Below are 64,226 nucleotides of genomic sequence, written 5' to 3'. Positions count from 1 at the left end.
CTTCTTGTATGCACAGTAATCTCAAGCCAAGATTCTTGTGTTATTTTCCTCTACTGTTGGACCCTCTGATGTGTTATCTCTTATGAATGGCCCAAGTAGCTGACAGCATGAAGAACTATTATAAGACTAACTTGTCATTTCATTGCCTAAGAAATGGTAGCTTTCCAGCCATTGTGACTGCATGTTCCCAGGTTGAGGTAGTAGGTTGTATAGTTTAGAATTACATCAAGGGAGATAACTGTACAACCTCCTAGCTTTCCTTGGGTCTTGCACAAAGCAACATGCCGAGAACGATCATGATTCCTCCAGCCCTTTTTTTCTAGGAAATTCTGTGGAAGGTAAGATTGGGTACAGTGGTTCTACTGGCATTTTAGAATTCAGGTTTTGTTTAATTCTTGTACCCATCCTGTATTTTTATGTTCTGTTTCTTTGGGTTGGATTTAGGTTTACCAAAAACATGAGATTTTGAGGGATTCAGCTTATCAGTTATCCATTATCACAATAATGCTGCATAATAAACAACACAAAACCTCCGTGAACAATAAACATGTTTAGCTCATGAGCCTGTGGGTCAGTGACTTCTACTAGACAGTTTTTCTGGTCTTGGCTGGTCTCATTCTTTCTGGCTGTCAGCTGTAGGACAGGGTCCCTGGGATGCTGAGGTAATTCAGTTCTATGCCCTACACGGCCCGTGTTGCAACAAACTCTTCCTTGCAAGCTCTCATGGTGAAGGCAGAGGAGCAAGAACAAGGAAGAGCCAAAAGGCTTAAGTATTTTGCAAGCTTCTGAGGGCTTTACATTTACTAATACCTCATTGGTCAAAGGAAGTCATATGACCCAGTATAGAGCCAGAGTAGGAAGCGCTAGTAGGTTCTTTGGCAAAGGACAGGGACTCAGGAACACATGACAGATGGTGGCCATTTTTGTAGTCACGTTGTACTTCCTTAGAATTCATCAGATTGAAAGTAATTATGCACCCTCCGTCCTAGGAAGCTCCCAAGATAAGGAGCCATGTTTGTGAATTCACATTTAGGATTTTGGGCTAAGCTGGCCTTAGTCTGAATGTTATGTATATCCCTGTTAATGAGGTGTATTCCAACCAACTTCTGTGGGAAAATGCCAAGAGACTGGACTGGTAATAATATGGGGATTGACTAAATCAGAAACAAAGCTCAGTGATTTCATGTTGATAACTAGTGTCAAGAATGACAGTCATTTGGCCTTAGAGTGAACTCACACGATCAACCCAGAGTATATCAGTGACAAAGCAGCACTAGCAACCAAGTCTTTTGGCTAGGATGGGGTTGCTCCAAGCCTAGATGCTTTCAGTAGAAAATGCAAAAACGTAGTCAGAGGTACTTAATGAGGTTATTTAATCCATTTGATGACTTTCTGGAATTTTAATATGCAACATATGTAAAAGAATGATTTTGCACATTTTAGTTGTAGCTCACTCATGCTCGCTCTCTCTCTCTCTCTCTCAACTACCATTAAAAAAGAGACGAGATCCCTGTGTCACCATTATGATTCCAGGCTCAAATATTTTCATAGTGAATTATGGTATATGTCAGACTACTAAGAGGTTCAAGGATAAGTAGCCCCAGCTTGGTGTTAAAGCACAGCTAGAGGTTCAGGTTTGTTTTAGGCCACCCTGAAAGTCTACTATAGAACTGGGAGTGATACTAAGACTCCTGTACGGTCTTCATTTCTTCATTTACTCATTCATCCTTTAGGAAGGTCTTTGGCCTTGTTCTAGAGGACATTGTCATTATACGTTTATTATGAGTTTGACATGAAACACAGGTATTAACCTGTATCTGTGTTGGCTTAGGGTTTGTATATTAAACATTTGTAGCCACTTGACATATAAGGACCTACTTAGTACTGTTTATACGTTTATAAAGCTTTTTTTTTTTTAATCAATTCATCTTCCTGTATAAGACAATAAGATCCTTTCCTTGTAGTGGCATGACCTTGAGTGATTTCACACAGCCATGGCTCCCCAGAGCCAAGGAGTATTTGGGGTCATGCTTTGAAAACAAGCTAACTTTCATATGACTGGATTTCTACTGACTAGGTAATAAGGATGTACCCACTAGATTTCACATAATGCTCTCTTTGCTTTTAGAATGGCTGTGGTCTCTAGGAGGTCATAGTGTTGCCATTTTCCAGCCACTAGCCCATGGGAGGACAGAGTTTGGGAACTACGAGAAAAATAAATTGTGTTGGAGGCCACTTTAGACATGTCTTAATCTAAGTTATAGCAGTACAGGATGGGTAAAGTATTCTTCAACATGAGTCATTTCTTATCTTCATCTTTGGTGAGTATGTGTTCTCTTTCCTCGGGGGAACTGTTCACTGCATTTGACATCTGGTAATCATTCTTGCTTCCAGAAACCACAAATACACCATAGTATAACACAAATGACCATAGTATCTTCTGAGACTTAATTTTAGCTAAAAAGAAAAAATAAAGAGGTACTCGTGCTACACTTTAAAATATCATCAAGAAATTAAAACATCTATTTGGGTGGTGCAAATGTTATTTTAATTTTTTGGAATGTGGTGATTTCATCCAGCTGTTTTCTAGCACACCAGTAGACTTCAGAACGTAATGTGTTGCTGGCATCTTGACTGTCTTCATCCATCAGGGAACATTTCACTGACACGATTTAAGGAGATCTGGCCAGTTAGAATAGTGAGTTTGTACTTCTTCGTCTGCATGCATCAGATTCTTTTTGACTTTGACCTGGTGTATTAGTAGAGACTTTTAACTACTATGGGATAACACCATTGATCTCCTTCTTGTTTGGAAGTATGCACTTCCAATGTTATTCTCAGAAGGACGAACCCTAGCTGTTCCAACGTTGGCTTTGGTTTAGTGTCTTCTCTGAGCTTTCTGAAGAACCAGAAAGAAATGAATAAACTAAGGTTTTCTTATTCAACCAAATATATATTCTCTAAATATTTAGTACAAGTTTGACCTGCAACACCTTACTTCGTTACCATTCTTGTCCCCAGTGTTCTATTTTCCCTCTGTCTCTTCCCTTCCATATTCTAACCCTGCTGAAATATTTGTTTTTCTCTTTGGAGTAGGACCGACCTCTGATGGTCTTTACCTCCCATTTCTCTAATAGATTTCCGAGTTCCATGGAAAGCTTCCTTTCAATAATGTTTTTCAAACTTCAATTAATACAAATCCCCACAGATCTTGTCAGAACACAGATTCTAATTCAGTAGGTCAGGACAAGGCTTGAAATTCTGCACTCCTCACCGACTCTTACGTGAAGCTGAAGTTGTTGGTATAGAACATACTCTTGGGTAGCAAAGTTCTACATGATCACCTGCTTTTGAACCCCAGGATATCTGGGCTTTTAAGCTGAGGGCAAGAAATTTGGAGACAGCTTTCCATCTTTAGATAAGTACAGCAATTTCGCCTCTAATTGTAGTCACTAAGCTTATCTTTTAAAAATATCTTAGTTCCTTTCACCAACAGAACTCAAGATGCAGCCCTGTGAAAGTTGCATCTTAGAAATAGGGACACTGTGACATTGAGCGTAGTCCTAAAGACTTTGCTGGTTACAGGGATCATCCATTCCACACATCCTTGAATAGCAAACGTAAAGAGAATCCAGCCAGCAACGTGAGTATAGGTACCAAACCTGGCTCTGCCATGCTCAGATCATTTAAGATTTCTGAGTGTCAGTGTCTAAATATATAAATCCGTGGACTAGACCCAGACCATTTCTGAGACACCTGTACTGTAGAATATCCTACAATTCTGGATCTGTCATTGAGGAGTCTTAGATGCCAGTGACTACAATCTTCCTAGCCTCCATATCCTTTTGTTTTATAACATGGCAGGGGATATTCCCAGTTCTGTCTCCATGCTGTCAAAGGAACACGAACACAATGGTAGCATTTGCAGGTACAGTGACCACATGAGCTGCCAACACTGAAGGCCGCTTTAAAGCAATGGAAAAAGTAGCCTAAGAAAACAGCAACTATTAATCCTCTTGGTCCTTCCATGTTTATAGATCACTGGGGTACTAAAGAAGAGTAAATTAATTTCTGCCTAGTTAATGTCTAAGAATGGGGTACATTAAAGCACTGAATATCATTCTCCAGTAGAGGTTATCTCAGTGGTGAACAGAAGGGGGTATGTGGGATATGTGAAATTCCCTACCTCCTTCCCCAGTTCCTGTTTGTGCTCTTTCTAAACAAAAATTATGGGCTTCATGCTCCACCACCAACTGCAGTATGGAGCACACGAGAGCCTCTGTGGCCCTTCTCAACCCTTTTACATCAGTCACAGAACTCCCACTGTTCTGTGCTAATGCAAAATGCAATAACGTTTAGCATCAGGACATCTCTGAGTCAAGAGGTTAACGGAAAACACATCTCCCATTGTGTTCCTGCAGCTCTGATACTGTTAATGGCGAAAACACCATGGAGACAAATAGATCTCTCTTTATTCAGGAAGCTTGGAGTGAAGAGAAAATATATATGACACCTTTGCAACACGAGAGCCCTCTCTATATGGTGCATTAAGGAAGGGCGGAGGAGGGGGAGGGTCACCGACATCGTGTTTGATAGGGCTTGAGACTCCTCTGGATGGGAAATTCTGTTTCTTCCATTTTCTTTCTGTTGCTTTAGTAAATAGTTCCAGTTCTGGTAGGAGGAAGTGCGATTTAACCTTTCAAGGGAAAAATTCAGGGTAAAAGACTTCATGGGGTATTTTCTCAAATGTGACCAAATTGCTCTATGAAGACGTAGATGCCTCTTTCTTTCCTATCCTACCTTTGTGCAAGCTTGCCCTTATCTGTTGTGTGCTTCAGATAGATTGTGGGCCAATATGCTTATAAAAGGGATCCAAGGCAAAAACACACACACACAGACACAAAATGCATTATAATTTTTCTGAGATGTCACTTGAAAATTACCCAAAAGTAGACTATGAGTTTTATATGGCCATATAAAGATCATATGGAAATTTATTTATATGGTTTTATTTTCCATTCCCTTGAGAATGCCCCTCAGGAAAGTCTTTGTCAAGGACACTTCCTGTTCCTATAGAACATTCTTTCCCCAGTTTTATTTAGATATATACTCAATATATATTGAGAGGCATACACTGCTGTAGAAATTAAAGGCATACAGTATAATGGTTTGGCATACACATATTCTAAAATGGTGATAGTAACAAGTTTCATTAGCATTTATTGTCTCCTGTAGATGTAATAATAATAAAAAAAAGAGTATCTCCTTGTGGTGAGAACCCTATAGAACTTTAAAAAAGAAATTTGTTCTATAGTTTCTGAATTGTCATCGGAAACTAAATTTAGGATGCTCCATTTCTTGAGGATTTAAAGACTTTTCACTCTGGGGAAAAAAAAATTGTGGTTCAGGAATCCTTTTGAGGGGTTATCTATAGAATTTAGGGGCACAAAATCATGATCAAATATTCTGTGTCATAATGTATAGTCTCTGAAACGTTTGGAGGGTATAAGGTATTGATTACCGCCCCCTTCTGCCCAGTGACTACACCGGCCTTAGTGGGGGTTGGCGGGGAGGGAAAGAGCGGGCTGTGCCTCCAGCTTTCACGCCGAACTGGACATTTTTAGACCTGTTTTCCAGCCAGCCTGGTCCATTGTGATGCTAGTACCCTAATTGTTGATTCAGTTGCGTCAAGGGCAGCCAAATTTCATGTATAAAAGTTCACCAAGTCCAGGAAGCAGGGAAAGGAATTCCAGAATGACTCATTGTTTAATGAATAAGGCCCCAAGTGTTCTGCGGTTGCCATTTTTAAACTTGAATAAAATGTATAGAATTCAGATCATAGCTTACATTCCAGATTGGGGCAGATGAGGATCAACGGTGGGGCGGCAGCACTACAGCATTATGCCGCGTCTCGTCAGCTGCTAATAAGCAACTTCAGAACCTAAATGGGGCACTCATGATGTGTGCTCTGAATCCTCCAAAGGTTTAAAAGTCTTAATCTATTTGTAGCTTTTTATTATTGAGTAATGAAGAGCTGTTAAATATTGGAACCAATATGCAAAACACATATTAAATCAAGCATAATTCAAGGAGAATAGATCCCCGAAGACAGAACAGAAAGGTACAAAATGAGTTTATAGGAAGTAAACTTCCATTGGGGGTGGGAGGGAGAGTAAACTTTTTATTACCTTTCATGACCAAGAAACAGAGTTTTCTGGTTAATCAATAGCATTTTTCTCAAAATGGTCATGTATAATAGACATGAATGACCAGTTTAAAAAAAAAATATTTTGCTTAAAGCTAAGATTGTTCGAAATACAATGTAATATTTCTTTCAGATTTATAAATCATTTCGTGTCTCAGCACACATTCTGCCTCTGATTTATCTTTAATCTCAGTTATTCCCCTAGCTCATGCTTTGAAATTACCTTGCACTTCAAGATCAGCACCGTCAAGCTAAATTAATGTCGTATACTTAGGTGACGTGTGGAAATGCCAGTTATAGGCCTCAGCTTGGCAGAATACTGGTTAACTACAGTTTAACTAGTTTATGTCCTATGGCTTAAGTTGGAAACTCAAGTTAATATTGACTGTGATCTCATCTAATGAGAAAGTGCCAAAATACTCTGTTGCCAGTTAAACCCTACCCTTCACCCATCTACCAAAACATTTCCTTCTGAATATAGCACATACATTATCCTTTGAACTTGTGTGGTTCTAAATTTGGCCCGCTCTGTTGGTTGCTCTCCGCCTTGCCGGTTGCTCTCGGCCTTGCCGGATCTTCCCCGTACCTTTGTTCATCCTGGTCTGCGTTCTCAGAGATTGTTAATCAGGGACTGTCTCAACAGTCCCTTTGGCCCTCTGGTTTCTAACTGTGTTTAGCCAAGAGGAGGCATCAGTAGGACACCCCAGGGAAAGTGGAGGTAGAGGTCTGGTACCTCATCCCCCTGACCAACTTCCTGCAGGCCATGGGGTTGACCTGGCTTTGTTCCCTGCTGAAGGTTGTGGCCACTCTGACGGCCCTAGGTCTCCCTCTAGCTTCTGATAACCACCCCCCCCCCCCCCCCCGCCATTCCCTCACACCTCACCTTGGTGATGGCTTTTCCCTGCTGTTAGTACTTGGACATTTTTGCATCTTACTGCCTTTCTTAACTCTGCCCAATCTTCACAAATAATCCTTTCACTGAACTTCCCTCTGTTTCCCCATCTGAGTGTGTTACTTTCTTGTCTGGACTCTTAATTTTCTAGTTCAAGTTAACAGAAGCAAGATAACAGAAATTAGTCACTCATTTTCCATCCTGTGTGGGAGATGAGGGATGGGGGAGTAGATAGTTACCTTTTCCATAATACTGTAAGCTCTAGAAGGGCAGGGACCATATCTAATACCTCCTTTATAATTCTTTACAGCACCTGCAAAGGGCTCAGCTCACAGTACGTGCTCAGTGCACATGGAAAGTCTCACTGAGTTCCTCTGAAATCCTCAAATTTGTTATAGGCTTAAATGGAATGTAAGTGCTTGACTTAGGATGTGGACTTCAAGAAGTCAAGGACCACGCTATTTTTTAAAACAGCATTTATAATATAATCTAATCCTCCATGACACGAATATCAAACCCACTCTGGAAATTCTAACTCCATAAAAATAGACTGACATCATGGGTTAGGTTGGTTCATGTTTAGTAGATGAGAAATAATTCTACTTAAAATGTTTAGATCTTATTTTCCTTTTGCATTACCTACTTACCCTCTACTATACCTTAGTTTTCCTACTTGTGCTATTTTTATTTATTTATTTATTTATATGGCTTTCTCCATAGCAATGAGGTTGAGACTAAAGAGTAACATTGACAATTTTCTGAATATAATCTGGGTGGAGGGAACCTAGAGTATGTGTCTGAAATAAGGATTTAAGAACTTCAGGACAAAGGGAATGGTTACCAGAACATGTATCTTCACTATTTTCTTTGGGGTTCCTATTACTGATTTGCTCCTTGACTTTTGCTCTAACGCCAAAGCTCTCCATACTTTAAATTTCGAAATTACTCCCAGCTTCAGGAAATGTAGGAACTGGGAGCGGAAAACACTTTGATCTGTAAAGTAGTCCGTTGTTAATATCCTAGTGTGTTGTATTTATTTTCCACTTTGAGAAGATCAGGGTTTTTATTTCTACTTGCTCTGAAACTGGTGAAAATAGATTAGGAAAAAGTTAAGAAGAACTTGCCTTTTGACTTTCTTTACTGAAAGGAAACTGCCTGGCTAGTTCAAAGAGCAGATGCCTTACTGTTCTTATTTTACAAACAAGATCATTTCTTCAACAAGTGGAGGCAGCTGGAACATGGTCAACTCAGATAAGTTAAGCTTTGTGTCTCCCTGATAAGTGAAACTGTTTAATGATAATTTTACTCGTCCACTTGGGAAGTGACCAAAGCACTATTCGATAAGTTAAAATTTTTAAAAAGCGTGGAAAATACTTTTGCCAACTGTTTCTTCTTGGCCTCTTGGCAAAGATCAACAGTTACGTTCCCTATCTGGGGACTATCTCTTGTGGGCCAGACCGGATGATCTAATAGGTCTTTATAATCTCTAAATACTGTGACTTTTATCCCCAAGTGAACTACATAGTTTATTTACATAGAAACACATTCACAGGCTTAAGGAAATGCAGTATGACTAATGCGAAGGAAAGTGAGCCAGAATGACTCAAGTGACTTTTTTTTCTAAATAGGATAAGTAAATTAAAATCATAGACATCCCCTCTAGTTCCCTTCCAGCATCTCAATATGTAGATTTGAGATGTCAGAATTCCCCAGTAGGTGAATTATTTTTCTGCCACCGGCAAATTATAAACATGTTGTCCTGTTAAATCAGTAAACCTTTGCCGTACTTATCAAGAAAGCTCTTCAATGGAGATTTGGTTTAATTGTTGTTTTAATTTTACATTCTATCCTAGGCACATGGGAAATTAAAATGTTGGGAATGATAGAAAAATAAAAATTGCTGGAAAAATACAAGCATGATAAATAAAGCATAATCACCCTGCATTTCAACTTTATTAAGAATGTGTTTTTGTGCCTTGGGCTACATTTATCGAGGCAAATGAAGCATTGGGAGGAATCTCAATTTTTTAATAAAAAAATTGTTTCCTCGGGATCGTGTTGGCAAAGACAGTGTTTTAAGGAGTCTTTTTTCCCCCTCTGTGTTATACAAATATTTTATGTTTTCTACATCAGATGATACTTCGAATTATCTATCTGGGACTAAAAATAAGTGGCTTTGTTGTTGTTGATTTTTTTTTTAATATATAATGTATTATTTGCCCCAGGGGTGCAGGTCTGTGAATTGTCAGGCTTACACACTTCACAGCACTCACCATAGCACATACCCTCCCCAGTGTCTATAACCCAGCTGCCCTCTCCATATCCCCCTCCCCCCAGCAACCCTAAGTTTGCTTTGTGAGATTAAGAGTCTCTTATGGTTTTTCTCCCTCCCGATCCCATCTTGTTTCATTTTTTCCTTCCCTACCCCGCCAAACCTCCTACTTTGCCTCATTGATTTTTTTTTTTTTAATCAAATCTCCCCCATACATGACTTTGGGTCTCCTTAAAAATAAATATAGGGACAGTCAAGAGATCTTACTTCCAGAGGACTTAGAGTTTCTCAACTGATTACTTGCTCAACTTTCTCTGGCATACACAGGTTCAACTAATGTGGTTAAGAGATACCAAATAAGAAGGCAGATGTCAAAACCTAGTATTACCCATGAATTGTGTTCCTAAGCCAGTTGGGTAAGCTTCAGGCCATTTATTGTTCAGAGGAGGTGTCTGGATGCTGATCCTTTCAGATAAAAATGGTCATAGTGAGGAATTCTGTCTGGGGACTTGATGATCAGTCCCTTCTATGGTGCTTTCTGCTTCCCCAGTCCTGATTTATCATCTGAAAGTCCATTCTAGTTCAGCACTGAGGAGCATTACTTTCTGACATCCTGTAACTTAGTGCACAATTGATCATGTTGTTTACCCTTAATTGAAACCATTTCTTAAAAGATGATAATTTTTCTGTGGGCTCTCTTGGACTATATGCTACAAGTTCCAGTAAGTCACTCCCAACCCTCACTGTGTCAGGTGAAGACCTCTCTCAAGTCACTTCCCACAATAAATTCAATATGAAACACCCCATATATGCCTCATTCCGCAGTCTTAAGGGTAAGGGAGAGTATCGCTTTCTTTAGTGCCTTTTACTTACTTATCTCAGTTTGGTGGTTCTTCACACTCGACCATGATTTATCTTTCATCTTAATTACTCTCATAGTTCATGCTTTGAAATCACCCGAAAACTCAGATCCCCGCTGAGGGCTGGGTTCACGGTTGAGGGTATGTTTGTTTTGACTGTTTGTGTCCTCTAAAGCCGAGCTCAAAGGTCACCTTCTCCCATTCTGTTTGCCTCTCACCTCCCTCAGGCAGCTCTTCCTTTTGTGCTCCTGTAACACTTTCTTCAAACAGCCAGCATATCATTAGATGAGTGTTATACATGTCTGTTTTACTGAGAGCTTTGGTGAATTCTTTGATGGGAAGGACATCATTTCAATCATCTTTTATTCCCAAGCTGACACATAATAGTTGCTTAATAAGTGTTGGCTCACTTGAACCAGATTTTCTTTCAGTAAACAATTTTGACAGGCCTGTGATTTAGGAAATGTGAAACTCAGCTAAACATTTGCACCCCATGTTTAAGTTCCATATTGTATTCAGAAGCATCTACGGTCTTTTTCCCTTTCATTCCGCTGTTGTTTCAGGGCACAAGATTGGCTCTGAAATAGATTTAACAGCCAAGTGAAAATAGGACACCATTAAAACTTGGCTTTTGAAAAGTTTTCTTAGGATATTGGGAGTTCCCAGAAACTCAAGTGTTCGGTAAACTGTGGATACACAGTAGAAGACCCGAAGAGAAATATTTTAATGCTTATCAGAACAGATTTGATAAGAAACTGTATTACTCACGTGCAGTTTCTCTGCAATGGGATGAAACTTACTGGGGAGGAAGTCTCCCTTGACGAGATCTGCCCTTTTATGCATTGTTTATTGAGTGTAGATAAAACCATCATGGTCATGAAGATGATGAATGGCTTTGCTTTGATGTGACTAAGCTTCCCCAGTTGTCATAGCTTCCTACTGAGCCACATTTTTACTATAGTTTCTGAAGTTTTTTTAAACTGAGGAATATGTTTTACAATGGTGGTGGTAGTGATAGTCATGATGGTGATTCGTTTCATTAGTATTTGTTGTGCAAATGGAATAAACAATGAGTACTGAGTTCCTTCTTTCACTTTTCAAAATTAAGAAGTCCTTCTAATTAAGTTCTAATTAAGTGAGGTAGTATCACAGTATCAATGGCATCTAACAGTGTTTGTTCAATATATAAGTTCATTGAATACATTTTGTTCATATATTACCTTTTATTTTTGAATCCCAGGAAGGAAATAAATACATCTCTCTGTCTGAAAGACAGTGCAACCCTGTCAGTACAACCCTGACCAGAGAGTTAATGATATAATAGTCAACTTACTGGTTTTCCTAATCAATTTCATTTCATTTTATCAAATAATTGTAAATTTATGGTTCTTTTCTCTTTTCCTCTGTGTCTTTTTTCTCTTTTCCTTGATGTCTATATCAAGTTTTAATTTATCAATGATTAATATCAATAATTGGTCAATAACATCAATAATACTGGCCATTAACAATGTATTGTACTTGCTCAATTTTCTCTGTTGTACATGGATTTTATATATATATATATATTCATTCCTCATATCCATTCATTCAGCTGATAAATAGTACTTTACTGAGCACTTATGTTGCACTTATGTTAGGTGCTGTGGTAAAGGCAAGATAGATAAGATATTTCTGCCCTCAAAGATCTTGAAATATAGTGAAAGGAGTAAAATAATTACAAAAGGATTACTTCACAAATACAAATTCATTAAATATATTTCCAAAGGGCTACAGCGAGTTAGAAAAAGAGGATATTTCCAACTACAGAATTGGAGGAGGCTTCAATGAAAGAGATGTATTTTGAGCTGGAGCTTGAAGAATGGGCCAGATTTTGAGGGACAGAGACTTGGGATGAAATATTCCTGATAAAGGGAGAAATGTGAAGAAATTAGCAAGAAGTAGGACTTATTTGGGAATGGAAATAGTCCATTTGGGCTTAGACAAATTAGAAAGAAGGAAAAACTTTACAGGTAATCAGAAATCAGTTCGTAGAGGGATTTGAATGCCATGTAAAGGTGTTTGGAGTTTTGCCAGGTAGCGATGGGGAGCAGGTAGGTTGATTAACTGTCTACTTTAAGATGATTAATTAGCATGTAAAGTGGACAGGACGGGATGTAGGGAGACTAGTTAAGAATTTATTACCATAGACTTAGGTGATCTCCGTATCAATCTGAATAGAGGCTTGGCAATATGTGTAGAAAGGAGGGAATGCTTGGCATGTCCTGTCTGTGCAATTGGGATTCAACAGTAGATGAATCAGAATAAGGAGGACAAATACTTGCTGAAGGTTAATTAAGTAAATTAATTTATTTTGGACTTAAGCAGTATGGTCTTGTGCGTTTTCCCAGTAATATCTGGCAGGCCAGGGATAGAAGCAGGGGGGAAAATGGCGATCACTCAGGAGCATAGTTTGGAAAAGGAAAAGCTGTAAAAGGTCAGAAGATAATAGATCCTCGGGTTCTAGTGAAAGCATCATTGAAAAGACTTGACCAAAGTTACTGACAAAATGGAACTCAAGCGGAAGTACAGCTAGAAGAGAGTGATAAGCTGGGGGGGTTCAAAGGGATTTTGAAGTCTCTTCATCACACACGGAAATCAAATGTGTCCAATAATACAAGGGAAGAGATTTCCTGAGGTTGGAGCCATTCCCGAAGGTGAGCTCCGGGGGTGGCCATGGGTGTTGTTGACTATACTGGAAATGAAAGGTGATTAATATCATTGGATTTGATGAGGTCAGGGTGCTGGAACGGCCTTCATACAGCAAGGAAGGAAAGACTGTAACTGAGACAGAACTGAATTATAGAAGTGAAACACCTCCAGATGGAATGAAAGTTCAGAGACAAATGTCCATGAACTGTCTCCATCTTGAAGAAAACTGGGATACGAAGACCGGGACAGTCTTTTTTTTTTTTTTTTTTTTTTTTAAGATCTTATTTATTTGACAGAGATCAGAAGTAGGCAGAGCAGCAGGCAGAGAGAGGGGGAAGCAGGCTCCCCACTGAGCAGAGAGCCAGATGTGGGGCTCGATCCCAGGACCCTGAGATCATGACCTGAGCCAAAGGCAGAGGCTTAACCCACTGAGCCACCCACGCGCCCCAGACTAGGACAGTCTTAACGAAGAAGCCCCATTCTTGCCGCCAGGCTCTGATATGTAGCAAATCCTCAGCCGCTTTCACATTTTTTCCAAGAATTCAATTTGCCATTTCAAAAATGCAAGTAATGTACTTATTCCCTTATTCACTTAGGGCAAAGGTACCCTAAGTTCACAATCACGGGACATGTTCAAGGGTGCAATCAATACTCATTTATGAATTCCATATTTTCAAATTTGCCAACTCATTAAAACGTATTTATATTTATACACCCAAATGAATACTGGCAATGCTTTTGTGGTCATTTGTAGACATGCACAGAGCATCGAAAATTTATGTCACCCGATTCATACGTTCCCAGCTGAGGTCAAACAAGGTGACGTTCTGCCTTCTCATTTCAGCTCTTATCTTGTGTCCTTTTCGAGGTCTGTTTAGTGTCACATTTTTTGCAGTTTTGCACTTTTTTTGTTGATGATCTCACCATTTAAAATGTCCCCCAAGTGTAATGCCGAAGTGCTGGCTAGTTCCTAAGCACAAAAAACTGTCCTGTGCCTTATGGAGAAAATGCATGTGTTAGATAAGCTTCATTTAGGCAGGAATTATAGCTGTTGGCTGTTGGTTCAGTGTTCATGTATCAACAATATATACTAAATAAGGTGTCTTTAAACAGAAACACACATAAGTCAAGGTTATGTATTGATCAGTTGATGAAAACATGACCAGAGGCTTGCAGGAAACTCTCCCTGTATTTGCCCAGGGAGCAGTTCTTTGGTATTCACTAATTCAGTGTTTGGGGGCAACTCTGTAGATCCAACTACTGCAAATAACAAGAATCAAGTGTACCTTGTTTGTTTGGGTTAAAGGTAGCTGTTTTAGTTGTTTAGATCTCCACTCAAATTCTTTATCACTAATGACCATTATCTCTTCAATGTGTATAAATTTTGCATAGATACCATTCTCTTGTTAATTGGTTGATGAAAACCCAAAGATGGTTTAGTTAAATTTTTATTTTGAAGGAATTTTAGACTTATAGACAACTTACAAAATAATTGTACAGTGTTCATCTGAATTTCCCTAATTTTAACATTTTTATAACCATCATATAATGATCAAAACTGGAAAATTGACATTATTATAATGCTACTAACTAATCTTCAGACTCTGTTAGAATTTTTCAACTTGTACCTCTAAGGCCAAGGTCCAACCCAAGGTCCAATCTTACATTCATTCAGTATCATATTTACTGTTTCTTTCAGTTTGTGACACTTCTTCAGTCTTTACTTGTCTTCCATGACCCAGACACTTTTGGTGGTTACTAATGGTCAAATATTTTGCAGACTCTCCCTCAGGGTTTTTTTTTTTTTAGATTTTATTTATTTATTTGAGAGAGAGAATGAGAGAGAGAGAGAGAGAGAGCATGAGACGAGAGAGGTCAGCAGGAGAAGCAGACTCCCTGCTGAGCAGGGAGCCCAATGTGGGACTCAATCCCAGGACTCCAGGATCACGACCTGAACCAAAGGCAGTTGCTTAACCAACTGAGCCACCCAAGTGCCCTGTCCCTCAGTTTAGATTAACGTGATATTTTCTGATGATGAGATTGTGGCTACTTATTTTTGACAAGAATTCCTCAGAAGAGATGATGACATCATATTGGCGTCAATGATGTCAGTATGTCTTACTGGCATTGTTACTTTTGATCACTTGATTAAGGTAGTGTCTGCCATTTTTCTTCACTACAGAGTTACAATTTTTCTCTTTGTAATAAGATTTTTTTTTAATGTTAAAATTTTCTAGAGTACTTTGCAGACTATCCGGAAGCACAGTATCACTAATCAGTTCAGTGTTGAGCACAGTGATAAGCACTTTGCTTAATTTTATATGGTAACTTTTTGTTCACCAGGAATGGATGGTCTAATTGGGGAGTTAGCTATGGCACTCATTAAACAACACTGTACAAGGAAAGATAAGGAAAATTACATTGTGGCAAATGGTATGGCACAGAATATAAAAGCTATAGGAGTAGAGACATAGTCTTGTGGAAAGTGATAACACATGCAGGCTTTGAAGGGCAGTAGGACTTTTCAAGATGGAAATTTATAATTCAGCACAATATATTGAGTACCTTAGCTCCTTGAGAACTGTGCTAGAATCCAGGAATATAGAGATAAAAAACAGAATTCCTACCTTCAAGGAGTTCCCAGTCTCAGTGAGACAGAGATGTCTGATTGGAGAACACATACAATCAGCGCTATAGAGACAGGTGAGCAGAGGGTATGATGGGTGTGGGAAGAGCAATACCATAACTTAGTGGCTCAAAGTCAACCATCTTCAGGTTGTCTACACTCTCCACACTCTAAGAATGCCCCCCCAAAATATATTCCTGTGTTGTTGTCACTCAGTCAACATTGGAACAGTTTGAGTCACAAGAAGTTACCTTCTCAATACATCTCATTCCACCAATGGGTCTAGTTCCTCCCTCTGCTACTGCAGGAAATCATTCTGCTCCCTGGCTTTTGGGGTCACTTTGTTTTGTTTTGGGATAATCCTAAAAGAAACATGAATAAATCTAATACTATATCTGATTTCTAGATCCTTCACAATTCAGCATGTTGGCTTGGTGTGTGTTTCCCTTATAAATAATCCATACCCCTGCACCCTAGTCCTCACCCTCATCCTGATCTCCTCCCCTGGAAATATTTTAAAATAATTCTACTAGGAGGTCTCCCCCACCCATTTCAGTTGGAGTTTTAAACCTAGCATTCAAAAAGTATTTATTTCTGTCATATTTGGTGCTCTTCATTTTGACCTCTTGTGGGAGTTCTCTTTGAACTTTGATCTTGTTGTCTGGCATAGCTTTTATTTCCCCTCCCTTTTAATGTCTGAAGATTTGATAAGAATATAATCTATTTTTATCCAAGAATTTAATAAAATAAATGAGACAGGGTCAAGAACAGAGCTTTTGGGCAAACCATGTATGTCTGATCATCTCACAGTATGCAAAGCTCTCACCTGTACTTTCATGCAGCCTCCATGTTTCTCTCGGGAGGGAATGCTTGGTACGGGAAGAGCAGGGTGTGCTCGTTGACAGTGTTGAGTCTGACCCAGCTAGAGCCCAAGGTAGCATGTTGGCCAGCAGTTACAAATCAGGTTATGCTTCCAGGAAAATGGCTTACAGTATGTCATATTCTAACTGCCAGCAAGAGTCATTATGGTTAATGACAATAATTCTCTAATGTTATACTGCCTGTGTGGTTTTCTCACATGCATGGTCTTATGGATATGAAATGGCGTAAGTTGTCAGTGAAAACGTTGGGTTAGGGAATGATAAAATAAAAGCAAAGTTTAAAGCAGAATATTCAGGCACCTGAACCAGCACTGAGTGGTTGAGTTGGTTAAGCATCTGCCTTTGGCTCCAGTCATGATCCCAGAGTCCCAGGATTGAGCCGCACATAGGGCTCTCTGCTTGGCCCTTCCTCCACTCGTGCTCTCTCTCTCTCTCACTCTCTCTCTTTGAAGTAAATAAATCTTTTCTTTCTTTCTTTCTCTTTTTTAAAGCAGAGTATGTATTCTGTTAATGGAACTCCAGATGGACTGGAGGGGGAAGAAACTGGAGAGAGGGAGGCCAGTAGGGAAAATGCTGGCGTTATCCAGGAGGTGAGGAGGCGAAGGGCTTAGTCGAAGACAGCAGTGAAAAATGGAGGGGAAGGAAGAGATAAAAGACACATGTCACTTTTTTAAAAATGGACTTGGGAAGGGGAGCAGAGGGGCAAATCAAAGATAACTTACACCTTCTAAATCTGGAAAAACAATGGCTCAGTAGACGGGGGGAAGAAAGGAATCAGTATGGGGAATGCTGTTTAGCCGAGGTTGGTTTTCCCGTTTTTGTGTGACTCAGTGGTAATGAGAAACAAGGGTATCCCAGAGGGGAGCCTAAGACTATAGAGTTGTCATCCGTTAGTAGAGAGAGAAGGGTTTCTGTGGAATGCCGAGTTTGAGTAGAAACTTAAACAGCTTCCTTTGTGGTACGGCAGAATCATAGGATCACAGCAGTTGTCAACACCCCCTTGGTTTTCTGGCTCATAGGTGGATTATTGCAAAAGTACTAAGTATTATTTCTGATTGAATCAAGGATCTCTTAACTTTGCAGATCTTCTTAATATGTTGCAAATGGCAAATGTGGTTATGAAAATCTTGGACATGGAGGTTGGCTAAGACAGATTATGTCCACATCATAGCATGAGTCATAGGAATAAAATCTTGGAAATCCCGTTTCTGAACCATCAGCAGAGATTCTAACAAAGCTATCTACCTACTTCTAAATAGAACATTCTGCTTTTCTTCTTTCAAGGAATGTTCAATTTGTAGTCTCTCTACACCCACTAAAAAATGAGTGCAAAGAGAGGATGAAAAAATATGAACTTGGAGCCCCATTAATTAGCCTTTAGAGAAGATCCTGTTATTAAGCTCGTGTTCATTGTCATCACCAGACACTCGTTAAGCACCTGACTGTGCTTATACATGGGGCACATGTCACACAGCTGGCCCTCTCTGATGTAGACCCCACATGTAACAGCAAGAGAGAACAAAATGTACAACAGCCACATCAAAGTAGTAAATGAGCCCCTTTTCAATGACGTTAGCAGTTCCTCACCTATCCCACTTTATCAAGGAACAAAGTCCTCTAAGAAAGTAAATGCTTATCAGAATAAAAGCTATCTATCCAGGTATCACAACATGCTTCTTAGGGTTTCCAAACAGTTTTCTGCCCCTAACCCACTTGATGGCTAAGGGTCATCTTAGGAAAGGGCCCATGTTGAATTCTACGCCCTCTTAAAGTCTTTCTTTGCTCTTTGTTCTTGGTCATCTTAGTATTCATGGTTGGCAGTTGCCTCCTTTTGTCTTCTGGCGCTTTCTTTCCCTTCCATTGCCCCCCTGTGCCACTTAGGGCCTGTGTCTCTGAAGCATAGGCCTGGGGAAGCAGTTAACCAAGATCGAGGGAAATAGTAAGTGAAATGAGTCAGTGTATAGTTCTGAGTGGGGCTCTCAAATAGAGGCGTAGAGTATTGCGGAGACATCCAGCTTGCTACATGGAATGTCCAAAAGCACATGCTCTGCTCATTGCTATAAGCTGGGTGCTGGGAGGTTGTGGTGGAAGAAATACTAACCTCAGGGTCAGGGAGCAGGGTGTGTTGCTCTCTTTACAGTATCGATTATTAGGTCACAAGTTAGTGTGTGTTTTAGGGATGGAAAGTGAAGTCTCGTGTCTGGAAAGTGGAAAATTATAAACTTTCCCATAATCAGTCATGTGCAAAAGAAATTAAGCTTACTGTAGAATTATAAAAACAAAGATAAGTATTATATTCCCATCCTGAGAGCCTTCTCTCAAAGGGAACCCTGCTGCACTGTTGGTGGGAATGCCAGCTGGTGCAGCCACTCTGGAAAACAGGATGGAGTTTCCTCAGAAAGGTGAAAATAGAGTTACCCTACAAATTACCCTACACAGCAATTGAACTACTGGGTATTTACCCTAAAGATACAAATGTAGGGGCACCTGGGTGGCTCAGTGGGTTAAGCCTCTGCCTTCAGCTCAGGTCATGATCTCAGGGTCCTGGGATTGAGCCCCACATCGGACTCTCTGCTCAGCAGGGAGCCTGCTTCCTCCTCTCTCTCTCTCTCTCTCTGCCTGCTTCTCTGCCTACTTGTGATCTCTCTCTTTCTCTCTCTCTCTCTCTCTCTCTCTCTGTGTCAAATAAATAAAAATCTTAAAAAAAAAAAAAGAAGATACAAATGTAGTGATCCGGAGGGGCACCTGCTCCCCAGTGTTTATAGCAGCAATGTCCACAATAGCCAAACTATGGAAAGAGCCTAGATGTCCATCAACATATGAATGGATAAAGAAAATGTGGGGTGTGTGTGTGTGTGTGTGTGTGTGTGTGTGTGTGTGTACAATAGAATACTATGCAGCCATAAAAAACCCCTAAATCGCATTTGCAATGATGTGGGATAGAACTAGAGGGTATCATGCTGAGCAAAATAAGTCAGTCAGAGAAAGACAAGTATCATATGATCTCTCTGACATGAGGAATTTCAGAGGCAGGGTGGGGGAGGTTGTGGGGGAAAAGGAGAGAAAAAATACTGAGGGTTGCTGGGCAGGAGGGCAGTGCAAGGGCTGGGGTGGCTGGGATCACCCGTTGGGGAGGGTATGTGCTATGGGGAGTGCTATGAATTGTGTTAAGACTGATGAATCACAGACCTGTACTCCTGAAACAAATAATACATTATATGTTAATTAAAAAGGTTTTTTTTTTTTTTAATTGAGGGCCTTCTCTCAAGTACATACCTATACCTACACCATTTTGTTAATTTCACCGGTGGCCATTTTTATTAAAACAGGCTAAAGTGTTGTTTGTTCACTGATGGAAATACCATTGTTTTCTGTGCTTCTAAAGAGTATTGTCCCTACTAACCATGAAACAATGCCAAGAACCGAGCACTGAAGGGTAAGCTAGACACACAAACCTCAGGTAGAGACGGAAGAAAGAAACAGTCACTTCGAGGATCACAACTGTGTTTTATTATTGAAAGATTAACAAGTACCATGATTAACTCCGAGCTTTAGGTTTTGTATTAAACTTTTCTTTTAAGTTATTTGTGAGTCGCTAGAAATATCCAGGTGGTCTTTTCATGTGTCAGGTAAATATGTAGCATTCTTTTCTTGCTTTGCTATTTTTTGTTTTTTCTAAGAATGAACATGAAGTCATACTCTTCCTTCTCATTACTATTTTAGAGGAAAAAAATTTAAGTTTTAAAGTTTGTGATAATTTCTAGATTGGCTGTTTTCAACCGATACAGAAATAGTTTGATTGCAGCCATCATTTAAATTCCCTGTAGTAATATCAATATTAAGAGAATCTGTTAGCTTGCAAATTAGAACAGTGTTTGTATTTCCAGTGGTGGCCTTGTTATTTCTCTTCAGTAGATCTGTACAGAGTACCTGAAAACACAGCATTCCCCTTTTGTACATGGTTGAACTGGAACCCAGAGAGGACTAAATACCCACGGTCACTCTGGAACATGGATAACATGAGACCTGCATTATCTGGAAGGAACGGAACCAGAAGTTCAAATAAGCAGGAAGGGTTTGGTGACAGGACACTAAGGTTCTAGTACAGAGCAATAAGGTATAGAAGAGGAACAAGTTGAAGCAAATAGAATTCTAGATTTTAAAGGTCAGGTGATTAACAGGGATATATTAACAACCAAAACTGAAAACCAGTCTTAGTAATAGAAAGTTTCCTGTCTTCTCAGTGTTCCAGGGTTTGCTGGCATGGGTGGCTCTAGGGCCGCAGAATTTGGCCACAGCCAAAGTCCAAAGAAGAATCCTGCCCCTCAATGAGACAAGAACAGAGAAACACAGATTGCCTCATAGTCAGTTTTATTTAAGTGGCGCCCTGAAACTGTACTTCTCTTTCTACGTTCATTGCATAGTTTCTTCCATAAACTTATGATATGGGTTGCTATATTTGGAAAACCTTTCTCTTAATCTTAGCAAAATGATTTCAGGAAAAATTGGGAGAATTCAGTTCTAAGTAGGATCCCACTAAACCATGAGAAGAAACAACTTTTGAGAGTTTTTTTAGAATAGCTCCCTGGTACCTGAGACAGCATCAATGCAGATATTCCAGTATCTGGGTAGGAGGCCATCAAACTTGATCTGTAAAGGGCCAGAGTGTACATATTCTAGGCTCTGTACATCAAATGGCCTCTGTGGCAACCACTCCCCTCTGCCATTGTGGTGAGAACACAGCCATTGCCAAGAGCAAAAAGTGGGAGCCAGCAGATTTCAGGACAACAGGTAGCAGGACGGATGTGGCTCAAGAACTGTAGCTTGCTGACCCCTAAATCAAAAGAAATTTGTTTACCACCAAAAATGTATTAAAAATAAGCCCCTCTTCCTCTGTGTCATGAAGAGTCCCTCACCCGTGTACCACAGAACACAGAGAAATAACAAGGCTCATCTGAGGTCTTCCATCCCAGAACTCCTCAACAAATATAACTGCTCTCCCCTGTAACTTGCCATTTTGGGCAAACATTCGTAGCAATCGATCAGTCTATGAAAGTGCAATTAGATTGTCAGTTTTCTTTCTGGGGAGAGGGATGCCTGTGTTCTTGTACTAAATGTGTCTGGTTACTTCTTAAAGACCATCTTCTAGCAATTTTCCTTTTCTGAGCGACTGAATCAAGGAGCCTCCTTCTGCCTTGATTTTCCATAGTCGGGTGCCCTTGCTGTATCTTTTATTCTAGTTTCTCCTGGAAACCTTCAGACCGGGACCACATTTACCCACCACTTGTTTATCTTTTGTGTGTTTGGTTTTTGTTTGGACAATAGTTGGCTCTCCATTGACTGCACTCCTCGAAAGCAGTGGCATAGAAAATCCAGAAACAATGCAGTATCCCCAAGTCACTGCTATTTTGGAACGCTTTATGTGATTTTTTTTTTTTTTTTAAGTGGAACACGTTTACTTTGGTAATTGTATCCTTCCCAACCTAATATTAAAATCAGCTCTAATTTCTGGAGTAAGTGAAGTAACATAGGAGCATGTCTCTGATTAGGAAAATCATTGGATGTGGATAATACTTATACAGATAATAAAAGATTTGAGCATATGAACAACCAAGTAACAGTTGGCATGTCCATCCACAAATATGTTTGGAAGCCCCACTATTTGTCATGGATATGTCATGTGTACTGAGATATTATTAGGTTCTCTCATAGGTGTTCTCTGAACCTTTCCGATAACTGTATTGTGGGGATATTGTTATTTTTGTTTTGCAGTTTAGGCTTTGAGAGGTTAAATGACTTTGAGGGGTCTCGGAGGGGTACATGATTGGGATTTGTACTTGGTCATCTGGTAGTAGACCTAACACTCTCTAAACAGCTGCCTGTTTGGGCTATATACTGAGGAACTCTATGCAACTCAGGAACATCATTGCCCTCCTTATTTCTGGACACTGAGAGGACCACAGATATAATATAAGACAGGGTTGCTGCCTGGAGGAAATTTGTAAAGTATTTTCCACAACAAAGCATGTAGGCATTTACTCGTCTGTGTCTTTGTTCCTACGCTTCTCTCTGCATGGCCCATCTTCCCCCTGTCCATCTGCTGTCATTCTTCTCAATATGTTTAGCAAATATATTGAGATATAATTTACATGCAACACACTACATCCATTTAAAACATACAATTGAAATAAAATAAAATATACAATTGACGCATTTTGACAGACTAGCATCTATAACACAGCCATGACCATTGACATACAAAACATCTTAATTGCTTCCAAAAGTTTCCTTGGGTCCCTTTGCTGTCTGTCTTCCTTTTACCCTGGCCCTAGCCAAGCTCTGATCTGCTTTTTATCTCTGTACATTGGTTTCCTTTTCTAGAATTTTGTAGAAATGGAATCAGTATGGTATATACTCTTTTTTTTTTTTTAAAGATTTTATTTACTTATCAGAGAGAGAGAGGGGGAGAGAGCGAGCACAGGCAGACAGAATGGCAGGCAGAGGCAGAGGGAGAAGCAGGCTCCCTGCCGAGCAAGGAGCCCGATGTGGGACTCGATCCCAGCACACTGGGATCATGACCTGAGCCGAAGGCAGCTGCTTAACCAACTGAGCCACCCAGGCGTCCCAGTATGGTATATACTCTTTTGTGTCAGGTTTCTTTCATTCAGTATGAAGATTCTGAGACTCACCCATACTGTTACATGTGCAAGTGATTTGTTTCTTCTTATCAGTGAGTAATACTTCATTGTGTTGTGGGTATGTAACAATTTGTTTATCCATTTAGGAGTTGATGGACATTTGGGTTGCTTCCAGTTTTTGCCTATGATAAATGAACCTTCTATGAACACTAGCTTGCATGTTTTTGTGAGGACATATGTTATTATTTCTCTTCAATAAACCCTAGGATTAGAATTGTTGGGTCACGTGGTAGATGTGTATTTAACTTTATAAGAGACTTCTGTTGTCCTCAGTGGTTTGCCATTTTGTATCCCCACCAAGAACATATGTGAATTCCATTTTTATGTACTCTTCTCAAAACTTGTTATGAATGTCTTTTAAATGTAACCATTCTAATGGGTGTGTAGTAGCATCTCGTGATTTTAATTTGCATTTCCCTAATGACTAATAACTTTGAGCATCTTTTCATGTGCTTATTGGCCTTTTGTGTATCTCCTTTTGTGAAGTGTATAAATTTTATCTTTGTTATTAGTTATCATTATTATTGGGTTATAAGATGTCTTTATAGATGCTAGATACCATTCTGTTATAGGACCTGTTTTGCAAATATTCTCTCTCAATTCGTGGTGTGTATTTTCATTTTCTCCACTGTGTCTTTCAAGGAGCAGAGGTTTTATATTTTGATCAAGTCCAACTTAGCAGTTGGTTCCCTTATAATTCTTTGTGTTTTTGTGCCTGATCTTTATCTTTGCCTACCCCTAAAGTTTCAAAGATTTTCTCTTATGTTTTCTTCTAGAAGATTTATAGTTTTAGCTTTCACTTTAAGGTTTGTCATTTACTTCAAGCTAACTTTTGTATAAGGTGTGAAATGAGGGTGAATGTTTATTGTTTTCTATACAGTTAGCTTGTTTTCTGTACAGTTAGCACCATTTGTTGAAATGACTTTTCCCCCATTTAATTAATTGCCTTGGCACTTTTGTCAAAAAATTCAGTTGACCGTGTCATTGGGGGTCTGTTTTTAGACTCTGTTCTTTCCCATTCATCTGTATGTCAATCCTATCCTCCAATACCACACTGTCTTTATTCTTATACCTCTATAGTGAATGTTGAAATAAAGTAGTATGAAAACTCCAGTCCTGTAAAACTACTTTGAAAAGCCTAGAACCTTTGTGTTTCTGTATAAATTTTAAAATTGTCAATTTCTGCAAAAACAACCAAATCAAAAAGTGAAAGAAAGCTTGCTGAGATTTTGACTGTCAGAGTGCTTTGAATATATAGCTCTATGTGGGTAGAATTGAAACCATAATGATATTGATATCTTTCTATCTATGAACCCTGGTATGTATCTGCATTTCTTTAGGTTTTTATGTTCTGCCAACAATATTTTGCCCTTTTTACTGTAAAGGTCTTACACCTTGGATTAGTTTCCTAGGGATGCTGTACCAGATTTTCACAAAGAGGTTGGTTTAAAACAATAAAGATTTATTCTTGCAGTTCAGGGGACAAAAGTTCACAGTCAGGATATTGGCAGGTTCTTTCTGGGCTCTTTAAAGGCGAAATCTGTCATGCCTAACTTCTGGAGGCTGCTAGCAATCCTTGTTATTCCCCAGCCAACCTCTCTGCTTATCTCTTCACATGGCCCTCCCCTTCTAGGTAGCAATGTTGTCTTCTTTTCTGTCCCTTACAATGACACTGTCATTGGACTAGGGAACAGCCAAATGCAGGATGATTTCCTCTCAAGATCTTTACCTTAATTGCATCTGCATAGACCCTTTCTTCAAAAAAGGTCACATTCTGGGGTTCCAGGTAGACATACATTTTGAGAACCACAATTGAACTCACTATATGCCTATCTTTGAAAATTTATTCTCAAGTATTTTATGTTTTATGGTGCTATTATAAATGGCTTGTAATTCTTTGTTTCCAATGATTTGCTGATTGTATCTAAAAATATAATTGATGTGTATGTATTCTTCTATCTTATGATTTTGCTAAATGCAGTGATTAGTTCTGGTGATTGTTACATAGAGTATTTTAGGATTTTCTACATAAACAAGCACAGCAGTTATAAATAGAGGCAATTTTACTTTTTTTCTAGTTATGCCTTTTCTTTTTCTTGCTTTATTACAATTACTAGGATGTCCAGTGAAATGGTGACTAGAAGTGATAAGTGCAGGACTTTTCCCCAACATTAGGGGGAAATAATTTTATAATTAGGTATTAAGGATGATGTTTACTGAAAGTTTTCTTTACCTAATGCCTGTTACCAGATTTAGAAATTTCCTTTTTTATTCCTAATATGCTGAGAGGCTTTTTTGAAAAATAAAAAATGCATATGAATTTTTTATTAAATAATTGTTCTGCATCTATTGAAATAATGATGTGCTTTTTTCCATTTATCCTACTAATATGATGAATTACCTTGATTTTTAAATACAATCCAATCTTACATTCCTGGAATAAATCCATATATATATATATATATATATATCACCCATTAGGATTTATATATATGTATGTTTGTATATATATATCACCCATTAGGATTTATTCCAGGAATGTAAGATTGGATTGTATTTAAAAATCAAGATCTGATTTGTTAAAATTCTGTTAAAGATTTTTGCATTTATGTTTTTGAAGGATATTGGTCTATGATTGCCTTGTAATTTGTTTTCCAATTTTGATTTAAAAAATATTCCCTCTTCTATTTTTCAAAAAGGTGCATAAGATTAGTGTTCCTTCTTGCTTGGATATTTGATAGGAATCACCAATCATACCATTTGGTCCTGGAATATTCTCTGTGGGAAGGTTTAGATAATAGATTCAATTGCTCTGAGAGATATAAGGCCACTTAGATTCTCTGCTTCATCTGTGTCAGTTTTAGCAAGTGCATTTTTCAAGGAATTTGCTCATTTTATCTGTGTTCTGACCTAGTTATTTTATATGTTAGCCTAGATACCTTCTCCTCTTTAACCTTTCCCAGATACCCCCAACAGAAGTGACTTCACATTCTTTGTGCCACTACTTTATCTGGTATCATTTGTACTTTCCACCTTCCTTTGTGGTCGTTTGCCCGTATGTCTCTTTATATTCTAAGTTAGGGGTCTTGAAGTGCAATGATTGCATCCCATGTATCTTTGAGTCTCTGACACTTTATATGGTGCTTGGCACATAATAGATACCATCCGCCCCCAATGTTTAATCAACCAATTCCATTTACCATTGTCTAATTTATAGTTACACACACGTTTCTAACTTCCACAGAAGACTATGAGCATCTTTTGCAAAAATGGCAAGTATTATTCAATGTTCATATTCCTTTTATGTCTTATATTTAGAATAATTTTTAAAACTATTAAATAAAATAGACCCATTGAACAGCATAGAAAAGTCAGCATTCTATAAACTCAGAAAAGAGAGGTTAAATGGAAATCAGGAAAGTATGCATCAATAAAGGGAAAGAAATAAGGAACTCACATTGTTGAGTGCTTACCATATGCCAGACATTGTCTTAAACAATTTATATTCCTTGTTATCATTTAACCTTAAAGTAAGTAGGCATAGAAAATGTTACTGGGGCACCTGGGTGGTTCAGTTGTTTGAGTGTCTGACTCTTGGTTTCAGTCATGATTTCAGGGTTATGAGATTGAACCCCGCATCAGGTTCCACACTCAGCAGAGTCTGCTTGAGATTCTCTCCTGCTCCTTGGCTCCTCCCCAACCTGTATGCACCCAGGCATGTGCGCACACTCATTCCCTAAAATAAATAAATAAATAAATAGAATGAAAGAGGGTCTCCTACTTCTCTACCATCTTGCCCCTCCCTGAATCTTTCTAAAAGAGGAAAATTTTATTATCCTCATCTTATAAATCAGGAATCTGAGGTGAGGTTTCAAAAAGTTAAGTATTTTGGCAGAGTCCACAGAATTATTTAGTGGCAGATCTGGGCTTCAGATGCAAGCCTGAATGATCCCATTATCATCTTCTTGGTTTCAATTTTACTTTTGCCCGTTTGGTTTTCTACAAGACGCTTGGTGGATTTTCCCAAGTTACCTTTAAATTCTACCTTTGCCAGGGTAGCACATTCTGTGATTCCTTGGTTAAGTGTTGGGATTACTGTAAGTTTAGAAAAACTCCAAAGTATTCTTTGAACACTTACTCTGCCTTTAGCAGGAAATATCCAGAAATAGCAAAGAAGATTCCAAATAGCCTTATCTCAGAGTATGCTGTGTAACTCCCTGTTGTCTCCCTCCTACTCATCAGCCTTTGTCTACAAGCTTGCCATTATTCTGATGATAGCAGATGCAATACTTCTGGATGTGGCTGACTGGTGGGTATCATTGGTTCCTGAGTTCCTGCCTACATGGCATGAGGACAATTAAGAGTCCAAGGTTATGAAAACTCAAGAAATCTTCATAGCTTATTGTGAAAGGAGAGGATATTTCCTTACAGATGATCTTACTTTTGTATATGTTCCATATTTGTTCTGTTTAGAAAGGCCTGTGGGTTACTTTGTGTAAGGCACATTCTTTCTCCTTTTGCTTTGATAAAAGATACTTGAAACACCAGATCCAATCACATAGCACCTTTGCTACTGCTAACTTAGTTGTGTCTATTTTAAGTCTTCTCTCTTCACATGGTAGTACTCTACAAGTCACCTAATCAGGGTTACCTATGATAATCAGGCTTTTCCCAATTAGAAATGTGCCTAATACGCCATTTTCCCAATACATTTTAGCCAAAGAACTGGGAAGGGGAGGCAAGTTTTTCAGTGATTCCAGTCTATCCATTGGAACAGGAAGTTTCTGAGGTCTTCCCAATGTCAAAAACAACAACATCAAAATAACAGCATTTATTTCTTTATTTGGGTATAATACCGTGGTCAGGAACTTGGCTACTTCACCAGAGAAATTATTTGCCATACATCATTGAAGAGATGACTTAATTCACGCTCATCATTCCCCCCTAGTCTACCATGGTCATGTATCAGAAGCACCAGACAAGGCAACTGGATACATTTTCTTTCTCTTGAAATTGTAGTCTCTGTTGGAACAACTCCCTTAGGCAACCACAGCTCTAGGTTCTTTCTAAGAAATGAAGCTAGTACTCCCAGGGCTGTTCACATTAGGGAACAAAATCTAAAGAAGTACTCCTGCCTTTTCGATGTCAGAGATCACCATAGAGATGTTTCTCAATTTGAGGCAGAAGATACAGCTTTTCTGTGGTCTGAGCATCAAACTTGTTGAAAGGACATTGTCATGACTTAATATTAATCAGTAATGTGTATTCACAAAAACCTGTATCAAATGATATTCCACATGGAGGCAGGAGAGAAGGGGTTGGAATGAACACATGAACCCTTGGAAGCTGTTTTTCAGCTGGGAATTTTCGAGTAGCCACTGGAAATCAAGGGTAGTACCAAGGATACTTGGAGTTGAGAACAGAAGGCCAGGATATATCTTTTCTCTTCCACCTCACATTGTGCTTAGACAGTGCCCAGTCTGTATGAGAGCTACCCTATAAAAAGTTGCTCAATGAATAAATGAATGAATGAACGTTTGATTCCAAATATTTTCTTACTCGGTAGCTTCAAATTGTGGTGAATTCGTTGTGTTCTGTGTGGGTATTGTAGGAAGCCAGGAAAGCCCTTTCTATTAGATCTTGGAAACTCAGACTGTGCCTTGTACTGCCTGGCTAGGACAAGCTTCTGGAGGTTCCATTTATCCAGAGGCAGAATGGACCCTCTTCCTTGCTACTGGAAAATTGTTGCCAGTTTCAACAAAGAGACTAAACTACCTAAGGAAACAATGTTTCCTCCTACAAGGTACAATCTTGGCTCCTCCGCCATGGGTTGGTGGTGGGGGGGGTTGGCTGTTCTTGGAAATGTACTCCAGAGACTTTCTTATTTAACCAGGATTCAAACTGCATTGCTACATAATTCCTCCTGCTGAGGCCCTATGAAAGGAATGAGTTGGGACAGATACAGCAAGATAGTAGGATAAATTTCGCCCATTCTTCTGGCTATACTACACAGGAGTGAACTTGATTTCAACAAGATGACCCAATTCTTAGCATGCTTTTCTACCCACTTTCACCCATAACGCTTCCAAGTCACTGTCTGATTCAAGATGTGCAGAGAAACAAAATGGAAAAAAAGACAAACTGGCCAGTAAAAAGTAAGATGACATTTAAAATAGTTTGCAAGTTAATGGGGGGAAAGGGGTATTTTGTTTAAAAAACAAAAATAAAAACAAAAAAAAAACCCCATGATTAAACCTTGGGGCGGCATAGCACATCACTATCCTTTTGTGGTTTTGAGTGTATTTTATTCATGCACTGGAAGTAGATATTCGTCATACTGTTAATAATTGTTCTACTAAATTGTACTCAACAGTGTGCATCTCTGTAACCTTGTTTACTATTTTCTTCCTGTACTTTTTTCTTAAGCTCATTTCTGAGGGGTGGTTGGTTCACATAAGCTTTCAATTTTTAAATAACACACACAATCCGTTTTTTTTCACTAGGCATCTTTGCTCAAAGTGGGGAACAATCAGATTGTGAATGTGGTGTAAATCAGTCAGTCCCTTTCTTCCCTTTACAAGAAAAGCTGTGGGTAATAGAAAAGAGAACTCAAGGAAATAAAAATTCTACGGAGGCTTTTATGAACTCAGTCATTAGAGTCAGAAGAGCTAGCTAGCTCCATGGAGTGGGGGAAAGAGAAGAAAATGCAATTTTTTTTTTTTTTTTTTTTTTTAGAGCTGTTACTTTAAGCCTCTCTAGTATCCCCCTTCTCTTCCATCCAGTATCCTGGTCCCACCCAGGCCTAGTGAGAATCCAGGGCTGGGGCACTTCAGAAGCTGGAAGGGGAATGAGAGAGAGGCTGTGGGTTAGCCTTGCCTGGTCATCAGGAGAGGTCCAGGCAGAAAGGCTGCCTAGAGAGCCTCACTCTGACCTCTCTGAAACCACATCAGAGAACCTCCAAAATGGTATCAGTCATCCTGAAACTTGATCGGTAAAGAATTTTCTGCGTTTAAAATGCTTAATCTTAAGAAAAAATAAAATACTTGATCTTATTGGGATCTTTTGAGGTAGGAAAATCTGATGAGAAGTAAACATTCCCTATATTCCTATGCCTTGGGTATGCTCCTGGAAACACTGGAGGGATTGTTTGCCAAAAAGTCTTGGCAGTGTTCGAGGATGGCTGGCCAAGTCATAAGAGAAGGAAGAGAAGAGGTTTATGTGGTACTGAGTCCAGCATTGTGTGTAAAACACAGGTTTCAATGTAAAGAAATCTGTTGCACAAAACCCTTGGAAAACATAGCATCCTCTCTTTTCTGTACTACCCCCCCAACAAGTACCCTGTTCCTCCAAAAAATTTTTTTAGAAAATAAGGAAAAAATAGGTGGGAATCAACATGACCTTAAGGAAGCGAATCCCTTTGTTTTAATTTTCTTTTCCTTTTGCTTTTACATTTAAGAGTTAAGACAACGTTTCAGCAGAGAATTGCGGAGAAGGGTAAAGGGAAATCAATAAAGTTATTCTGTGACTTTTCCCAGGAGGGAGCTGGGTTAATCGAGAACGGCCTGCTTGGCTATATATCAAGTCCGAAGAGAGAGCAGGAGTTGATTTTGAAACAGATTTCCCAGCTAAACTGAAGGAGATATATGTAAATAAACATGTATGAACATACATTCATGTGTAATTTTTACATGAGTGGTGTGTGTCTGCATGTGTCTTATTATATACATTCTAATGTATATGAACAAGGTATATGACGTGCACACACATTTAAAAAGTAGATGAGAAAATTCCTTTAGGTCATTAATGATATTGGACAAAAATTCCTCCAACAGTAGTTTCTAGATATTGATCGAGGATCCTTTTACACTTTATAAGTTTCTCTAATAAGTCCTTTGGCTCCCATAGAAGAAATTTGATGTAATAAAGCCTAAAGTGACAGATGAAGGGATGGAAATCAGATTTCCTGACCCAAGGCCAGTGGAAGTGTCTTTGAGGATGAGGAAGCTTCTGAAGAGTCTCTCTGGGTAATTCATGTGGTTACTTTCTCTAGTGACTACAGAAATTTCTAGCGGGTCTATAGAGCTTCTGGAAGCCAAGTTGGCCAGGGAACTACTTGATTCCATTGGGTCATAGTACCACATTCTCCTGTCCACTGGAAGCAGCAGTGGTTTCTTCTGGACAGACTTGGACAACATAATTGGGTGGAAGCAGGATACCTGAGTGTCAGTCCTGATGTCATCTTCCCATTGTGATCTTGAGTGAGTTAGCTATCCTTTCTGGACATCAGTTTCCTTTCTTATAAAATAGGATGAATAATTCTTGCTCCTTCCAAACAACTTCCTTATTGCCCAAGAATCTTGTCGGCAATTCTTTGTGCCACTCAATGCTCAGATTTTGGAGACCACTAAAGGGTTATCTCCTTTCCATGACCTAATCTACTGGGATTCATCCCACCATTCTGAAGCCCTTCACATTTTTCTTCTCTAATTTTGGATGTTCAGATTCTGAATTGTTTTTAACATCAGCGAAGATGCTCTATTTTCTTTCTTTCTTTTTTAAAGATACTATTTGTTTATTTTGGGGGGGAAGAGAGAGATCATGAGCAGGAGGAGAGGGAGAGTGAGACTATCTCAAGCAGACTCCCCACTGAGCCGGGAGCCCAGTGTCGGGCTTAATCTCATCACCCAGAAACCATGACAACAGCCAAAATCAAGAGTCGGTTGCTTAACCAACTAAGCCACACAAGCACTCCTCTATTTTCTAAATCTAAATGCCATATGTATCGTAACTGTTAAGAAAATACTTTTGTAAGAGAATGGAATCTAGACAGAGAGAGAGGGACTGTGTGGAGTTCTGGAATTTCCCTGGAGGAAATTTCATAGTGTATCTAGTCTAACCCTCTGTTTTACATCTGAGGAAGCTAATGATCTGAGAAGTAAAATGTATTGTCCAAGGTTACTGTGACAGAATTAAGTGGAGAACCCATGTCTCTTTAACTTTCAGTTCTGTATTCTTTCCATTGGTTCATGTGTCTTGAGACCACTATAATTAGAAATCGTACCTGAGGGGTGCCAGAAAGAAGGAAAGAAAGCAAGGAAAGGAAAGGAAAGAAAGAAAGAAAGAACGAAAGAACGAACTTGAAGATAAGTAAGCAGACCAGATAAAGATATCTCAACCTCTGGTTTTCTCCAGGGTCAGATTCTAACTCTTTGTGCGTAACCTGACCAACATGGCTTTAGCATCCTCATGAAAGATGAAGGCTTCCTGGTTGCCAGAGCCTCTTCTTTTTGTCCCTTCCTGTCCCTTAAGCCCCAGCCCAGAATCTGGATCTAATTGAATTCCTATTTTTTTAAAGATTTTATTAATTTATTTGACAGAGAAAGAGATAGCAAGTAGGCAGAGAGGCAGGCAGAGAGAGAGATGGGGAAGCAGGCTCCCCGCCGAGCAGAGAGCCCGATGTGGGGCTTGATCCCAGGACCCTGAGATCATGACCTGAGCCGAAGGCAGAGAGGTTTAACCCACTGAGCCACTCAGGTGCCCCGAATTCCTATTTTTTCATGTCTATTTTGGACATGGTTGCATTTGCCCCATATTTCATAGCTCTTAAATTCTATCTTTGAGTTGACTTTACACATTTCTTATTCAACATTTACTGGGAGTTTACCGTGTGCCAGTCATGTGCAGTTGGCTGGAGATACAGAGCCGTATCTCACAGTGTCACATGTCCTGTGTGAGATATGTTCCCATCGGATATGCTGGGGGTGCTGGGGAAGGAGATTCTGGGATCATCCAAGGAATCCAAGAAGCCAATTATCCGGTGATAATTGCCTTTACTCTCTCATCCCCTTCCTTATGAGAGCAGGCAAGTTAATTTTAGATGATGATCTTTTCCAGGGATTTTTCTGCCTTGTTTTCAACAAAAGAGAAGCCATGTGTAGGATTTTTCCTTTACCTCCATGTCCACCCCAGGGTTAGATAGTCTCACCATGAGTTCTCTGAACAAAGCGGGTTTCCCAGTACTTCAGTCAGTTCTTAGGGGGTTGCAGAAAGCAGGTCCTGGGGGCCCAGAGATATGTGCAAATGCAGACTAGTTGTGGGGAAGATATTGTCCTCCCATCATTTCCTCCACAACTTTAATTTTTCAATCAATTTTCTTTGTCTTCTTTGGTTTTAAAGACATCGACAAGTTGACACCTAGATGTTCCCTAGAAACACCCAAAGCTCTGTTCACATTTTATAACAGGACACTAGCCAGATTTTGTTTGTTTTGTTTAGTTTTCAAAGTTCTCCTCCTCCTTCCTCACCTTAGAATTTTCCTCACTTTTCCATCAAATTTAAGACATGGATTAAAGACATGAGACATGATTAAAGACATAAGACATAAGACAGATTAAACTCATGGCAGAGGAGGAAGATCATCAGTTAAAGTTTGCTTGCCTCTGTATGATCATCTATTGGTCTGTTACATAGCACTGTGACCTAGATTAGTATTAAGTTCCCAGAAGAGTACAGGTGCCACAACAATGTATAAAGCACCTGTTATGTGGCAGGCTTGATGGCAGCCAGAGTAAGATCACAATCAGTGCCTCTCCGTGCAGTGCACGGGAAGTATCTGCAGAGCTGAGAGACCCGTGGGCCCATAAATTCAACAATTTTCCAGACTTGGGCCAGGTAGTCAGAATATCACAGTGAATCTTGGAAGACTTAAGTATGCCAGAAAATTCACTTAACCTCCCCTCATTTGGGAGTGCGGGGTGGTTGCCAACAACAGTTGGTTTGCTCTGTACCTGCCTGGGTTGGAGCCTACAGTCCAACATTCCAGAAGGGCAAAGCAGGAGACCCCAGAAGGCTGGCCTGGCTCCCTCTGACATAGTTCCCTGTGGTCTTCGTGTCATTGCTATTTGCTGCATGGAGAGACTCTTTGATGTGTGTTGAACGTGCCACACGTAAACTCTCTGAGGTAACAGTTTCTACCTTTAAAATATGCCTTGATGTCTCCCCAGAGTGCTCCCTGCTCATCCCTATTCATCTGTCTCTGTTTGAATCTTAGCAGGAATTCTGATGCTGCCGAGGCCCCTCGGTCCCTGAAATGTATCTCAAACTATGTTTTGGTGTTCTTTTAATTTTATTAATTCTGCACACTCAGTGCTTTTGAAAATCATCTATTTCACAAAAGCTCAAGTAAATTCAATCGTATTTTTTTGAAGCCCTTCCTTGCTGTGCTGCCATTAGTTAATAATGGGGGACACCAAAAGGCACAGGGTCTGATTATTATTAACGATACCTCAGAGTCGCACATACTCACTCCCAGTGAACTCTCGGCAGTTCATACACATTAGCTCATTTTTCCTCACAACAGCTGGGCTGGGAGACCTAGATTCTATTCTTGGTGCTCTAACAACCTTCTTGGGAAAGGTATTTAGCCACTAATTGCCTCAGTTCCCAACTATGAAAAGGGAATAATGATATGAGAATATTTGCTTTTCCTTCTCCTTCTCCTAAACCTTTAGAACCTAAAGAGAAAAAAAAACAAAACAAAAAACAAAAAACAAAACAAAAACCCTGAAGAGACAAAGTCTAAAAGAGAAGGAGGAGTGTGTCTTGACTTTATTTCCATAATGAAAAGGTGAGATACAGTCCTAGGAGCATGACTAGAAACCTTGAAATCTGAATTGTGATTCACTCTCTGCTTACTGATGGACCATCGCCTTTGATACCTCTCTCCTTTATATTGGAGAACACTGAGACATCCACAGCTGGTGAATATTATAAAAGGGGCCCAATCATCTACAGAGCATGAACGGAGTCCGCAAAGATGTCTCTAGGAAGCATGGCATCGATAAGACTGGATTTCAGATGAGAACACTCTTGGCTTCCAAAGCCTTCCTCTTCCCCCGCCTCTCTCCTTTCCCTCACAACCTCCAGGCTTTGTAGCAATTTCAGAAATATATACCGGTAACTCCAGCCCAAGTCACTGGCCTGTATCTTTGGTCTCATATCATCTCTAGACTCTTGGCCTGGCAATCTCAGTCTTCAAAAGTTCCAGGGGCCGAAATATGCCTCTTTGTTTGCCAGCCTAAATCTAATGACTGAACGGCAGAGAACCTAGACCAAAATAGAACTTGGCTCTTAGAAGACACGTGTCAGCCAAGAATAATGCTTTTTATAATGGCAGGCTCAGTTCTGTTAGTGCACAGGTAACAGGGATCTCACCCTTTAGAAGGGCCTTGATTTTCTCTATTTTTCTCTCTCAGTTTACCCATTGTTACGTAGGAGCAAGAGCTTCTCTCTTTTACCTGTAGAGGCTCAAAAGGCTACTGAAATGTACTACTTGCCAATTGGTAAAGTCATATGGAATGGAACATAGATTACCTTCCCAAGAGCTTCCCAAACAACATGGCCCCACCACATAAACTCCAGACGTTGCGTAGAGTTAATCTGGATGCCAAGAAGAGTCCTCTGAAGCTCACCCAATGAGGCAATGGAATTATTTTATATATTCATATCAAAAATATTATTTTAAATATATATGCTAAAGACTTCTCTCACCATTGATTTTCCCTAATATTCTAAAAGGCTAAGGAAAACAAAAAAAAAAAAATTTTTTTTTTAACTAGGCATAAATTCAAGTATTTAGCCTGATATTACTTAAACTGACAGTTGGAACTCTAAGGGGTTTGGGGTCTAAAATCTGCCAAATGACTTCTTTTGAGACCACTTGAGCTACAGACTGCTGGTACCAAACACTGCTCCCTACTGGTTCAAAGTCTCGTTGCTTCAGGGAAATGGCTTTGCTGATACATGCATAAGGCAGCTTCCTCCTCCTCCCTGTGCTGGGAATATTTTTGCCAATTAATGAGGGACTCTTGCTAATGGAATTGAGATATAGTTCACATCTAAAGTATGTTTAGAGTTTAAGGGCACGTCCAGCTCTCCCTTGAGGGTTGCCATCAGCCCCCTAAGGGGATGCATCTTTTTTTTTTTTTTTTAAGATTTTTATTTATTTATTGAGAGAGAGTCAGTGAGAGAGAGCATGAGCAAGGCGAAGGTCAGAGGGAGAAGCAGACTCCCCGTGGAGCTGGGAGCCCGATGCAGGACTCCATCCCGGGACTCCGGGATCATGACCTGAGCCAAAGGCAGTCGTCCAACCAACTGAGCCACCCAGGCGTCCCAAGGGGATGCATCTTTAGAAACTTAAGAGGAGTTGAAATTCTGAAAGTGCATTATTGCTTGTGGAAGGACAAACTGAACACCGTCACGTTCCCCCTGTCCTCCCCTAGCCAGAGACGGGAGTTGCCCAGATGAAGACGAGGACGGAAGCTAGCCTGCAGAGCATATCACTTATACATACTTAAATATTCTTCCCTTAGGCAAAGTAAGCATGTGTCTAACCTTTTTTTCACAATACATATTATGAAACTCTGGAGCCTTGAGGTCCTATGGTCACGAACCATTTCGAGCTTCTCAGCCTCATTTTCTGAAATGAGGGCATCTGAGCTGGGTTGCTTATCTCAGATCTGGACTTACCCACACACTTTAAAGTGCAAGAGATCTCCCTCCCTGCATGTAGCCCAGAATAGTCCTCACAGCCACGTCATCTTGGACACTTTATCACTTGATATTACCTCCTAATCCACAGATCAGGGAGATTTTAGACAGAATTTGTCTGGCTTCAAACAGAAACAGCATGACTGCAGAACATTTAGAACGAGTTTAACAGACCAATTTGCCATTTTTCAGAAACACAAATAAACATGGCTCTACGTGGGACCTCAGCCAGAGTAGAGTCTTTGCAAATAAGACTGTAATTTGCCCTTTATTAAATGTTACTTTTTTTAAAAAAAAAATAGATTTTATTTATTTATTTGACAGAGAGAGAGAGAGAGGGATCACAAGCAGGCAGAGAGGCAGGCAGAGAGAGGGGGGGAAGCAGGCTCCCCGCTGAGCAGAGAGCCTGATACAGGGCTTGATCCCAGGACCCTGAAATCATGACCTGAGCCGAAGGCAGAGGCTTAACACACTGAGCCACCCAGATGCCCCAAATATTACTTTTTAAAGTAACAAGAAAAAAGATTTTATTTATTCATTTGAGAGACAGAGAGATAGTGAGAGACAGCATGGGTGGGGGTTGGGGAGAGGGAAAAGCAGGCTCCCTACTGAGCAAAGAGCCACATGTAGGACTCGGTACCAGGATCCCGGGATCATGACTGAGCCACCCACATGCCTTAAATGTTACTCTTATGTGGCATTAGACTAAGCATCATTCCAAAGGTTATTTAGACATGAACTTGGCTCTCTCAAAACGTTACGACCAAAGCCACATCAGCGTACAAGTTTATTAAAAATCTTTTGCTGCCCGCAGATACTGTGCTATATACCAGAAACAAAAGTGACCACGTGACAACCCCTGTCTCTGTTCACCTTGTATTATGGGGTAGAGACCGCATAGTCTATGGATAGTGCCAACACCAGGGCCCCCTTCCTCTCCTCCAGCTAAGGGAGTAACACTGCCTAGCACAGGGCCTGACATACAGTCAAGTACTAAATAAATAATTATTGGCCAAAATGAGCTCAATGAAAAGAATGAATAAATGTTATGGTAGATTAAGTACAGAGTGCTGTGGAAATACATCAAAAGAGAAACTAGACTAGTTCGAGGGGATGAACTGTAGAAATTGTTAGTTACACTGAGACAAGAGTCAAAGAACATAATGTTGCAGAGGAAAGTCCAGGCTGGCGGTGTTAGACCTGGTTCAAGTCCTAGCAGTGCCATCAAGAGTTGGGCCATTCTAGCTATGTCATATCTTACTTCCTCCCTCTGTAAAACACTGGTGATGGCTTTGGGAGACTAAATTAGATACTATTTATCTATAAACCTCTGTCGCAAAGAAGAACATCAATAATGGCTATTGGAGGAGTAACAGAGAACAGAACTGCAGTGTTCAAGTAATGAGTCCCTAAGTCGTGAGGTTAAGAGCACAAACGTTTGAGGGATGGATGGCAATGATGAACTTCAAGTTCACGGTGGCGGCTAGGAGAGGTGTTACAGAACTTCTCAGCTTCTAAGCCTAGATAAGGTGGGGGAAGGGCAGGTGACTTACGGGATTTGTCTTCCTCTTCCAATCCATCCCAGAAGGCTTTCATATTCACATTTTAACTGTAGACCTATGTGGGCCCTGCCTGTCGCTGTTCACAGTGGGGCATATACCATTTCAGATAGTTAATAATCTGAGGATATTGTGATGTATGGAAACTCGATGCAGATTATATATGTGTTTGTGTTTATATACATATGCATAGAAATACATAATAAAAATGTAACCTTTTCCCCCATAAGTTCTTATAAAAATTAGCTTCTGTTGCTTTTATCTTAAGTGTCCACAAATATTCCTGACCCCTTCCTTCGGTTCTTCCTTCCCCGCATGTCCATTAGGAACTTTCCCACTACGTTCGTGTAGTTAGATCAGTACACACACACACACACACACACACACACACGTGCATGCATCCACACACCTGTTCTCTACTGGCTTCAGCTTTTTTTTAGGTGAGCTTTGGGAAATGCCCTGAGTTGAACTGGATTGTCAGCTCTGTTAATAGGGGAGGGTCAAGGAGGGGACGGTGTGAGCCACTGACTTTTGGGTTTTCAGTCCCTGACACGAGCTGCGACTCCAACGACATGGCAAAACCAAAAAATGTCAAACCAGAAAGTGCGGGAGACCAAAGAAAGGGGATGGCGGGGGCCGAAGATGAAGGAAGGCACCGGGCGTAAAAACATTTTAGACATAAAAATTGGGGGAGGGGAGAACTAGAGGTGGTTCTGATGATGGTGGGGGAGGGAAAGCCATTGGTGGGGCCTTTGAAATTGTGCCAGGAACCAAGAGCCAGGGGCAGTGGCAGAGGGGAAGGCCAGGTAGGACAATTAAAACGGAAATCTGGCTCCTTCCAGCGCAGCATGAAACAGGGCTACAGAATTTGCTGCAGTGGGAGGTGGGGCCAGTCTGGCACAGTCTGTGCGTTTGAAAGGAGCAGGGCGGGTTGGGGAATGCCAGTCAGCCTTTGTAGTTCTGAGCTCAGAGAGGGGGTGATGAACACTGGGCTTCAGGTCAGAAGCCTGGCCTGGGTGGCTTTTGGAGAAAATTTCCCTCTGCTCCCAAACTCTTAAAACCTCTCATCACACCACTGGCCTCCAGTCACAGCATAAACACGTGTCCTGGAGATCGCCCTCCAGCAGAGGTTTCGGCCGTGGTACCTGTTGGCTGACTGATGGGATCCTCCTCCTGTCCTCCCTAGACATCCTAACGGGGGCTGAATACAATTTTTTTTGCATATTTCCCTTTACCCTTCCCACATGCTTCCCATCTCCCAGACTCCTAGGGTTAATCCCCAGGACAACCTTGCTTTGAAAGAAAAAATGTGGTGAGCCTCCTAGAAGATTTGGATCTCAGAAGCCTCTGTCTGTCCTGCTTCAGCCAGACACCAGACAGCGGGCTCAAGGAGATGGACATTGACAGAGAAAGAAGCAGTAAGTTTTTGTTGTTTGTTTCTGAGGCATAGTTGCTCTCCAGAATTAAGGCCCCTGAAGGCATGAGGCTTTCTTTTCTTTATTTTTCGCCTTTCCTCTTCGTTTCTTTTTCTTTTCTTTCTTTCTCAGCAGAAGTAAATACTATCCCGTTCCCATCCTGGGGCTGATTCAGAAAAGCAATTGAATTAGAAAGCGTTTCTTCATTGATGTTCGTATCTGGGGTTAAAAATATCTGAAGTTGATTTGTGCGTGCCTATTCTCAACACTGTAATATTTTAAAATGTATCTGCATTTGTTAAAGTAATTTGTACTGATTGTTCTTCTCCAGAATAAATACTATCTATCTGGCTGATTGATTGTAATTATGATGAATTTGTCCCGGCACTTGCATGGATGTCTTCTTTGAGGATTTTTGTGCATCTTTGCTGCTCATCAAAGGGAAGGCTAGAAGGACTTTGGAAGGAGGGTGTGGTCGGGCTGATTCAGCTTCCTTCCTCGCCCATCCCTGACTCCTTCCCTCTGCTCCTCCCTCTCCCCATCTCCTACCCTGGCTCCTCAGATCCCTCCTGAGCCAGCTGTCAATGAAACGGCATTTACCTTTCATTTCGCATCACCTGTGTTAGACTCGGGCAGGTAGGACACCACTCCCCACAATCAAATTCATTACATTTGTAATCTCAGCATTTTTTCAGACCAAGGAGGAGGAGACCAGACTGTTACTTCCACTCCTTAAGCTTCTCTTCTCCTGGGATTATTAGCCAAGATAGTAATAACAATAGTAATACTGTATTTAGAAACTCTCAGGCACACTTGATCTCTGAGAGTCGTACAGATGTTAACTAATTAATCCGTGCAAGAGAGGTAAATATTATTAACCATGATGGAATATACCTATGTATATGCTAAGGACAGCAAAATAGTTCACTTATTTATCACGGTTCACTTGCTATAGTCACTGGTATTTTTAAAACACCCATCATAGATACAATAATTAGAGATGTGCTTTTGTTAACAAAACCACTACCCACTTCTAGCGTACCCTTGGGTACTAAGTAATTACCCACTTTGTGTGGTTATCTAGCTCACTAATTACCCACAGAAATTGGGGTCAGGTGTTAACTGCTTGAAATAAGTATCCTCCAAAGACATCGCTGAGTTGTATAGAGAAAATGATGTGTTCAGAGCAAAACTTTCATAACTCATATATTTGTATATCTTTGTAAGCGGAGCGAATACCGACCGGGGCAGATCGGCTCAGCACGTGAAAATCATGCTGAACTGTTGTGGCGATGGCAGAAGGGTTTTGGAGAGTCTGGGGACATTTCATCCTCTGTTTACCTTTCCTTTCTGAAGATGAGTGGAAGGACAGGGGTCCCATAATCTGCCCTTCATATGCACGCACACTAAGACAATTGGTGAGTCTGGTTAGGAGTGATTCATTTTGGCGGTACAGGGAGGCACCCAGTGAGTCAAAGATTTTTTTTTTTTTTTTGACAGCTCCACCCATTATGAGTATACTAGCATGTTTCTTTTTTTTCTCATCAGTCTAGTGCAAACACACTATTAGCCAAACCTGAAAGAGATTCTAACCCAGTCCCCAAGCCTGCCAACCATCTCTTTCTCCTTCCCAATAATGACAGAAAGAAAGAAAGAAAGAAAGAAAGAAAGAAAGAAAGAAAGAAAAGAAAAGAAAAGGAAAGTATTAAAGGGAATCCAGCACTATGATTTTAAGTCTCTTTTTGCCTGGATATCTTCTCCCTCCCCTCCCTCCCCCTCCCTCCCCCTCCCTCCCCCTCCCTCCCCCTTCCCTCCTCTTCCCTCCCCTCCGGTCCCCTCCTCTCCTCTCTTCTCCTTTCCCTTCTTCCTCTCTCTGTGTCTCCTCATTTGTGTTTTTCCTTCTCCTTTTCCTTGGCCTCCAGCTGTGCTTCTGCAGGTCTCCCGGTGAGAGACAAAGCATAGTGTCTGAACTGAGCACAAAGAAGCTACCTTTAAAAAACATCGACTTGGGGGAAACCTGCATCCTCAGATACCTCCCTCCCTTCCTTGCTATTTACAGAACTCAGCCTTACACTTCACACAGGCCCATTGTCTGCGTGATTCTAGCCAGGAAAATGAGGTGAAGATGGCCATATACCCACTGTGTGTATAGATAGGTAGAGACCCCAGTTATCAGGAGCTACCTGTTTTCCGGGATCATCGTGTAGCCGAGCTTTGAAAACGCACGCCAACAGACATGATGGGAGAGGCTCCCCTGTTCAAGTCAGGATGTCTTTCATTTTTATCTTGTGCCACTTTTTTTTTGTCATCGGAATGATTACTTATCATTATCAAGGGGCTTTAGGCTGATCAATGGAGTGTGTATGTATCTGATGGACATTTGAGGAGAAACCCTTCAGAAAGAAGGAAAATGTCTGCAGTGGAAGTCGAGGGTTAGTATGAGCTACAGTGACTGATGAGTTCATTTCAAAATCCACGGGCGCGTAAGTGGTAAATTAGTACATACAGCAAACAGAGTCAGCAAGCAAAGCCTCCCGTTGAAAGGAAAGAGACTTTGAGCATTGTAGTCATCTCACGCCTGAAGAGAGTGCATATTTTAAATATAGATTCGAATCCCTGCTCTTTTATCCCTCTACATGCCGATTTCAAAGAAGTATTTGGGCACTGTTGACTTTCCATCCGTGAAGAAAACCCACCAAGATGCAGGAAACGTACACATGCACTCCAACATGCTTAGGTGTTTTAGATGCTCGTGGGATGCGGAACAATTAGGCAGAGAACTGCGCTGTGGTCTCGCTTCGTCACTCCTCCCCCCCCACTTTTTCCCCTCCCTTCTAGAAAGCGTGATACCTGATCTCTGGGTCTAGCAGGCTGAGGATTTTTCTGTATTTGTATAATACAATGTCTGGCCTTCCCCCTGACCTGCTGGTGTATTTTTGGTCTCATTAGTAGTCAGAAAGATGCTTTCGTGCATCCGGGGCTGCGAGTCAGGGTGAGACATACAACGGAGAGAGGGAGTGAGCGCGAGAGGATATTAGAAGGGAGGCTTGTCTCCAAGATATGGAAGGAAGTGGGAAATGACAGGACGGCAAGCTTTGTATGGAGGGGCCTGGCAGGGCGGGGGAGCGGCGGGGAGAGCCAAGTGGATTCTCAGAAAAGGAGGGAAGCCGTGGAAGAGCGAAAGGTGATTAGAGGGGGATATTGATTCCTTATTCTGCCAGAGATTGAAGCAAGCATGCGAGGAATCTGCACCATGGTTGGCAAAAGGAGACCCTGTAACCAGACACTCAGGCTTTCCAGGAGCCCAGGGAGAGAGCCGAGAAGAAAGGGGGCAGTGTGGTCTAGGAAAATTCAACTTGTCGCTGATTTGTGCCTGATGCTTGCTGTCCGTCAGCAGCCTCCCTTACAATCTTTTTTTCTCTCTCTCCCTTTTTTTCTTGCCTTCTCCTTCTTCACTGAAGCCTAGGGGAGCCAGCAAAGATTAAATGTGCTTTCTCAAAGGCAGCCACTTCATGCTGCTATGTCGAAAGGGCCATTATTATTATTATTTTTAATAGTAAAAGAAAACGGGAGAGAGAGGCTGAGACAGAGAGAAGCAAGGTAGGCTGATGACGGACTAGCTTTTCTGGGAGGAAAAGGAAAGTGAGGGAGAAAGGAGAAACCCTGAACTGAACCGGACGATCGTGCCTGAGAAGAACCTCCAGAGGTGAGAAAAAAAAAGTTGTCTTGAAGATGGGGGGGTGGGGATGCTGAATAGACCCTGTGCAGAGGTAAAGGAGGCATAATTTAGCTGTCTTGCTGTTAGGATTCTGTTTTGCAAGAGGGTGGAGACGGGGAAGAGCCTGGAGCTTTAATGGTTTTTAGTTGCATATGGAAATATATACGAAATATTTAGCATTTTTACCAAGTGCTGGAGGCCCTTGCAATGCCTCCCTCCCAGGGGCTGCTTTGTCATTCTCTTTGACTAGCCAGCCATCTACCTTGCTTAGGCCGGAATAAAAGAAGGAAAAAAGAGGGAATGCAAGAAGGAAGGAAGGAAGGAAAGAAGGAAAGAAGGGAGGAGAGAGAGAAAGAGAGGGAAAGAAAGAAAGGGAGAGAGGAAGGAGGAGAAAGAGGAAAGAGGGAAGAAAAAATTTAAAAGAGTCATCTACCCACCCAGTTCCCCTCCCTTCCCTTTGGATTTTGGAGGCGACACAGGGAGCCCCTGGCACAGAAAAGCTCCGCTTCCAGTCAGAACGGGGGAAAAGCCACTCTCAGGTACAGAGCCGGTAGGTTCTGCGAAGATGGAGGGGAATTAGAATTCGGATTCCTCTGAAATATTGGCAAAAGGCTCCAAAGGTTCGGCGGCGGGAGTGGGGCGGGGGAGACGGATCTCCCCAGCCTGCACCCACCCCTTCCCACCTCGCCTCCCAAATGACAGCCTGGTGCTGCCTCTGCCTGATTTGGCCTTGGTTTCAGCCAAGCAGCTGATGCAGCCGAGGCCCCGTTTGCAGGACCGACTGGCAAAGTGCACGCTGCAGGAAGAAGGAAGAAATTTTTTAAAAGCAGCTCTGGGGAGGTTTCTCATTCTTTAAAAAAAAAAAAAAAGAGAAAAGATTTTTTTAAAAAAATTTTTAACCGAATATTTTCAAAATTTAATCCGTCCCAGCCCCTCCCTGCACGTCCACCAAATTGCCTTTTTTTCCCTCCCTCGTCAAAGCATAAACTACAGAGTCACAGTCTCTAGATTTGGTGTAGCGCTTCCTGCCCCCGCCTCCCCTCCCCGCCCCGTGGTCGGTCCTCTATTGAAACACCTCGCCCAGGCTAGCGCACTGCGAGCTCGCATTTCCCCCCCTTGCTCGGAATGGTGTCACGGGAGGCTGCAGCCCCGCTCCGCTTCCAAAGGGTGAGTTTAAAACGCTGTTCGTATTTATACTTCCATGGCCTCCGAACCCTCCTTCTTGGTCTTCTCCTTCCGAAAGCCTGATGTCTATGATTTTGCATGCGGCATGCTTGGCCAGAGGGAAAGAGCCGCCTCGTATTTTCCTTACCGTCAGCCGCGCTGGTCGTAAGTTCAAGCTTTGAAAGGGCATTTTATCCTGATTTTCGACCCTAGTTTTAAAAAAAAGTCAGCATCTCTCAGGCTATGCACATTATTTTTCATTTTAGTCAAACTGTTTTGCCCAAAGCTTCCAAGAGTTTTCTGTGATAGACACGCGGTGGTTGTGTTCAGGTATGTATCTATGTCCACGGATTCTGCGTATGTGTGTGTATGAATATATTCTATTTACATGGACTCTGAATTCTGTGATCTAAGGAAGCTTCGAGAGCGAGGGAGTACCCTGCCAGCCACCTGTTTGGTGCCTTTTGGTCATGAACCTGGAGCAGAAATTGCCTGTCATTCTCGTTTTGCTTTGCTTTGTCTCAAGAAGGAACAATTTGTGGCGCTCCTCTCAATCCCTGAGACCCTAACTTGTGATGTTTACCGTTTAAATCCACGGGTTAGGCTCTTGGGAGCTGCGAGTCGTGCCTTGGCATCCTGGACCTTTGGTGGAACTTTTTTCTTTAAAGCAAAAACAAAAGAAAAGAAAGTTTTCTGAAGTGATTGAGTGCACCTCTGAGGTTTGCATTGTTAGATGCGGTCAGGTGACCAGAAAGTGGCAGCTCCTGGATTTCTGTTCAAGTAGGTATACATACATTCTGTTAGAAGAGCGCGTTGGCTGCTCTGTGTGTGTGTGTGTGTCAGTACCGGTGCCCGAGGCTTGTGGAACTCCTCTCCCATGGTCTGTTTCTTGAGAGCAACACGCAGTACTATCAGAGCGTAACAAGAACAGCTCAGTACCTGGTGCTTGACCTCAGAACATATTAGCTGAAGTCCCAGCATGCCCCGTGCCTCCAACTTTTAAACTCAACAGTTAATCTTAAAATTGTGTCCAATTAAAATGGGCATGTGGACATGTTACACATTCAGTACTCACATGTATGTGTCATATATGGCTAGACAGTGAACACGCAGACACAGATGGGGGCAAGCCAGTAGTTTAGGCTAAAAGATTAATAGGCTAAAAATTCTTCTCTTGCTAGTCTACGCGGAGGATGAAATTTACGGTGTTCATAAAGATTCAATTTGTATTACTTTGCAAGATTTTAAAAAAATAAGAGGAGTGATGTAGCCTCCTTGCTGGGCATCTGTTTTAAAATGCTATACACCGCAAGTTTAAAAGCAATAGGGATTGGAAATATATTTTCTAAATACGTAAATGGAAAGAAATAACAAGGGCACACATACATATGCAATTATTGTATCTTTGGGAGTAATCAGTGCCCATTATTCTTCATTTAAAGATTGGAAAAAATTTATCAGGATTTAAATTCAATCCAGCAAAGTTATTTATAATGCCAAACTGTATGTTTAAAATAATCTTCCCTTACGGTAATTGTTTACCTAGTTTGCAGTTTTCTGAAAACGTAACTTTTCGTGACAGAATAATTTTAGTGATTCAGATCTGTCTCATAGTTGAAGAAGAGAAGCAGGAACTTACCTTTCCTTTGTTGCGAAAAATTCCAATATACAATTTTATTTAAACCGTTTTGGTATCCTTGAGCCAACATTTATCTTCTATTTTTGGAAAAGACCTAAATCAGTCCTGACTTCAAATGCTTTCTTCCTTTAAAGACTCTATATTGGCTGTAACCTCATTTTATACGTGTAGTCGAAGGTTAAGGAAACTGTTCTTTTCCTGTGCGTTTTTTTTTTTAAGTGTTTATTGCAATTTCAGTCAATGACTCCAAATCGTAGTCAAGAAACCATTTTGTATCAGAAAACTGATTCGAGAAAATGAACCATGCAACAATTGAACCATGCCTTTTGTTGAAACCTCTTGTGTAGTCGTACTATTTAAATATTACTTTCCAGCCTTTGGTAGCCTGGATATGCTTCAGAGAAGAGTTACTTGATTTTCAAGTGATCCTTTGGTTTCCGTACAATGGATTAATGATTTTTCCCCATCTTAGCGGATGTGTGTGCATAGGTATTTGGAAATTGTGGAAAGGAGTCTATTTAACTTATGGATATATGTTATCACATGATTCATATCAACTGTTTGCAAAACATTTGGTGCTTTACTAAGTCAAAATGTATCTGCCGTTAATTCTATGAAAATGTATGCCCGGGCCAATAAAAACATGCTGGATATCATTCTTCTGCGATTTTGAAGGGTAACAGGATAGTAATTTAATACAAGTGATACAGTTTGTATTCCAAGGCACTCTTTCGGTTTTTCACATGTTTTCAGGTGGATTGCTCATACCCTGAGGTTGCTACCACCACTGATCACACGGGCATTTGGGGAGTGCACAACGGCACACAGGATTTTTGTATTTCAGCGGGGGACTGCTCCAGTGTTAAGGGCAGGTTTCTCAACACCCCTTCTTCCTCACGGAGCCCATCAGCGAAGTTCAGTGAAATGAATAACATAATTGGTGGTTGGTTCAATCACTACCAGTCTAGACTAGCCCAGACGCATCAATTAGAGAGCGCTGTCTTTTAAAGGGGGAACGCAACCGAAACAAGCAGGGCATTATTGATACTGATCTTTAAAAGTGCAAATCCAGCTTGGCAGATTAAAAAAAAAAAAAAAATAAGGCGGGGAATTGGGGTGGGGGCGGTTTGCGTTGCGGGAAGAAAAGAAAAAGACGTGAACTGGAGCTTTCGGACACAGAAGGACAGGAAGCTTGAGAGAAAAGGCGTGGATAATGAGTGCAAGGCAATGCAGCACCTCCTTGGAACACACAGTTACAATTCAGTTCACAAGGCATACTGGTTCACCATATTTTTAACTAGATTCTCCCCCTCCTCCTTTCCTTTTTTTTTTTTTTTTTTTTTTTTGCCTCTGTTTCCAAAGAAGTTCCAGCTCAAACCCAATTCTGTTGGAAATTTAACAGCTCTAGGAAGCTCCACTGAGAAGAAAGCCAAGTAATACGAACCAGCCAAAACTCCTTTTGCAACATTTTTCCCCCAAAAGAAAAACACAGAAGATGTTTATTTTTGAGTCTCTAATTCTACTTAAAAAAAAAAAAAAAAAATCAACAGGACTAATGAACAGTGCTCATTTTAAATCCAGCACCTGGGAGCTAATTTTATGGGCAAGACACCTTTAGGTAAACAGTTTTCTGTCGAATACAGTAAAATGATGAAGAACGTAACAAAAGGCTTTGGTAATTTGGAAGAGGGGGGTGGTTTTTGATGGAGAAAAAACAGATGATTTAGAAAGCGTTAGGAACACATCAAGCCCCAGGGAAAGAAAATGTTTGATTGGTATTAATTAAAACACTGCTAATATATTCTAATAAAATCAAATTTAACATTCTAAACTAATCCGCTTGGTATGTCAAAGGAAAAGAAAAGTATTATCTTATTTGCATCTCTGCCATCCAAATGCATTTGCTCATTCAGCAGAATTAATTTTTATCACCAGCCTGTTTAATCTCCTCACAGATTTAGTCAAACTTATTCTTTCAAACTAAAAAGGATCGGGGTTGCGGGGGGGGGGGCGTGGAATCCATGGAAGGTGTTGGGAAGACTAGTGACTGTATTTAGTACTGGCTTTATATATTACCATGTCCTTTTCTCATTTGCTGTAGTGGGTGTGGAGGAACCCGTGAGACTGAGGGGGGGTGATGGATGGTTAATTTTCCTCTTTCTCTTCTACCTACTGGGTTATTTGGCAATTTCAGTTGCCAGATTATTTGAGTGGCATTTATTTACATGACTGATGTTGCCCTGTTGATTAATATCTCATTTATTTCTAATTTCAGAATCTATTTTATTACAAATGCCTTATGCCCAAAACAACAACAACAACAACAACAACAAAAACCGCTCTCATGCCACATACCAATCGCTTCTTCTCAATTATTTGCAACTGTGGTTCCTCTAAGAGAAAGTGGGGAGGTGAACGTGAATTTTTTTTTCCACTAAGAACTGAATTCTTTGTTTCAATTTTTCAAGCCAAAATTTCTACAGAAGAATGTATATTTTCTGAAATGGCGAGTTTCACGCCCTTTATTGTTAAACTCTCACAATGGGTAAAACTGTCCCCAAATGACATCATAGCCAAAATGTTTCTCCCTCATTAGTCTCTCATGACTATGATATCATATGTAAATATGTGCCCAACACAAAAAATGGATGGGCCAGAGATATTGAGGGCCACATTTGTGTATTTCACAAGTGTGGGGTTCTGCCCAGTCTCAAGGAGATGCAAGGCCCCAGACTACAGTCCTGACGAACTGCCTTCTTTGCTTCATTGCCTTTTTCAGTTCTTCAACATAAAAGAGCAGTCGCAGTTCGGTTTCACATGTATTGTTCTATAATCCAGGCAATAAATGCTAATTAGTAATGCTCAAGGATCCGACCATTCAGAGTAATTATCATAATTTACTTCTTCCTTGTTAAAGACATTCCTTGCTGATTAAAAAAAAAAAAAAAAAAATTAAATCACTTCCCCATTGCACTGCAGTGGAAATGCACTGGAGAGATGTCCAAGGTGTAGTAATATCGTTCCGGCCGCCTTCGAAGTCGCCGATATGTGCCTCTTAGCTTATTCCAAATGGAATGGCAACTTAATTTCTAAAAAGAGATTCATGTAAATGCATAAAGTTTTGCATGTGCACCAGGAATGTATGATTTTATTTTACAAACCCCAAGGCTCCTCCTTCCCGGCCCACCCCCTTTCTAAAACCACTTACTGAGCAGAACAAAGGAAACTGCTAACTAGAGAGGCATCATTAAGTGTGAACAGCAGTAGCATGATAAAGTATGTGATATGACAACATATTTCATTGCACAAAAGTGCAGATAATTAAATAATTCAATAGTAACCCTGACTAATTAGCAGAAAGATCTTTAAGGAGGAATCAAGAAAATGGATCCAATCCACTTGAATAATATGCCCCATTCTCCCAGGTCACAAATATATATTTGGTTATTTGATAATGGATTGATTCATACAGAAGGATGAGGACAAAAGCCTTTTCCTCAAAATGGAGCTTTGATCTGGCATCCTCTTTGGGACAAATTAATCCTGTGTTCTAGAAGAGCAGAATTTAATGTAGGGCTCTCTGTTTTCAGTCAAAGGTGTAATCCTCCGTTCGGTTGCACATTTCTCTTTTATCAGGTGTTCTAAAAATTCGTCAACCCCTTCGCTTTTCATATCATTGCCTCAGAATATATGTATGAAGCCGCCTCCACATTTTCTAATAAGGATCGTGTTTTAAGTTTGCTTCTTGCTTGACGCAAATAAGGATCCTATGCACAGAATGCATAGGACAAATAGCCATGCTGAATATTAAATATTTGGTGGAATCGCCCCCCCTCCCTTGCCTAATCTATCAAGGTAATATTCCCGGTTTCATTGTTCATTGGTCCTTTCAGGGAGAGTTTTGGCTTTTACTTGAGGGTTGTAAGCACATTAGAGGAATAATTCCCTCTGGATACTATAGAGAGGGAGCCACCTGCAAAATGTTGATGCTGTTATTGAAATCTCAAGTGGAATCAGCTTTCAAAAAATTAGATATTAGATGCATCCGATATAATTTGCAATGTGTAATTATACTAATGTGCACAGAGTTGTGTGTTGCTTTACATGTTGCCTACTTGAGATTTTTTTTTTTCCATGGGTATTTCTCATCATTTGAAATGGCTCCTGAGTAGAATGTTCTTAAAATCATCTTTCAAAAAAAAGTCCTTGCTAATTAATATAAGAACATAAGAGCTCTACGGTCTGTGCTGTCATACAAGAATGAATGAACATGTGTGACCCAGATATTGGAAAGTAATGATCTCTAAGAATGTTGTCATTGTGGACCCTTGAATTAGTTGTAAAATATTGCCTGCTCTTGATGGATTTAGTCTTCATTCAGACTTTGGACAATTGGTGAAGTAATGGAGAATATTAGAGTAGTAAATCTTATCCATAAGAAATCCATTTCCTTTACCGGGATGAGATAAAATGCCAGGGAAATGGCTTTAGGCAGAGATCATTTTAACTTAATCAAAGTAACCAAAATCGTAACAGTAATGAACAACTTATTTTCCATTTTTTCCCCCATTTTGCATGGTGCATGCTGAATCACTGAAACTCTGCTAACTTAGGTCATTTACACACTAACATCAACTTCCCTTTTGGTGTATCGACATGGTGTTCCATTGGACTGAAGACCCCCTCCCCACCAAGGAGCCGGAAAAACCCAGGCAGTGAAACAGTGAGTTGATTGGTCAGCCTGGTGCTTGGCACTTGCTATATGCCCAGTAGGTGAAGAGGCTCTTGATGCAAATTTGGAGAATCATTACCATCAGATCACAGAAGGACCCTGAGCTGGGCTACGCAAGGGTCCCAATTTACGCTTTACGCTTATACTTTGGGGAGACAAAGGATTTCAAGGGAGGCTCATGTTGAGATGATACAAGATATTACTCATTCCAATTAAGTAGGCAGAGGCCCCAAAGAAGCCTGATTTGTTAAACATTGAACTCATAATAGACAGCAAGATACGGTGGTTCATATTTTTCTACTATTTACTCTGCAAAATATATTTTAATGATGGGGCCCATGTTAAAAAAAAAGGGGCATTTTGCATGGGCTGTATCCCAAAGCAATGCATTGCTTTACCTTTCATTTGCTCATGTACACAAGGACTTTCATTATGACGCTACCCACAGGGGTCAGCACAAAATTGTGCACGGTGTCCTTCCTGACTCCAAGAACAGTATGATTTATTCACAAATGAGTCTTACCCATGTGTATCAAGAGCTCCACGCCCTACCTTCCCAATCCGTGTTCACAAAATATGGTTCTAAAACCTGTAAGATACATTTTTAATTTTTCACCCAGGATCAGGTGTCGCAGGTGTCGCTCGATCAGAACAGAAAAATACCTGTTAACCATATGTAACACTGGGCTATTGATTAGGTTTTAGAAAACAAATACACCTGCCATCCAGAGACCCATCTTCAATATATTCCAAGTGTTTAGGGCGGATCTGTGATATGGGGTAGTATATCCTTTTGGCTGTGCCTAACTCATTATGCTGCTTCATTGTGTTGGCATAATGAAGAGGCTGACAATAAAGGCTTTAGTTAAATTAAAATCCACCTGCAAAGTATATCTCATTCATAACAACTTCCGTAGAATAAAAGAAACATTAATACAGCTCTCTCCAAATATCCTTTCCTGCACAATGAGTGGGTTGGATTAGTTGGTCTCTAAATGTTTTTACAGCTTTAAGAATTTTTGAAGCTACTCTCAAATACAGAAATAGAAGAACAACTCCAAGACCCTTGAATCCGAAGTCCGTTTGTACCAACAGTTGTCTTTCAAGGTTATATTTGATTCCACCTCCAGGTGCCTTATTTACTAACGTATTTTGCCTTGCTGCTAAAACAGTAAAGGCTGAAGTTCATTTTCAGGAAGGGCAGTGACAAAAAAGAGGAACAGCTGAAGAATGAAAAAAGCTACACAGTGGGAGAAGGAAATTCTTGATCTGACTTCTAAGCCCATGTCCTTCAGCATTAATGCAGAAGAAACCCAGACAAGCACCTGCCTTTCTATTTTAAGACCATATTCTTTGGTCCTTCTGCCTTCATTTAATTTCTTACAGCATGGTTTTGTTTTACCCCATTGGGTTGACGCCTGTGAGTTCCACGTTTCCCTTTCCACTCGATTCATCTGAATCCTGTTAATATTCCCTTCAAAACTCACAATAGTCACATTAACCCACCACGCTTCCCAAATTAAATCTTAACATGCTCAAAACCTCCTGAAAATTGCCCTGCCCTATTTTCCAGAGCCACTCCGAATGTATAATCTCTCCTTGAATCAAGCAAGCCTGCTCTTCCTGGCTTCCAGGTCTCTGAATGAGCTCGCACCCTGCTTTCCTCCCTGCTCGCTCTGTCTCGGCCACGTGTGCATTTCAGAAACCTTTCTCTTCTCTCTTGCTTTCTTTCCTTCCATCCACCTGCATTCTGTCTTCCTTCTTCCCTCCCTTCCTTGTTCCATTTCTCCCTTCCTCCCTCTCTTTTGTTCTTCCTTTCCTTCTTTCTTCCACGGGGCACAATGAGTCATGCTCTGAGCCAGGCCCTAGACCTATAAAGCCAAATACAAGAAACTGACATTAATTCCTAACAACTCCAGTGACTTCACTCGCCTCTGCATTGCTAAGCCCTTCTGTCCGCACAATCATTTTATTTTGCTTTTAGTCTTCGGAGTTCTTTGAATTTGTCCCTAATGTCCTGCGTTCTTTTGTCGGTCTTCCTCCATGTCCTATTTCAGTAAGTTGTCTGTTGGATAAACCTGAAGCTTCTCTTAGGGAGCGTTTCCTCCCGGAGGGATTAGCGTGGGGCGCTCGCACACTCAAGCAGTGTTGTGGCTTGACTGCTCCTCCAGCGACGTGAACAGTGAGAGAGCGCTACATTTTTGTGGTGATGTCGCATTTCGTGTGTACTTAGAAATAGCACGGCCCCCCCGAGGATCCTCATGTTTACTTATTTCTACCAAAGAGTCAATGTGATAACTTTTCTGTGACATGTTCTGTTATTTTTTTAGTTGTGTTGACGTTCCTTTCAGCTGGTCCTCTAGCCCCCGTCCTCAGGAAGGTCTCCCCAGTGAAGGGACGTAAACGGCACTGGACACGGCTATACTGGGGGATGCTCAAGCCAGCTATGAAGTTGAAACAAAGGAAATGATCACCTGGAGACACCTCTTCTGCTAAGCATCACCCCCAAAGGATGCAGTTTCAGGCAATAGAGCTCCCAGAATACGAGGCAATCTTTTCAAGAAACAGAAAAAACTTCCCAGTGACATCTAGATTTCTAAGGAGCCAAGGACTTCCCCTTCCTCATGTGTATTCCTCTGTTTGTATTTTAATTCAGTGGGACACTTCATTTCTAAAATATCTCCCCGGTATGGATATGCTTATTAATGCACCAATTTTTAAAATAGAAAATTGCACAAATGTGTTCATGTTTTAAGGAACAAAATTAATGCTATAAGTAGGTTGATTTCTAGCCCACAGATGGTTTGATATGAAGAGTGACTTAAAGGAATATAAAGTACTTTTGAAATAACAAGGTAGTCAGAGGCAACCCAAAGGCTAAAATAACGGTGGAAACTCATAAGGCAGCTGAAAAATACCACCGTATCCCACCTGACACCAACCAATTAATTATTCTTTTAATCAAGCAAGATAGGTTCCAAAGACATGGTCATTACTTCTAAAGAGTGTAAATCCAGTTCTACAGTGATACATAAACTTTTGAAAAGATCGTAACAAATCAGGTCTATAGATGTTAAGACCACAACAAAACAAAAGATACAAAGAAAGAGCTTGGAGGAAGTCACCATTATCTGGCAAAACTAGTCTGTTTAGGGAACAGAGTTCCCAAAGGAGGAAAAGATGAATCTTAAAGAATGTTGAAGATTTAGGCGCACCTGTCTGCTCAGTTGGTAGAGCGGGTGACTCTTAATCTCAGGATTGTGAGTGTAAGCCCCACATTGGGCATGGAGCCTATTTACAAAAAAGAAGAAGAAGAAGAAGAAGAAGAAGAATATTAAAGATTCAGATAAATGGAAAGGAAAGAAAAAAATAGAATCCTTTAAATGAATGCAATATTATGAGCAAAGCCATAGAAGAAGGAATCTATGTGGTGAGTTTAGGGAATTATGACTATACATGTCTAGTTGACTTTCAGTGCCAGTGTAAATATGCATATACAGTAAGGACTTCACACCACACCTCCTCTCTCTCACCCTGAGTGTCACCTAGAATCATCATCAGATTTATTTACCATTAAAGCAAGTGACAGTGATTGGTGGTAATATGAGAACTTAGATTTTTCTGTTAACTCAATAATAGTTGGTATTTTTGGAGTTCTTACTGTATGTTAAGCATTTTACGTATGAACTCACTTAAGCCTGCAACTCAGAACAACCCTGCAAAATAGGTATTATTATCCTTGTTTAAAAGATAAGGTTTAAGGAGGTCAAGTAACTAGCCAAACTGCCATATACAGGGTTCTCATTCAGAACTGTGATTGCAAAACTCATGATCTAAAGCACTGAGTCACAATATTGTGATCAATGTTGCAGTATTACCACTTGAATATTCCTTGATCATTTTTTATGGTAAACAAATAGCTACATTATTCAGTTGTCCTGTCAGTTTTTTTCAGTTTTCTGCTCAAATCATGTTAGAATGATGGAAAGAATTTTCATGATAGAAAATTGAAAGAATTGGAAAATAGAGCTTATTGGCACTTCTGGCTTTTGTTTTGGCTTTTACTGTTTTTTTTTTTACTAGATGTTAAGTAAATTGTTCTTTTCTGCAGAAAATCTCAAATTCTTGAGAATTATCAAGGGGGGGGCACTTAAAGGTCATCTGTTGTGATGTGCTTTTCTACAGATGACAGATCAAAGTTAGAGCGACTTACAGAAGATCACACATTTGCATTTGGCAGGGCTATGTCCAGAAACCAGGCTGCCCAGTTTCCTCTCAGAGGCTCTTAAAGTATGCCACGCTGCCTAAATGAAGGATGAACTTGAGTTTGATCAAGTAAAGCATTCTCTCTGGGTGATAAGGGAGCACCGCACTTAGTAGATTACTTCAATTTTGCATCTCTTTGGCTTCCCACCTCAACATGAAAAAAAGCCAGTTATGAACTAGCATCTTTTGACGTAGCAACTGTCAATGATCCATCCCCAGAGAACATTAATGGCTCAAGTTATGTGTATAATGTCTTCAATGATATCCTTAAGTTATTTGGAATTCTTAGCTCACCTAAACAAACCAGATCTTCTAATGAGCATTTTCTTACCCAATTTCATGCACAGTATGTATTCCTAAGTGCTTCCGCATGAATATTTATACGTGACTGTTTCAATAGTCCTTATGTTTTTGAAAAATATCGATGGTTATTTGCTATTTTAATCCTCACTTATCCTTGTAACTAACTCAAGGATACTTCAGCCCTAAAAAGCTAGAATTGAGGAAATATCACTCTTCTCTACCAGCTCTTTTGCATTTAGTTGGCATTTAGTAATGATTAATAAAGTGGTCAGCTGAATAACACAGAGGTTCAGTGGGCAATTCCATCTTGAAGGGGTCAGTTAAGCTGGGTCTACTTAAGGACAAACATGTAGGTGTTTGGAAGTACCTGCATATTTGACTGTTGTAAATTTCCACGTAAAAATCTGGCATTGTCTGACATAGACCTTGTGGCTTGGGTCATCCTGTTTTCAAAATGATGATTATTGGACACATCTCGCACAGTTCTCATTAAGTGAGTTCATAAATAAGCAGGTTTGTTTGTTTGTTTGTTTGTTTTTAAAGAGTAGCCAAGCACAAGATGTGACTTTATTGACATTTTATGAGACTTTGTCATTTGTCCCTTGAATCCCCAATAAAAACAATGTTGTATCAACTGTGAACCTGTGTTGATTTCTTGGAAGAGCATGCTCTCATAATTTCTTTTCACTAGTGTATATCAAAGCTAATTCCAGAATCCATGAGGAGCAGTTGGTCTGATGTGATGGGAAAAACTTAAATTTAGAGACCATTTCTAACAATCCTATATTGCCCCTTTAAGAAGTGGCACTCACTATCCCCTACCCAGGTCAGAAAGCAAGGGGTGGTCCTTCTCTTTTCTCCTTCCAACTGTCAGAAAAATCAATTCGATTTTTCCCTTCTGTTTGCAAATACATCTGCTTCTCTTCATCTTTCATGCGACTGTTAAGTCACCCCTCATTTCTCACCTGGACTATTGAGTCATGCTTCCAGTTTTTCCCTCCACGCTGCTAAGCAGCAGCCAGGGAAATCTCTCTAAACCACAAACATGATCATATCATTCCACAGTTTCAAACTTTTCACTTGTTTCCCATTAACCTTGAAATACTGTGACACCTAAAGTCCTTCATATCCTGGATCCTGTCCCCCAACATCTCTGTCTGGACTCCTCAGGTGCCTGTCTCCCACTGCTTTTCTAGGTTCTTGCCATACCTCTTTGCCATTTTTTAATGCCCTCCTTCCCTTCTGGCCTTTCTCACATACCTAAACCATCTGCTTAGTACTCTTTCCACTGCCCTTCCACATGCCATGTCTTGGTCTTTGGGTCTCATTCTGGAAGTCACTTCACCTTGGAAATTTCTACCCTGATTCATCACTACCCCTCCCTAGGATGGGCTTCCTCACATAGGAGCTTTCCTAGCATTCTATGCTTACTTCATATTAGCATTTATCACCCAAATTATGATCATGATATCAGTCTCCCCCAGGGGAATGTGAAATTCTAGATCTGCCTTGTTGGGTAGGGGAGATACTTGCCACAGGTGACTACTGCAATTTAAATTCACTAATATTGAAGAAAATTAAAAATTTGGTTTTTCGGTTGCACTGACCATCTCTCAAGGGCTCAATAGTCATATGTGACTAGTGGTCACTCCTTTGAACAGCACACATATAGAAAACTCTATCATCGGTTAAGTTCTATTGGATAATACTGTTCTGAAAGGCAAGTATTCTGTTTTGTTTGTCATTTCATGCCCTAGATTTGAATCCTGTCTAAACTGGAATCCTGTCTAAAATGTGTCATCTGACCACAGAGAAAAAAAAATTAAGTGAGTGACTATTTTTTTTTTCAATTTTCCCAAGGATGATATATAATGAAAACTATACTATATGCATAGGAAGGAAATTAATTCATTACGTGGTAAGACGCCCAGGACAGAGAGGTTTAATTCTGGTATAAAACCCTCATGGAGAAAGTCTAAAACAGGCTGTCATAGTGTGTGTAGTGCAATGTAAGCCCTTCATAATTATCTGCCGAATGAATGAATGACACATCTGGATTCTTAGGCATTTCATTTTACTCATTTTCACTTAGATGTGTGGAGTCATGTCGAAGACACGTCTTTAGATTCCAAAGGGCCTCTTCTCTGGAGGATGTGGTGATAGACAGTTTCCTCACTTTCATCTCAAGGATAGTTGAATTGTATCAGTGCAATAGGATTACCCATTCGTTCACTTTCCTTCATTGTTTACACTAGCAACCAGTAGTAGAGAATTGAGTCACTATTCAGTGACTAAGATCAAAGTGAAAATGATCAAAGTAAATACCATTTTTGATAAGCCCTATTTCTTTTAGGAATTGGCCAAAGTGCACTAAAAATGTTGATCATTCCCTGAGCACCTATCATGTCCCAGAGGTTTTGTTAGGTCCTAACGATACAGGAAGCAACGAGATGGACACAATTTCTGTGTTCATAATGGAACAGTCATATTATTTCAGTTCCTCTCCCTGTCTTGTACCTAAAGCAGGAGTCCTCAATATTGGTTGCATATTGTAATCACCTGGGGAGTTTAAAAAATATGGACACCTGAGCCTTTCATCAAAAGTCTCTAATTTAACTGGTGTGGCATATGGCCTAGGAACTGGGATTCTCTTAAAGTTCCCCACATGATTGTAAGGTGCAGCCAAAGTTGAGAAGTGTTAATTTATGAGGACAAAATCTTGGGATGAGCTCAAAGATTAAGAACTTTGGGTATTGATGACTGATAGCCTATTCAAATCGAAAAGAGAAACTTTAAAAATCATCTAATGTAGCTACATTCTATTCGTTAGTCCTAAGAATATAAGCTAGGACTTAAGAACCACAAAGGTGTCTGGGTCAAACAGGCAGTTCATGAGTGAGAGAAGACCTGACCCTGGGTTTCTGACTCTAACACCATGCTCTTTTTGCTCCACTAAGCTGTCTCAGGGAAATAGAAAATATAATTATCTTCAAGTCAAGGGACAGCCAATGTCTACTGTGGTCATGCTTTTTTAAAGCAAGAACTGATTTTGGACCAATTTGAATCCTATGTACTCAAATTTTCTTGCCCATCAAATGTGAGCACTATAGATTTATTTTTTTAGAGTAAAACTTCTTTTTTGGGAATACACACACACACACACACACACACACACACACACACACATTTATTTATTTATATTTGTATTTATAAAGAGAGAGCTCAGGTTCCCAGGGGCCTTAACCACAGTCTTACAAATTCAAAAAAATCAATATGCGTGTGTTCAAGTCCATACTCACTAAGAAGGATATTTTGCCTTTAAACTTGAACTCCTGAACAGCAAAAATGATAGTAGGAGGAGACAATAAGAGTGCATCGTGCTCTCACCTTCTCTGTCCCCACCCACCTTGTTACAGGACACTCCATTGAGTTTAACATTTCACAGCATAGGTAAAAATCTCCAGTCTGGCCCCATGAGAAGAGCTGACTCCAAAAAATATCTATCATTAAAAAAAAAAAAAAAAAAAATTACCCCTTTTCGCAAGCACCACTCCCTATTTGGAGATGCTGTTCATAGATCACGAGAATCCAGGAACCAGAGTCCACTCTTCTCCGTCCGTACAAGACCATGTAGTGAAAAAGTGTCTTTCCTTTTTTTAAGGCATCAGAATAAAACTCATGTTCACATAGTTCCTTCGAAACATATTTCAGTGTTTGAGAGCCTACACAGTTGGGAAATTCTGTTTTATTTCGATCCCAAATCCCTCACGCTATAGTTTAATCCCATTTTCTGTTGTTCCCTGTGGAGAGAAAGAACAGCTGGTCTCCATTCTCTCTAAACTCAATCCCTTCAAGTCCTTAAAGACACCTACCTCCCAGCCTTCTCTTCTCTGGAATAAATAATAACAGTTCCCATCAGGAAAACGTCTCTGTTGCAGTGTGCGTATTTGCTGCCATATCACATATATTCATGCTTATCACATAATGTTCATAACCAAAACAAGCCAAGGCCAAGAGCAAAAACAAGCAAATGTAACATTGTTTTCATGAATGAAGTTACAGATCCAATAATAGATGCTGAATACATAGCTGTGAATGATAATCTTCCAATAATTATGTGCCAAAATTATCATAATTTCTTTTAGGAAGTATTGGCAATCTGTTGCTTTTGGAGAGGTGAATTAAAAATTCGACGATTAGGTTTCAATTTCTTTTATGCAAGTTCTCCCCGTGCCCTACAATGGAATCTTCCATTCAGCATTCCACAGCAGGAGCCGCCATGGCTTTGACAAAAATAGATACAGTATTGGAACATTCAGTCAATGGAGTAATCCAATTGTCTGAACATTCTTTTCTGCTTTGTCATTTACATTTTAATAAATCCCAGAATATGTCAAGCTGTATCGAGTTGTACCAAGTGTAGCTAATAACATGCAGTTACCAGATGCAATGAGGAAATCATAACATGCAAGCCCGGAGACACATCAACACTTGGTTTGTGTATATTTTTAGGTTCCGACGTTTTAAATAGGGATACTCTGAAAATTTAAAAAAAATGGATATTTAGCTAAATCCTTGCTATTATCAACATTTTGTTAGTATATCCAGTTTTCATAAAGGAAGCTGTGGGAAGGGGATGCTGCACTAAATTGATCTAGGAATGCTGGCATCTTGTCAACCACAAGGATGACACCGGATAGCAAGCGAAATGTAGAATGTTAAATGATCTTATGCCCATTTTTCTCCAGTTCGCTGTGTCCCCCATTCAGGAGGCTCAGAAAATCACATTTTAAAGTCTTTAAAGACTTTAAAAATGTGATTTTCCAGGCAAACCGTCCTGGAAAAGACTGTGTGTGTGTGTGTGTGTGTGTGTGTGTGTGTGTGTGTGTGTGTGTGTTGGGGGGTGTTATTATTACCTACTATGTATAACTTGCCCTGTGACCACCAAGTATTTCAACACTTTGAGAAATTTGCTATCTGGTTTGAAACGGAGCCCCCTGAATTTCACAACGTGGCAGAGCTCCAAGGATAGTGGAGTGAGTCTCAGCAGGTTGGCGACCCCTTGACAGGTGTGCGTCTGGAGAGGAGAGTTCCTCAAGGATCACAGGGATGCTGTCTCAGGCTCCACACTCAGTGCAGAGTCCACTTGAGATTCTCTCTCTCCCTCTTTCTTTCCCTCTGCCCCTTGCCCCTGCTTGCACGCTCTAAATAAATATCTTTTAAAAAATCACATGGGACATGAGGCTAAAATTCAACTCTGGTTGTACCCTCTGTACCTAGTTATCTGAGTCACTTGTGTTAGCACATCACAAAACTCACCTGAGGCTTCTTCTTTCAAACTTCTGATTATTATCATTACTATTATTGATACTAAATAAGGACCAGGGTTATATCTTGATATTGGGTAAATCTGACTAGTGTTAAACTTGTAATAAACCCAAGGATTAAAAAGACCCTTTTGGTTTTTGCTGATGCATAGAGCAATTTCGGGGCTTGCCACAGAGATTGTGAGCGGTACCCCACTATTACTACATGGGGTCAATATCACGTTGAGGAGAACGATATCAAAGCTCAGAGCAGTGCAATGATGAAAACAAAAGTGCAATGAAGAAATACACTTGGTGTTGTAATCCACAAATGAGGTCATCAGCATTTCCCGATTTCCAAAGTTTTCTCTTACTATACCCACGATGTGAGAACTGATAGCTTTAGTGGGAAAAGTATGACCTAGCCAATAGGAGAATGCTCACAATATCTTGAAGACCTCTAGAGAACGATCCTTTGCAACTTCCCCATACATTTAGAATATGAGCAAACACTTGTTCTCCCTCATAAAGTACTATCATGATTATAGAATAATGGGTTATAGCTTTGGATAACACTTGATGAACTTCAATTTATCAACCAATGATCTCAGTCAACATTAGGGAGAATTTTAGAAGGCATGCCAGATAGAGAAGGTCAAAAGACAGAGCCGACAGGTTTATTTTCATGAATAAAGTTTCTATCTTCCAGGTCTAACTCCATCAATAATTATTTCCTTCAAAATTTCTATGGATAAGTTGGCTCTTCTGTAAAATGAGCAATACGGTCATTGACTCATTCTTGTTTTACAAAGATCTTGAAAGTAAATGTGGCAAAATGTTTTAAGAAGTCCTTCCTATTTTCAATATTATCTCCTTGTCTTTAACTTTTGACATTTTAATTATCATGTGTCTTGGTGTCTTGCTGAGGGTCTCTTTGATTCCATCTTATTTGAAGCTCTCTGGTCTTCCTAGATCTGGATCTTACTTAGTTTCCTTCCAGAAACTTACATTTTCAAGTACATACAGTCATATCCATTTCAGGTATATTCATTTCAGAGATTTTAGGTACATTTTCGGCTATTATTTTCTCAAACACGATTTCTGCCCCTTCCGCCTTCTCTTCTTCTTCTGGAACCCCTCTAATGAGAATATTAGTCCATTCAATGTTGTCCCATTGGCCCCTTAAGCTATCTTTACCTTTTTTCCTTCTTTTTTTCTTTTTGCTGCTCTGATTGGGTAAGTTCCACTGCCTTGTCTTTGAGTTGACTGATTCTTTCTTCTGCTTTCTCCAGTCTGTTATTAAAACCCCTCTCATCAGTTTGGTTATGTATTTTCAGTTCTGCAAGCTCTATTTGGTACTTTCCTATATTTTTCATCTCTATGGAAGTTTTCATTGTGTTTATCCATTCTTCTCTTTGGCTTAGTGGGCATCTTTATGACCAATACTTTGAACTCTTTATTGGGTGAATTACTTATCTCCATTTCATTAAGGTTTTTTTTTTTCTGAGGTTTTATCTTGTTCTTTCATTTGAAACATATTTCTGTTTCTTTGTTTTGCTTGACTCCCTGTGCTGTTTTCTCTGCAGTAGATGAAACAACCACCTCCCAGTCTTGAAGGAGTGGCCTCACGTAGGAGGTGAAACTTGTTGTTCAACACTGCCCAAGCTCTTTGTTGTCTCTCCAAATTTTGTGCTTGTTCAGTACCCTATTATATTTTTAATAGCTCCAAAGGCCTCCTTTACAGAAAGACTGGGGAGAGACAGGCAGCGTGCCCCAGTCTTCTGTTTGCACAGTGCCTGGGGATGGCATTCTGCCAAGAAACATCTCTGACTGCCACAGTCCCATAGGACTTAGGAATGCAAATCCTCTTGGCCATCAGAGCCAGGCAATCAAGATTACATCCCATTGGCTTTTAACTACCCAAGTTAATAGAGAAGAGCAGGGATGCAGATGTTATAAAAAAAATTAGTATAGTTTATAGGATGCACTTTTGCTTTTGCTTTGACCAAATTTCCTTTTGGATTCTAGATCTACAAACTTTCAATGATAAAGAATCCAAAGGACAATGTAGTCCATCTTTTGCTTAAATTATCCCTGTAGGTCTATAGCAAACTACTTTGTGGGTTAGCAATTCCACCTGTGGACAACTTGGATCATTTAAGTAATTTTTCCTTATACTGAATCACAGGAGGCTTTTCCATCATTCTTTTTTTAAAAAAAAACATTTTGTTTATTTATTTGACAGAGAGAGTGATAACAAGTAGGCATAGAGGCAGGCAGAGAGAGAGAGGGAGAAGCAGGCTCCCTGTTGGGCAGAGAGCCTGATGTGGGGCTCGATCCCAGGATCCTGAGATCATGACCTGAGCCAAAGGCAGAGGCTTAACCCACTGAGCCACCCAGGCGTCCCCTTTCCCATCATTCTTAATTTTACCCATGGATCACAGAGTTTAAATCTGATTCTCTTCTACTATCTTCTACAGATACCTAAAGGAAGAAATTCTATACTTTCCAGAATCTCCTTTTCTCTAGGCTACCTGGCTCTAGCACCTTCTAGCATGTTCTAACGCCCCTCCCACCAACCTGAGATAGTGGCATTATTTCAAACGCCTTCATCATTCTTATTAGTTTCTACACTACACTCCCATTTGTCTATTTGCCTTTTAAAATGTGCCACTCAGAATTGAATGCGATTTTTTAGATGAGTACTGATGAAAGGAGAGCTGAACGTGATGATCACTTTTTTAAAAAGATTTTATTCATTTATTTATCAGAGAGAAAGAGAGAGAGAGAGAGCACACAAGCAGAGGGAGCAGCAGGCAGAAGGAAAAGCAGGCTCCCCACTGAGCAACAAGCCCAATGTGAGACTTAATCCCAGGACCCTGCGATCATGACCTAAGCCAAAGGCAGATGCTTAACCAACTGAACCACCCAGGAGTCCCTTGTGATCACTTTTTGAAAAGGATTTCCCCCCCCCAAGTAATAGATTTCTATGAATAAAGCTTCGTATTAATCTTCCTGGCAACCATCTAGCAGTGTTGACCCATATCATCTTACTCTCTATTAAAACACTTACGTCTATTTTATACATGCTGCTGTCAAACACCATTTTTCTCATCCTTAGATGTAGCCCATTATTCTGTCTCCTAGTATCTTTTTCTGATCTCAATTAAGATATTTGATATATCAGATATTTCTCTCAAAGTCATCTTGCTCACATATTTGACTCAAACTTCCCCAGAGGAGATCTTGGGAAGCCTTATAGAGTGACTTGTGGAAGTTAGGATCCCAAATGTCATCTCCCAAAAGTATCAGTCTAGTAATTGTCAAAGAAAGAAGTGAGTTAATCTGGCACATTTTAAGCATTTTTTTGGTTTGGTCTCATATTTATATTATTACATTTACATGTTTTTCTTAATGACTACTGATACTGAGAAATAGCCGTCTAGATAAATGA

The 64,226-nt window shown here is 40.3% G+C and overlaps 1 protein-coding gene and 1 long non-coding RNA gene across 3 annotated transcripts; both read left to right on the top strand.

Moving 5' to 3' along the window:
- The first annotated feature begins 3,912 nt into the window (after nucleotides 1-3,912).
- Nucleotides 3,913-32,513, top strand: BLID (BH3-like motif containing, cell death inducer). The gene is given in 3 exon segments (XM_032358074.1): nucleotides 3,913-3,928; nucleotides 28,734-28,858; nucleotides 28,861-32,513. Coding segments are annotated over 3 exon segments (333 nt in total). The 3' UTR covers nucleotides 29,053-32,513.
- Nucleotides 32,514-39,653: 7,140 nt separating this feature from the next.
- On the top strand, nucleotides 39,654-56,107 carry LOC116599332. Of its 2 annotated transcripts, XR_004289313.1 has the most exons (3): nucleotides 39,654-43,350; nucleotides 44,344-44,529; nucleotides 53,228-56,107. It is a non-coding gene; the product is annotated as an uncharacterized LOC116599332 (long non-coding RNA). The 2 variants fall into 2 exon arrangements; XR_004289312.1 differs by lacking the exon at nucleotides 39,654-43,350 and having other exon boundaries at nucleotides 44,262-44,529.
- The last annotated feature ends 8,119 nt before the right edge of the window (nucleotides 56,108-64,226 follow it).

Source organism: Mustela erminea, chromosome 9 (assembly GCF_009829155.1).
Source record: "Mustela erminea isolate mMusErm1 chromosome 9, mMusErm1.Pri, whole genome shotgun sequence".
Lineage (NCBI taxonomy): Eukaryota > Metazoa > Chordata > Mammalia > Carnivora > Mustelidae > Mustela > Mustela erminea.
This window is presented reverse-complemented; position numbering and strand designations above follow the sequence as displayed.